Here is a 72089-nt window from a genome sequence, read left to right as displayed (position 1 = left end):
ATATGTGCATTCATAAACCCATAGTCATATTGGGATTCATTTTTCACCCCATTGTGGGGCTGTAATTTAAATTATAAGTACATCAGCAGCAGGAGAACTCGCAAAAGGAAAAGGACTAGTTCAGTGAGAATAGAGGACTCTACAGGAGTGAGCACTTAGCTATTGTAACATCCTGAGCGCTGACGAGGGCGGGGAGTGATCGCCAATGCGAAAGGGCATGGACAAGGAGTGACTCTTGTCAGGCTTCCAGCGGGGGTTACATGAATGAATCGAATCGACACCCGGAAGAGAGGGATTCCAAAGACTGTGCAGGTATGAGACTGCATAGTTTGGGATAACTTATAAGAATTAATTGGTACTACCTATACTAACAAGATGCATCCACTTTTCAGCAGCCCGGAATGGAAGAACTCCATAGTTAAGCGTGCTTAACTTGCAGTAATTATGGGATGGGAGACCTCCTGGGAAGTTTTCCCGGAAAGTGTGCGAGTGAGAAAAAAGCACATTGAAAAGTTTCGTGTTAGTATGTGGGGATAGTCATTGATTCTTGAAGCGGTGACCTTTCAGTCGTTTAGCATTTTCATTTTGCAGTTGAGCTTCCTTAATTCTGGTAAGCATTTCATTTTCGATTCTTGTAATTTTGATGTCACAAATTTTGCCTAGAAAGACTTCAGATAATTTCATATCTCTGAACCTCTCAATCACATCATAATCTCTCATCATCATGCTTGCTATGCTCACAGACTTCCGGTTCAATGCATCAACTACAACATTAGCCTTTCAGGGATGATATTTTAATTCAAAGTCGTAGTCTTTTAGTAACTCAGTCCACCATCGTTTTCTCATATTGACCAAACAAGTACTTCAAGCTCTTGTGGTCACTAAATACGGCAAACTTCATTCCATACAAGAAATGCCTCCACTGTTTCAACCTAAAAACGATCACAGCAAGCTCCAAGTCGTGAGTCGGATAGTTTTCTTCATGCGATTTCTCTGGAAAGACTTCAGATAATTTCATATCTCTGAACCTCTCAACCACATCATAATCTCTCATCATCATGCTTGCTATGCTCACAGACTTCCGGCTCAAGGCATCAACTACAACATTAGCCTTTCAGGGATGATATTTTAATTCAAAGTCGTAGTCTTTTAGTAACTCAGTCCACCATCGTTGTCTCATATTGACCAAACAAGTACTTCAAGCTCTTGTGGTCACTAAATACGGCAAACTTCATTCCATACAAGAAATTCCTCCACTGTTTCAACCTAAAACCGATCGCAGCAAGCTCCAAGTCGTGAGTCAGATAGTTTTCTTCATGCGATTTCAGCTGCCTCGATGCATATGCCACTACTCGCTTATCTTGCATCAGCACACATCCTAATCCCTTTTTAGAGGCATCACTGTACAATTCAAACTCACCTTCTGGATCAGGAAGTACTAACACCGGAGCAGTCGTCAATTTCTACTTAAGATTCTGGAAACATTCCTCGTATTCATGCGTCCAAATAAATGGAGCATCCTTCCGAGTCAAACGGGTCAATGGCAAAACCATTGTAGAAAACTCTTTGATAAATCTCTGGTAATAACCAGCCAATCCCAGAAAACTCCTAACTTTAGTTACAGTCTTGGGTCTCTCCCAATCAATAATTGCCTCTATCTTGCAAGGATCAACCGCCACTCCATCAGCAGAAATGACGTGACCCAAGAATTGCACTTGAGAAAGTCAAAATTCACATTTTGAAGGCTTTGCATTCAACTGTTTCTCTATAAGAATTTGCAATACAGTTCTCAAGTGATCCGTATGCTCTTCCTTACTCTTGGAATATATCAGGATATCATCAATAAACACGATCACAAATTGATCCAAAAACGGCTTAAAAATACTATTCATATAATTCATAAACACCGTCGGAGCATTAGTGAGTCCAAACGAAATTACCTGGTACTCATAATGTCCGTATCTAGATCGGAAAGCAGTCTTCGGAATATCTTCATGCTTAATTCGGATCTGATGATAACTTGACCTCAAATCAATTTTTTAAAAGACACAAGCACCCCTCAACTGATCAAGCAAATCATCTATGCGAGAGAAAGGATACTTGTTCTTAATAGTAACCTTATTCAACTGATGGTAATCAGTGCATAATCTCATGCTACTGTCCTTCTTCTTGACAAATATAACTGGTGCTCCCCACGGGGAGACACTTGGCCTGATAAACTGCTTAGCCGAAAGCTCCTCAATATGCTTCTTTAACTCGGCTAATTCCGGTGGTGACATCCGATATGGAGCCAAAAAATAGGCCCCATATCAGGCAACAAATCAATCGTGAACTCAATCTCTCTAGGAGGTGGAAGTTGCGAAATCTCATCCGGAAACACATCCACAAACTCCTTCACCATGGGAATAATGTTGATTTCCTCATGCCTTCCACCCACTAAACCCCCCACAAAGACATATCACATATCCCAATTCAACTTGTAGTAGAATCATCAGCAGAAAGCATAATTCTTTTTCCACCACAGCAGTCTATCATAGCACAATGTTTCGATAACAGTCCATTCCCAAGATAACTTGAAGACTGATCATAGGTAGACAAAGAAAATCCAATACATAGTCTCGGCCTTCATATTTAAATTCAACATCCTTGCATAAAACTGATGTATAATACTTCTCTCTAGTAGCAGTCACCACTTTCATTGGAGGAAAATTTCGTACATACGTAAATTTAGCTCAAAGGCCATAAAATCAGACATACAGGAGTGTGTAGCTCCTGAGTCAAACAAGACTTCAATATCCATACTATTAATATAAATTGTACCTTTCACGAGCTTTGGAGCCTTTTCTGATTGCTGACGGTCCATGGTTTACACTCTACCAACAGTCTGGGACTCTATCTTAGGTTGAACAACCGAAACAGGAACGACAGCAGCCTCAACTGCCATAGTCCTCACTTCATTTTGAGGGCATTGCCTAGAGTAATGGCCAAATCTTTCACACTTGTAGAAAATAATTTCACCTGTGGCACACGGTCCTTGATGCTCTTTTTCGCATCCTCTACACGGTCCTTGGAGGAGGTCCTCTATCAACAAAACTCTTTTGGTTTCCGGGCTTCTTGATTATATATCAAGCGAATTATTCACACTCAGCTTCTTACCCTTCATTTTCTTGTTTTTCCAAGAATTTGAGCCAGTTGCTCTACTTGCATTAGATGTTTGTGCCTGAAAAGTAGAAGAAGTTTATAGAGTGACTAAGACCAAGAAGCCTTCAGAGGCACAAACATCTAATGCAAGTAGACATTTTTTGAGACATTTTCTCATTTAGACCCAAATGAAACTTGGAGGTCATCTCGGCAGAAGTAGGTAGAGCTCTCCCGTAGTTAGCATACTTCACCATTTCATTGAACTTGGAAAAATATTGGTCAATGGTCATCGACCTTTGCTTCAAATCATTATATTCATTGTGCTTCCTTTCCCTAGCCTCTCTAGGAAAGTAGTTATTCAAGAACAAGGTCTCAAACAATTGTCAAGTGATTTCCTAACCTTCAGCCTCCAACGATTGCACAGTGTTCGTCCACCAATCCTCGGCTTCACCTTCAAGCATGTACACCGAGTATACCAACTTCAGTGCATCTTCAGTGCATCAGGGCATCTCATCACCATGAAAATCTTCTCCATAGCTTGGAGCCATTTCATCGCAACCAACGGATCATAGCCTCCAGTGAAGGATGGAGGTTTGTGTTTCTGAAAAGAAGTTAATTGCCTTTCATCTACGTCTGGCCCACCAATATGTTCCACATGTGGTTGATGAACCACAGTATGATGACTAGAGCCATCATCTTGGTGACTAGCCCTTCTTCATTGTTACCCGCGTCACCCTTTACCTGAAGAGTAACTGGAGTAGGCGTGGCAGTGTGAGGAGGAGGAGTGGGTAGTCTATTTTCATTTCCAGCACCCCTCAAGGTCCTCAACTCATTCATCATAGCGGTCATAGCATTCCGCGCATCTTCATTCGTCTTCATCAAGATGACATACAGTCAACTCCTTTTGCACGGCTGCCAAAGTGTCAGCCACAGGATCAGACTGTTCACCTGTTGCCCCACGACCACTTCGGGGCCTAACTAAAGCAGCCAAAACAGGATCTGGCTGAGCATTGGCATTCGATGCCTCGGGGTTGTTCTGATTCCTCGTCATGACACTACACATGTTACACAAAGAAATGAGTTGATCAGGCTCACACTCAGTGATCATAGATGCAATAATCATAAAGAGTACCACCAAAACAACTATAAAGCATTAAACACCAAGCAGACATAACAATATTCCACAAGTCCAAACAAACAAGTCCAATGAAATTTTATCCGTATTATAATTCAATATCTGTGATTGTAACTTCCGCCTAATGTCATACGTAAAATGTTAACAAATCGGTTCTAGAACGGAGTGTTACATTTTATGGTATCAGAGTAGTTTCTTAGGAAAACTGGTGGATTATTGTTATGCCTACTTGGTGTTTAATGCTTTATAGTTGTTTTGGTACTCTTTATGATTATTGCATCTGTGATCACTGAGTGTGAGCCTGATCAAGTCATTTCTTTGTGTAACACGTGTAGTGTGAGACGAGGAATCAGAACAACCCTAAGGCATCAAATGCCAATGCTCAGCCAGATCCTATTTTGGCTGCTTTAGTTAAATCCTGAAGTGGTCGTAGGGCAACAGGTGGACAGTCTGATCCCGTGGCAGACACTCTGGTAGTCGTGCAAAAGGGAGTTGACTGTTAGTTGTCAAGCTAATGAGAATTTGATGAAGACGAATGAAGATACGCGGAATGCTATGACCACGATGATGAATGAGTTGAGGACACTGAGGGGTGCTAGAAATTAGAATAGACCACCTACTCCTCCTCACACAGTCACGCCTACTCCACATACTCTCCATGTATAGGGTGGAGCGGGTAACCATGAAGAAAGGGCTAGTCACCATGATGATGGCTCTAGTCATCATACTGTGGTTCATCAATAACATGTGGAACATGTTGGTGGGCTAGTTGCAGATGAAATGATGAAAGGAGATTGACTGCTTTTCAAAAACATAAACCTCCATCCTTCACTGGAGGCTATGATCCATTGATTGCTGCTAAATGGCTTCAGGCCATGGAGAAGATTTTCAGGGTGATGAGATGCCCTAATGCACTGAAGTTGGTTTACTCGGTGTACATGATTGAAAGTGAGGCCGAGGATTGATGGACGAACACCGTGCAATTGGTGGACGAACACCGTGCAACCGTTAGAGGCTGAAGGCCAGGAAATCACCTGGCAGTTGTTTGAGACTTTGTTCTTGAATAACTACTTTCCTAGGGAGGCTAGGGAAAGGAAGCAAAATGAGTATAATGATTTGAAGCAAGGGTCGATGACCATTGAGCAATATTTTGCCAAGTTCAATGAATTGGTGAAGTATGCTAACTACGGGAGAGCTTTACCTACTTCTGCCGAGATGACCTCCAAGTTTCATTTGGGTCTAAATGAGAAAATGTCTCGGAAAATGTCTAATTGCGATATCGGTGAGTTTAGCAAGTTTGTGGACCAATGCCAGAAAGTAGAAGAAGTTTATAGTGTGACTAAGACCAAGAAGCCTTCAGAGGCACAAGCATCTAATGCAAGTAGAGCAACTGGCTCAAATTCTTGGAAAAACAAGAAAATGAAGGGTAAGAAGCTGAGTGTGAATAATCCACTTGATATATTCAAGAAGCCTGGAAACCAAAAGAGTTTTGTTGATAGAGGACCTCCTCCAAAGTGTAGAGGATGTGGAAAAGAGCATCGAGGTCCGTGTGCCACAGGTGAAATTATTTGCTACAAGTGTGGAAGATCCGGCCATTACTCTAGGCAATGCCCTCAAAATGAAGTGAGGAGGACTATGGCAGTTGAGGCTGCTGTCGTTCCTGTTTCAGTTGTTCAACCTAAGATAGAGTCCCAGACTGTTGGTAGAGTGTACACCATGGACCGTCAGCAATCAGAAAAGGCTTCAAAGCTCGTGAAAGGTATAATTTATATATCAATAGTATTGATATTGAAGTCTTGTTTGACTCAGGAGCTACACACTCATATATGTCTGATTTTATGGCCTTTGGGCTAAATTTGCATATGTACGAAATTTCTCCTCCAATGAAAGTGGTGACTGCTACTGGAGAGAAGTGTTATACATCAGTTTTATGCAAGGATGCTGAATTTACATATGAAGGCCGAGACTATGTATTTGATTTCATTTGTCAACCTATGATCAGTCTTTAAGTTATCTTGCGAATGGACTGGTTATAGAAAAATTGTGCTATGATAGACTGCTATGAAAAAAGAATAGTGTTTTCTGCTGATGATTCTGCTACTAGTTCTTCCCCATATCTATCTGTGTTGCAGGTTAGAAAGACTTTGAGGGTCGGGCCATTGGGATTTATCTTTGTGGGGGGTTTAGTGAGTTGAAGTCATGAGGAGATCGACACTATTCTCGTGGTGAAGGAGTTTGTGGATGTGTTTCTGGATGAGATTCCGCAATTTCCACCTCCTAGAGAGATTAATTTCATGATTGATTTGTTTCCTGGTGTGGGGCCTATTTCTTTGGCTATATATCGGATGTCACCACCGGAATTAGCCGACTTAAAGAAACATATTAAGGAGCTTTCGGCTAAGCAATTTATCAGGCTAAGTGTCCTCATGTAGAGCACAAGTTATATTTGTCAGGAAGAAAGACGGTAGCATGAGATTATGCATTGACTACCGTCAGTTGAATAAGGTCACTATTAAGAACTAGTATCCTCTCCCTCGCATAGATGATTTGCTTGATCAGTTGAGGGGTGCTTATGTCTTTTCAAAAATTTATTTGCGGCCGGGTTATCATCAGATTCGAATTAAGGAGGAAGATATTTCGAAGACTACTTTCCGATCTAGATACAGACATTATGAGTACCAGGTAATTTCGTTTGGACTCACTAGTGCTCCGGCGGTGTTTATAGATTATATGAATCATACTTTTAAGTCGTTTATGGATCAATTCATGATAGTGTTTATTGACAATATCCAGATATATTCCAAGAGTAAAGAGGAGCATGTGGATCACTTGAGAACTGTGTTGCAAATTCTTAGAGAGAAACAGTTGTATGCAAAGCCTTCAAAATGCGAATTTCGACTTTCTCAAGTGAAATTCTTGGGTCACGTCATTTTTGCTGATGGAGTGGCGGTTGATCCTAGCAAGATAGAGGCAATTATTGATTGGGAGAGACCTAAGATTGTAACTGGAGTAAGGAATTTTCTGGGTTTGGTCGGTTATTACCTGAGATTTATCAAAGGGAATTATTGATTGGGAGAGACCTAGATTGTAACTGAAGTAAGGAGTTTTCTGCAATGGTTCTGCCATTGATCTGTTTGACTCGAAAGGATACTCCATTTATTTGGATGCATGAATGCGGGGAATGTTTCCAGAATCTTAAGGAGAAATTGACGACTGCTCCGGTGTTAGTACTACCTGATCCGGAAGGTGAATTTGAATTATACAGCGATGCTTCTAAAAAGGAATTGGGATGTATGCTGATGCAAGATAAGCGAGTAGTAGTGTATGCATCGAGGCAAGCTGAAAGCGCATGAAGAAAACTATCCAACTTACGACTTAAAACTTTTAAGTATGAAAGTTTGATGAGTTAGCTTTCTAATGCCACTAGTTTCATAATAGAAGGACTTGTATAGCTCAGGTTATGCCCATCCTTCTGCATAAACTTTCTAAACTGAGTTACACTGCATTGTATATATGTGCGCAATCAGTTTGCACATGTACTGTGTGCGCAACTACCAGTAGTACTTGTGTAATATGTTTCAAGTCGACATTAATTCCATAATCAGTTATTTTAATTGCAATAATTAGGTTTTTTTGCCCCCAAGCAATGTATTTCGTACTATAAGAGATATTATGAATTTCGTATTATAAGAGATATTATGATATAATATAGATAAATTGAAATGTTGACCAGCACATAGACAACATGAGCATAAAGTGGGAGTAGCAGAGATGAGGATGTTAAGGTGGATGTGTGGTTATACAATGATGGATAAGATGAGAAATGAAGATATTCGACGAAAGGTAGGAGTACTACCGGAGGCTGAAAAGATGAGAGAACATAGATTGAGGTGGTTTGAGCACGTAATGAGAAGGCCCCTGGATGCTCCTGTAAGAACAAAAGTTTGTTACCAAAAGCTCAACACAAAGAAAGGTAGAGGTAGACCAAAACTTACTTGGGGGAAGGTAGTAAAGCAAGACTTACTGGATTGGGATATAGATTGGCGGACAGTGTGCCTTAGAACGTAATGGAGAAAATCTATATGCATGGTGGGAGGTTAGACACGTTGTTATTCCTATGTTCCAGATGGTCCATTTTTAGTCATTTTTCCTCTTCATCTCCTCCTTTCTTCTTTCCCCTTCTCCTTTCACTTTTATATTTATTGCTATTTTATTTATTTATTTATTTTTATTTTTTATTTTTTTCAACCCGTTCGTATCTTTTATTTGGATTTATCGATTGGCGGACAGTGTGCCTTAGAACGAAATGGAGAAAATCTATATGCATGGTGGAGGGTTAGACCCGTTGTTATTCCTATGTTCCAGATGGTCCCTTTTTAGTCATTTTTCGTCTTCATCTCCTCCTTTCTTCTTTCCCCTTCTCCTTTCACTTTTATATTTATATTTATACATATATATATATATATATATATATATATATATATATTATTACTATTTTATTTATTTATTTATTTTTATTTTTTATTTTTTTCAACCCGTTCGTATCTTTTATTTGGATTTATCGACCACCGATCTCAATTAATTTGGGATAAAGGTGTTGTTGATATTGATGTTGATAGATAAATTCAAATATTAATTACAATAATTTTTCAGGTCTCAAACAATGTACAGATGCTATAGTCCCCCAGAGGAGACAATGTGATCTAAATATAGATAAATCAAACAGCAATCACAAGTAATTTTGCTGGTCTCAAACAATATATAGATATTATATACTCCTACTGAAAATAGAGGATCCATTTTTTTTTAACTTCCAGTAATTTAGCTCTAATTTCCCAGAGGAGTTGATCCAACTCAGCTAAATTTAGTTCCACTTACTCTCTGCATAACCAAGAGAAAATGGATTGATGCTACTGCTGCGTAATGAATTCTCTTGATGCACAAAAAGATTTGGGTGAAGGTTTTCGTCATCTTCAAATATTGTCCATCCCATTGAGTGTTCATGTTTTTCTTCAGCATCGTTGGGCATATTCTCCATTTCTCCAACATGGTCGTCTTTGAATTCTTTCTTCTCCACATCCAACACAACATTATCATATCGGTCACACCATGATCTTCAACACAATAGACAAATAAGAAAGAACACTTAAGTATGCATAAGTGTTGTTCCAGTGCTATGTGGTCCAAAGTTTTAAAAAAACAAACAAACAAACAAATAGCTAGAGCTACTAACTGTTCCAATTTCCAAACAGCTTAAGCATAATACGGGTAAGTGAGTTTCAAATATAAGAGCGTTTATGTTAACTCACTTGGGAAAGTGATTTTTTAACCTGGCCTTGTCCTCTGGAAGTTTGGTAGAAATTGCTTCCATCTGATCATTCCTTTTTTATACAACAAAAAAGTAAGCAAGCAACAAACCAGAACATGTTTTAATTATGCCTAAGGATAGCAAATATGAAAAATGACAAAATATAGAAAACACATACGAAAAGTTGAGATTAGTGTCTGTGGTCCTCAATTCTGTCTGGATTCTTGACAGTTCCTTTGTATTGCCCCCCAAAACCTATAAACAAATTTTGCTCAATGTTAACTAGGCCTTTATTGTTTTCTTCAGAACAAATGAGATTCACTGTTTGAAACAAAGGAAGGATCTCAAACCTTATCATTGGAAAAATCAGATGGTGATGCATCGGAATGCAACTTGTTCATCATCAACTTCTTGTCTAACCCTTCACCAGATGCCCTTATAAAAGGCTGATAAGAAGCCAAGTAGGCCTCAGGATCAGACTTCTCGTTGAGAGACAAAGGAGCTTTCTCATCATCTGAGTCACTTGTCTTCCATTTCTTGAATCCATGAAACCCCCATTGCTTTTTAGCTGACTTCCCTACACTTCCCTCTGGTACAAGATGATTAACTCCACCACCATCACCATGTCCCTCTCTCTTATCCCTATGAAACAAAGTTCTGAACGGTTTCCTCCTTAACTTTTCTGGACCATCCCAGAAGGGGTTTTCCTTGGAATGCCCAAAGTCATTTTTGGTAGAGATAGAGGAAGGAGGGACTTTTGAATGGTTTGAGTACACGTGCAAAGAGGGTGAATCGAATATGCTTTTCTCCATTGATTTTTTCCCATGTTTGTAAGAAGAGCCAAAGCTAAAAACCGAGGTTTCTCCTTTAACCTGCTTTCTTGCCTGCTTTGATTTCTTCTTAGAATTTGAGTTCTCTTTGTTAATCAAGCATGGTTCATCCTTCAAGTCAATCACCGACCATTCTTCCTCTGAATTATGTTTCGGGTCTTTAAACCCTGCAATGATCATGTCCCTGCCTTCAACTTCAGTTCCTTGAGCCTCCAGTCTCTGGAGCAAAGGCCTTTTCGAAGCATGGTACTCTCCTTCAGAAATGCATTTAGCATAAAGAAGTTCCTAACAACAACCAAAAAGCAAAAGGGAGTTTCATTAAAAAAGAGTAATGACCAAAAAGGAAGCAAATGGCCGTTGAACTAGAAGGTTGGCAAAACTGAAAGATTCATCTAGTTCTTATTTGACACAGATACTGAGCTAATTTCTAGTTACTTACCTGTAAGAACATAAGCTTATCTTTGAGTATAAGGGGATGATCTTGTTGTGGAGATGGAGAAGCAAGAAGGGTGTCAAGCAAATGAGTTCTAAAAGCTGAAACTTCAGCTTCAGATAGAATGTCTTCTCGGTGAAGACCCATCAAGTTCAGCATCTGGTGGAACGAGTCTTGCTGCCATTTGAGGTTGTCTGATTGAAGCTTCCATAGCCTGTGCTCTGAGGAGACCAAACAACGTTTCTTGAAGCCCAAAGGTAGAATGGCCTTGCACATAGAGGTGATTGAATTGTGGAGAGTTGAGTAGTATGTGGTGGGTGCGTTCGAGTACACCATTTTTTCCAACAAAGAATGAAACTTTTGCCTGAAAGTAATAAATATTTTGCTGGGAAACTTGTAGATGGAACAAATAAAAAAAAGGGTGATGCGGATTATGGGCATTTCTCGAAATAACGCTGGTTTTGAAGTTGGGATGCTGCTTTGAACGGTCACATGATGATGATGCCGGATCTAGCCGTTGGGGCGTGTGGGTGGACCAATGCACCATGGAAAACAAACGCTGTCGTTTTCCGTGCTTCCCCCAGACACCAAGACTCCAACGGAATTGTTTAGAAATTTTCATACTCTTTTTATTGTGTATGTTTAATGTGAATCTAAATTTTAATGGGAAAATTTGGGTGTAAAACTTAATGAACGACTGCTACATGGACTATTTTTTGAATCCGGGAAATTAATATTGGAAATTTTATTTATCCAATATTTGATAGAAGATTTGTGAAAACTTTTTTGGGATTCTAATTTGTGAACAAATTATATAGTATATCAAAATGACATCCAATAATATCATCAGGAGGATGGTATTTTTAGAAACTCAGATGTTGGGAAAAATGACCAGTAGGATAACTATAGCCCAAAAGAAGAATATGCATAATGTCAAAAAATTTCTCTTGTCATATTTATGCTTGATTTATATAATATCACTTTTCCTCAAATTTAAAATGCATGTTGAACTTAATTTATATTTAATATTAGTGATAAATATTAAATATTTTAATTTATATAATTTTATTTCTCAAAATAAAAATGTATGTATTATGCTATAAACTTAGAAAAAGTTATATTTATAAATTTTTTATTTACAAAATCTATTATATATTTTTGGGAATAGATTTGGTTAAGAATGTATTTTCGGAAATATATAGTATAATTTGTAAACAAAAAATCTATAAATATAACTTATTCCTATAAACTTATATAATATTTTAAGATTTTTTTTTAATTAGGGTAACTTATTATTTTGTTTATTGAAGATATTTTTGACATTATTGGCATTATTGGTATTCAAGAGACTAAATAATATATATTGAAACCACGAGTAATCGTGATAAGTTTGAGATAATGAAATTAAATAATATACTATACTATATAATTATAAAGGATAAAAGTAAAAAATTTCATAATTAAAAAGAATTCAAACCTATTTACCAAAAAAAAAAAAAGAATTCAAACCTATACATAGAAAATATGATGAATAAATCTTAAATGTACTAATAATATGTCATAAAGAGTGGTATTAATCCTTAATAATATATAAAGGAAAAAATATTTGTCCTCTTAATTAATTAATAAGATTGACCCAATAAATTATAATTATTGATTGATTGAAATTAATAGTTAGGATCTCAAAAGATACAAAATTATATATCCTTTAAAATGACAAACATTTTTCTAATATATAAATGGATCATGAGAATGTACTTTTGGTTGCAATCTGGGATGAGAAATCTTTTGAAAACAATTAAATGATACAAATAACCTTTTTGCAGGAAGGTTGCATCCATCTTCATATTATTGTATGGAGAGGGGGAGAGGGGAACTGTTGTTGGAGCTTCGGTAGAGGTAAAGACTGTGAGCAGAGGAATTTGTGAATTAGATTGGACAGTTATGAAAAGAGAAATAATATTATCTAATTTTATCTATTTTATTTTTAATTATTCAATTAGTTTGGATTTAAATTTAAATGCTATCTAATTTAATTTATATGATTAGTGTTTATCTTTTTAAAAGGGATAGAATTGTGTCATTTTAATAAAAACTATTATGTTTTATGACGAAAGAAACAGAAATCATGGAAGGAAAAAGTTGAATTTTTTTTTAATTTAAATATTAAATAAAAAATACTAATTTTAATTAAAATAATTGTTTTTTAAAAGAACAAATATTTTTTTTTTTTTTTTTTTTAGTAAACAGGAGGGGCACAAGCTCAGCAAAACAACAACCCGCTAACTAACACAAACATCCCCTTCTAACAGGGGACCTAAACCAAAAGGGATGCTACCCAACACCAAAAACCGATCATGAACATTGAAAGCAAACTTAGCAATCCAATCCGCACAAAGGTTTCCCTCTCTACGAACATGAAGCAGGACTGTATGCCAATCCTTATCCAGCAAACGCTGGATGGTATTGCTCAGAGCGTAACAAGCGTTGTCCTCTCTCTTGTCGAGAATAGCTTGGATGGCCTGGAGGGAGTCACTCTCAACAATAAGGTTCTGAACTTTCATTTCCCACGCGAATTGAAGACCTTTTAGGATGCCCCAAAATTCTGCCGTCAATGGATCACAGCTACCTATATTATACACAAAACCAGAAACCCAATTCTCATACTCATCCCTAATGAGCCCACCACAAGAAGCTTGACACGGATTCCTCCTCAAAGCTGCGTCAACATTCAGTTTCCACCAACCTGAAGGGGGAGGCTTCCACTTCACCCTGCATCTGGGCTGGGGAAGGAAGCTGCTAGGTGCATTACTCACAGCAGCACTCTTAATACTCCATAATATAATTCGTGATGAACAGAGGAACATTGATGGGTCTGCAAAAGTCAACTTCATGAGTCTCTTTATTTCTCCAGTTCCATAAGAACCAGACTGTAGTATTGAAGAGATCTTGCCAAGGCAGAAGCTGAGAGTGAGTCCACCCTTTGTCTACGTTTTTTCGAATCCACTCCTCTTGGGGCAAGGACAGGAAGTCACAGGGGATATTCCCTGCAAACCAGAAATTCCAAACAGGGAGCGCTTTTTTGCAATCACGAAGCACATGCATGATGTTTTCTACCTATCCAGACACACATGGCAGAAAGGGGAACCTCCCCAGGCTGCTGTCACCTCTCTAGTAAGGATTCTACCATGAAAAATCAGCCAGGTAAATTGACGAAGACGCTGCGGCCCTTGCCATCTCCAGATAGATCCCCAAATTGGGTCCCTGTTGATATTTTTCTCTTTTAAAGTAGCTTACATCATGTAATTTTTTTATTTTTGTTTTATAGTAAACATTAATTCAATCCCATCTTAACCACCAGTCCTAAGTTACAAATAACTTGTTTGTCTTTACTGCGATTTGTTTGGTGACTTTGCTAAGGGACAGGGTATTTTATTCTCTTTTATCTCCTCTGTCTATTCTTTATTACAACTTATTTTTAATATAAAACACAAAAATTATATAAGAAAAGAGACCAATAACATTAAAATAATAAGACGTAATTTTGAGAAAAAAATATCATGAAAATGAAATTGTAAAAATTGATGTAAACAACAACATATTAAAAAATAATTAAGAACAAAAATATTTTGAAAAGAATAAAAGAATTTAAAAAAATTAACCACAAACTATAATTAGCATTATTACAAGACGACAAATGAAAATGATTAACAGTCATTTTTTATAATAATAATAATAATAATAATATAAAAATAAAAATAAAAATAAAAATACATACGTTTACATAATTTCACCAAAAACAAAAATTACATAAATGAGTGGAATGATAATTTTATAAATAAAATAGAGTGGGGATATTTTGACTACCAAAAATGTCTACACCACCTTACTACCTATCAAATCACCATTGGATCAAAGAGAGAGAATGTTAAAAAGTTTTTGAAGAGAGAGAAAATGTTAATCCAATGGTGATTAGATAGGTAGTAAGGTGGTAGTGAAAATTTTTGGTAGTTAAAATATCCTCCCCAATAAAATAACGTATACACGTAGAAGTTAGATTCGCTTGGAATCAAGTTAATTTTTAAAATCAAAAGTAAAACTTCAATTTATTAAAAACAAAAAAAAAATTATTTTTTTCAGTTTTTAGGGCCCGTTTAGATGGTTCTTAGGATATGTTTGATTGTATTTTTTATTTTTTTTTAAAGTTAAAATCCAAACACAAAATAGAAACAACCAATTATATAATATAAGGATTCGCTTTTTCTGCAGTTACTGCAAATAAATTATCTGCAGTAAGCCAATACGACGTTGTTTTGGGACGGAAATCATGTTGTTTTTATAATTTTAATTTATTTCAGGGTTATAGTAGTCTTTATATTTATAATTTTTTAAGATTTCAATACCAAAACGACGTCGTTTTGGGAATAAATGCAGAAAACTTATCTGCATTAACTGCAGAAATATTTTCCCCATAATATAATCGGGAAAAGTGTATGTCCTTTTAAATGACACAATTTATATCATTTCACTGTTATAAAGAAGTGGGACCCACACCTTTACTTTTTTTGGTCCACTCTCTCTATTTATCTATCTTTTTCTCTCACTTAAGATAACACAACTTTACATCTTTTAAAATGACACATTTTTTCCCAATATAATTTTTAGAACTAAATTTACAAGACATGCATGCATTATCAATTAGTGTTACTACCAATCAATTTCACCGTTAGATCGATTATATTGATCAAACAGTTATATTTATTTTCATCTTTGTATCACTACTAGAAAAATCCTGTATAGCGAGGGAATTGCTATGCAAATTCCGTCGCTAATTTCGTCCTCACGACTACTTTCCCTCGCAAATTCCCTCGCAAACGAGGGAAAGTAGTCGCGAGGACGAAATTAGCGACAGAATTTGCATAGCAATTCCCTCGCTATACAGGATTTTTCTAGTAGTGTGGTTATGATTCCCCATATTAAATACTTTATATTATTTCCACCTTTGTATGGTTATGATTTCTCATATTTAATGCTTTCACATTAAATATGGGGAATCATAATTATACAAAGGTGAAAATAAATGTAGCTATTGGATCAACATAATCAATCTAACGGTGAAATTGATTGGTAGTAACATTGATAATAACACTAATTGATTCTTACAATATCTTACCCCTAGTTTTTTTTATTCTGAAAACTAAAAAATTATTTTTGGAAACATAACTCAAACATACCCTATCCACCATTATTATAGAAACAAAGAGGGAATAATCCCGCCAATTTTTGTATTCCTTTATCCTAAATTTTTAATTATTTATTCTCAAGCTAATCTGGTTTTTCCGATGTTTTTATGATCTAAACAGGAAACAGTGTGACAGTTATTTTACTCTGATTCTAAAATATGAACTCATATCCTTTTCACAATTCGTCTATCCAAGAGTTTGTGTCGTCACTTGAGCTAATTATCGGAGTTGCCTATTATTTAGTATATGTGAAGTAAATGCAACTATATAAGGTTAGGCCGGTAATTAGCATTAATTATTTTTCTGCAAATGCAAATTTTTATGTTTGTAAAAGGTGGAAAATGTACCCAGCACTAAAGAAATTATTAATAAAAAAAATAGTTTCAACGAAATCTTTCAAGAAAGATTCAAAAAATGATTCAATAGTGTCCTGAGGATTTAGAGTTGTTAAGGGTGAGTATATGGAAGTTTAGTGTCCTTTTGGTTTCATTCACAGAGGATTCAAATGCTTACTTGATATCAAGTGAAAAATTGTGAGAAATGCATTTTTTCATTCTCTTTCACTTTGAAATGATTCCTAATATTATAACAACACATAGTTGTCTCTTGGAAAAATATTTATAAGGTTAAACCATGCTAAAAACATGCTCCATATATCTTCAAAAGATTTATCCAAAGATCTTCAAGTATTTATCCAATGTCACATATACCCTTACTTGTAATCTTCTTCACTTTAGCTTGATTTTTAATTTTAGCAATACTTGACACTTTGTTGGTCTGGATCATTTTTCGCCATGACTTATAACATTAAGCGTCTCTTGAAGGTTGTCCATAGTTTGTTCGCTTTGAACCAAATTTTATTCTTTTGATTCCTCTTTGTTGCTCTTGATTTCTTGCTATCATCAAATATCATCCATGTTGTTGCCACTTTAACATGTCATTGATTGTAACACCCCGTCTGCAGCTGGTTAATTAATATTCATATGATAGTAAGCACAGCATGCTCAACTTAATTAATGCATAAGCTAACTGAATAAATTTTCTCTTTTTCTTTATTTATTGCAAACTTTTTCACTTCCATGGCCAAAATAAAATGGACAGCATTTCGTCTGTATTTTGGAACCCTGGGGATAATTCCCACCATAATAATTTCAACCTGATTGACAGTTTAATATAATCCAGGCATACCACAACATAAATAAAACATATTGCCCAGCCATCTAGGGCCTAGGCTATCTCATAATCATACTGTCTCAAAATAATGTCCATGATGTTACTTATATAATTACATCAAATAAACAAAAGGATGCAATTAAATAAGTAACATGGAACTGAGCATGCATTACTAACAACATATACAGACTATTGACCTGGCATAGACATCTCATATGCTCTCAAATAATACTTGGCATATACAACTCAAAATAAAGTATGTCAGGTACAAATCTAAATATCCACAAGACCCTGAGCACCATCAGCTCTTGTACCTAAAATGGTGATCCCCATAACGCAATGTGAGATAATATAATTACCTCAGTAAGCTAGTGACCCTTGGAAGGCTCCTCCACCCTTAAGCTCACTTCTGGTATAAATACAGTATAAAAATCCATGCATGCATCAGATGATGTATAACAATGCAGTGTGCAATAGTGTAATCCTACTGGCCAAAGAATATAACAAGTATACATTACGCAAGGAAACACTATCTTGCAATATACCGTATGAGGAGACATCATCTCAAACTATGCATAAGGAAACACTGTCTCATACTATGCATAAGGAAACACTGTCTTGTGTGGCACACAAACATACATACATATACATGCAATATATAGCAAGTCATATCCACGTACCATATAAAATTACCATCCTCCCCCTGAGTCTGGTGGAACAAACAGGGGATTAATCCCAGGGACCGAAAGCTTACCTGAAATAGCTCTTTTTCTAGCCTCTTCCAAGTCAAAGGGTCCATAAGCCAACAAAATGCTCAACAAATAACCAACACACCTATCCATGGTGAATTTATCACAATTAAACATATATCCATTTCATATAATTTTCACATCAAACCATTATTAGATACTTACCTCAATCTTAAGTAATCAAGAGCCTTGCTCAATATCCTCGCTCTTGCTCCACAAGTCCACTTGGTCTCACACTATAACCAAGGAACACATTTCCATTATTATCCATTATCAATGCATACATATGGTACTGTTCATCTCTACAACACTATTCATGTATACGTCACTATTCATGTATACGACAATATTCAAAAATACGATATCTTGAATTTTTCCGAATATATTATCATTGTTAAAATTCTCATCTAAACACTTTTCTCAACATGAGTCAAGCCTCAATCAAGCTCTAACATGCTCAATCAAGCCAAAATTTTAAAATGAAAACCTAAGTTCAATATACATAAAAACATGAAAAGGAAAGAAATTTCTTACCACAATACACTCTAAAACAAAGGAGTGATGAGTTTCTAAGCTCTCATGGCCTCAAACTCCATAAAAACTCATCTTTTACATGAAATTCAAAATCTTAGGGGAGGAAAAACTCTCTCTACAGTGAACCCCACCCAAAATACTGGTACTAATGGATTCCTCTCGAAATTTTTCACAAGTTTGGCTTTCGAACGGAGTGATTTGGAGGTCTCTAACTCTCTTTTATGAATTTTGAAAAAAATTCAATCAAAATTTCTTTTTTTCATCTTTTTGCTATCTATCGATTTCAATCCATGGAAGACGAAGAATAGTACCATTTTGAAACTTTTTCATTTACATAGGTTAAGTGAAATTCAACTAGGTAAAGACTTATCTATCTAGTCACCTCTATTCATTACCAAATTTTACCAAGTGGACCAGAATATTTTTCTTGACATGTTTTTATTTTTACTTTCACCTTTTGAATAATTTTTCCTACCCACATTTTTATCCATTAACTGCCATTTTAACTCCTTTTTCACCAAAGGTGACTTTATTTCTTTTTCTTCTACTTTCCTTATAATTATTCTTCAATAATATGATTAAAATTATTAATTCATAATTAAGTCAACCACTACATGTGAAGGTTATTATACCCACCCCACCTTTTTAGGATTTTGTCCGTAAAATTAGGATCATACCTGGAAACAAACTCAGGATATAGCCGAAGGATCTCATCCTCACGCTCTAAGTAGCCTCCTCAGGCATCCTGCCTTCCCATTGAATCTTGATCATAGGAATTGACTTATTTCTCAGTTTTCTTTTATATCTATCAAGAACTCTCCACGACCTACATATCAGACTAACGCCTGCCCACACGTCAGGGCGTAACAAGCCTTTGACCGATAGCCTGAGGCTAACTCCCATACCCTTGGGTTTCAAGGGTCCCTCTAACATCACCACATATGTTGGTGATACAGATCCATTTGAGTGGATCCAAAAATTCGAAGCAGCAATGACACTCCACAGCGAAACGGATTTACTCATGTGCCGAACTTTCCCAACATTGTTGGGAGGGAGAGCCCTTACCTGGTACACCACCCTGCCAACAGGCAGCATTGCGTCATGGGACGATTTAGCAAGCAAGTTTCAATCCCATTTTGCAACCAGTCGCCCTGTACCCAAATCCGTGCACGCCCTTGAAAAAGTCTGACAACATTCTGGCGAGACCCTCAGGTCCTTCCTAGATCGTTTTGATAAAGAGGCCTTACAAGTGCAAGGCCTAGACCCCAAAGTACAGGTACATATACTCTTGTCAGGCTTGCGACAAGGAGAGTTCGCAAACGAGCTCGCACGTCATGAAATTACTGACTTAGAGGAAGTCAAGAAAAAGGCGCAAGAATTTATGAGAATTGAAGAATACAAAGGGAGTAGAGCTGATGACTCCCACTGTCAAGGAAAGACGATCAGCAAGGGAAGGAATCATGTTGACGAAAGCAGAAGAGGGTACCAAGCATTCAGCCGTTCCACTCGCCTTTCTGGGCGGGACACATCCGAACGACGGTCACACAGTGTCTTACAAACGGATTACAAAGAGGACCCCAAAAGCAGCCAACGGCCCCAGCAATCAAGCAAAGAGGTCGCGCCGTACTGCAAGTTTCATCGCAGCAGTGGCCACAGCACAGAAGAATGCAGGCGCCTTAAGGAGGAGATTGACGAACTCATCAAAGGCGGTACACAAAAATGCGGAGACAATAATCGCCCCACCAGATTAGGCGGGCGATACCGCGACCGAAACAAGTCGCCAGAAAGGAGGAAAAACAATCAGGCTAATGCCCGGCCCCGCCAAGAACGCCACCAAAGAGAAGACTCGCCTCGAAGAACCAGAACATTGACGAGCCCGAGCCGAGGAGGGAGGCACGTAGAAGAAGAGGACTCCGCAACCATCAAGCACAGAGTAATTAATATGATCTCTGGAGGTTTAAGCGGCGAGGGTGAAACGTCTAACTCCAGGAAAAAAACACCTAAAACAATGTCTGGCTATTGCAGGAAAGGTGATCAGCAAAGAGAAAGGGCACCCTGGCCCAGCCAGGCCAAACATAGTTTGGGACAGCAGCGAGTTGGGGGACGTTCTCCCCGGGCACGACGACTAGGGATGTAAATGGGCTGGGCTTTGACCTTCATGGCCCAAGCCTACATAAAAAAAAATCAGCATATCTGGCCTATTAAAGGCTTTATTTGTAGGTCAAGCCTGACCTATTTTTAAAAATTTGGCCTTGGCCTTGTACCACCACTGCAGATACTAAGCAAAGAAAATAATTGTATAGAACAAAGAAAATTCCATTCATGCATGCACTAGTCTTCTCAAAGAAAAAAAATAACAAACAAGAAAGTTCACATATTACCCCACGAATGTATATCATAGTCGCAAAGAAATAGGAAAAATAAGAAAAATACAATTATTGGGTGCTGAAATAAAGTCTACAAGAGAAATTACATAGGTACTAGTATTGGTACTTTGTCATGCTACATAAAATAAATATTATTTTATTTTTAATAAATTAAATAGGCTAGCCTACAAGGCTTTGGACCAGACTTGACAAAATTGGCCTACGGCCTATTTGTTACTTTCTTAAAAACCTAAGCCTACTCTACTTTTCTGAAAGGCTGGGCCAAGCTAGGCTTTATGTAGGCCGGGCTGGGCCAGCCTGGCCCATTTACACCCCTAACGACGACCCACTCGTCATCCAAGCGATAATCGCCAACTACGGCGTCAACCGTGTATTTGTTGACCACGGCAGCTCAGCCGATATTTTATTCTTGCCATGTCTCAAAGCATTAGGGTTCACAATTAACGATTTGACTCATGTCGCAGGTGAACTTTCAGGTTTCAATGCTACCACCACGAAGCCTTTGGGGGTGATAAATTTGCGTCTCTCGCTTGGAACGCCGCCAACTTCACGATCTGCAGACATCCAATTCCTAGTGCTGGATACACCATCCGCTTACAACGCCATCCTAGGCAGGAGGATGTTTTCAGCCTTTGAGGCGAGCATCTCCCACCCCCACCTGGAAATGAAGTTCATAGCCAGAGATAATAACATAGCTACTATAAGAAGAGATCAAATTGTTGCCCGAAGCGACACCCCAGCAGGAGACATCCCCAGTGGAAGGAAATCCCAACGGAAGGAGGAACGAGCACAATCAGTGCTTCTTGGTGGATTTCGACGCCAGGGACGACCCTAGAGTTGAGCACGCCAGACCCACGCCTGACGGAGCGTTAGAACACGTGGTGTTGGGCGAGGAGAATCACCAGACGACAACAATCGGGGCAACAATCGAACCCGAAGTAAAAAGAAAGCTGATACAGTTGTTAAAAGCAAACAAAGATTTGTTCGCTTGGAAACCGTCTGATATGCCAGGTATCGACCCAAACATATGCTGCCACCGTTTGTCGGCAGACCCTAAAGCAAAACCAGTTGCGCAAAAGAAGAGGAAGTTTGGCTTGGACTGCCAGAAGGTCATTGATGAAGAAATCAAAAGACTCCACGACGCCGGGTTCATCAGGGGAATCAAGTACACAACTTGGTTGTCCAATCCAGTGTTAGTAAAAAAATCAAACGGCGCGTGGAGAATGTGCGTTGACTACACAGATCTTAACAAGGTCTGCCCCAAGGATGCCTATCCTTTCCCAAGCATCGACCAGCTCGTTGACAACGCCTCAGGTTTCCAGATGTTGTCCTTCATGGACGCTTATTCAGGCTATAATCAGATTCCGTTGTTAGAAGAAGATCAAGAAAAAACGGCGTTCATTACTCAGAACGCCAATTATTGTTACACGATGATGCCTTTTGGGTTGAAAAATGTGGGCGCCACATATCAGAGGATGATGAACGAGGTATTCAGGGACTTGATCGGCAATTGTATAGAAGTTTACATTGATGACATGATAGCCAAATCAAAAACGGCAGACCAACATTTAGCAGATCTCCAAGGCATTTTCCAAAGACTGCGAAAATTTAACATGCGCCTCAACCCCAGCAAGTGCGCTTTTGGTGTTCCCGCAGGAAAATTCCTTGGCTTCATGCTCACGAAGCAAGGCATAGAGGTCAACACAGACAAGTGCAAGGCAGTCATTGAAATACGAAGCCCGCAGACAATCAAAGAAGTTCAGCAGCTAACTAGAAGGCTGGTGGCCCTCGCCCGTTTTTTGGCAAACTCAGCACATAAGTCCCTCCCCCTATTCGGGTTGTTAAAAAAAGGGACCGCCTTTCAGGAGTTCGAAAAGGCTCTCTCATGCCCACCAGTACTTTCCAAACCCGAGCACGGAGAAATGTTATACTTATACCTCGCCGTCGGATCAGAGGCAATCAGTGCGGCCCTAGTCAAGGAGTCAATAGAAGGACAAAAGCCTGTCTATTTTATCAACAAAGTCTTACAAGGAGCGGAGCTCCGGTACCAGCAAGTCGAGAAGGTAGCATTAACACTCATTTTTGCTGCAAGGCGTTTAAGGCCGTACTTCCAGTGCCACCCAATCACTGTCAGAACAAACCAGCCAATTCGACAAGTGTTGCATAAGCCAGACCTGGCCGGAAGAATGATGTCGTGGGCGATAGAACTATCAGAATACCAGATCGCCTACGAACCAAGAACGGCTATTAAGGCCCAAGCCTTGACAGATTTCATCGCTGAAATGACTCCAAACCCCCATCCGGAGAAGCATGCAACTGAAACGCCTACAGCTGGTAACTGGAAATTATACGTTGATGGCTCTTCGAACGCCAAAGGATCGGGCGCTGGGATGATAGTCGAGAACCCAGATGGCGTAGCACTCGAACATTCTCTGACCTTTGACTTCAACGCTACGAACAATCAGGCAGAATATGAGGCCATGATAGCAGGACTGCTCCAAGCAAAAGAAATGGGCGCCAGACGCCTTAAAGTCTTCACAGATTCCCAACTGGTAGCTTTCCAGATCTCAGGCGAATACCAAACCAAGGGACCATTAATGTGCAGGTACTTGGAGAAGGTAAAGGAGTTGATTGAAAGTTTTGAAGCTGTTGAAATAGAGCATATAAGGCGATCTGAAAATACACGGGCGGATATCCTCGCCAAGTTGGCAAGCACCAAAAGCCCAGGGAACAACAGATCGGTAATCCAGCACAACATGCCAAGCTCGTGCATCGTAATGAGCATTTCTAACCCCCCAGGGGACGCCACTGAGGAAACCTGGGCAACGCCTATCATCAACTATTTGGCCGAAGGGGTGTTACCCTCGGATAGGAGTGAAAGTCAAAAGCTAATACGGCGGTGCGCACATTTCTGCCTAGTAAAGGGATGTTTATACAAGCGAGGGACCTCGACCCCACTCCTGAAGTGTTTGAACCCTAATGACGTCCAGTACGTAATTGAAGAAATTCATGAAGGTATCAACGGCCATCACATAGGCGGTCACTCACTGGTAAAGAAGGCGTTAAGAGCAGGGTTTTACTGGCCAACCATGGAACGTGATGCTCATGAGCATGTAAAGAAATGCGAAAAGTGCCAAAGATTCGCTGACATACACAGAGCACCACCCGAAGAATTGGCATCGATCACATCTCCATGGCCGTTCTACAAGTGGGGAATTGACATCCTCGGGCCTTTCCCCAAGGCGGCTGGGCAAATCCAGTGGTTAATCGTCGCCATTGACTACTTCACCAAATGGGTAGAGGCAGAACCCTTAGCTACTATCACGTCCCAAAAAGCAAGAAGGTTCTTCTGGAGAAGCATTGTCTACCGATTTGGTATCCCGGGGGAGGTTATCACTGATAACGGCACTCAATTTACTGACGCCAAGTTCCGAACATTGATGAACAGTCTACAGATTAGACATCACTTTACCGCTGTAGAACACCCTCAATCCAACAGCTTGGTAGAATCTACAAACAAAATGTTGGGGAAAGGAATCAAGGAGAGGTTGGAAACCCACAAAGGAGCATGTTGGAAAATCTAGACAACGTCCTATGGGGGTACAGAACTACCGCCCAGTCCTCCACCAGAGAAACGCCTTTCAGGCTGACATACGGTTCCGAAGCCATGATACCAGTGGAGATAGGCGAGCCTTCATGGCGACGTGAGCACGTGACAGAGGTCATCAACAACCAGCACTTGAAAGAAGCGTTGGACCTGCTGGACGAAGTAAGAATACACGCCACCCACAACGATCGCCACACAAAAGAAAGATCAGCCACTTGGTACAACAAGAAAGTGATTCCACGAATTTTCGAAGAGAAGGATTTGGTTCTCAAAAGAGCAGACGTCGGAAACAAGAACGCCCGGGAAGGGAAGCTCGCCCCTAATTGGGAAGGTCCCTACCGTATAACAAACAAGCTGGGAAGAGGAGCATACTCACTTGAGACGTTGGATGGAAAGGCGATCCCAAGGGCGTGGAACGCGGACAAGCTCAAAAAGTACTATAGTTAAAATACCATGTAATTTCACCTGCACTCTTTTCCTTCCCTACGTTTTTGTCCCAATGGGTTTTACTAGGGAAGGTTTTTAATGAGGCAGGGTCCCACATTTCAATAAAAAGCAAACATTGACCGCTTATACTGTTAAATTAATCAACAAGCGAGATGGTTCTCACCCTCGCCGCTGTTGGACTGGGATGGTCCTCACCCCCAGCCAACGCCCAACAAGCGAGATGGTTCTCACCCTCGCCGCTGTTGGACTGGGATGGTCCTCACCCCCAGCCAACGCCCAACAAGCGAGATGGTTCTCACCCTCGCCGTTGTTGGACTGGGATGGTCCTCACCCCCAGCCAACGCCCAACAAGCGAGATGGTTCTCACCCTCGCCGCTGTTGGACTAGGATGGTCCTCACCCCCAGCCAACGCCCTTAAATCAGGCTTAATTCGCAGGAAAAGACAAGAAAAACAAAGTGGTCTTTTAGATAAAGAGAGAAAAATGACAAATGCAAAGAAAATCCACTCGTTGATATTGATAGTTTTTACAACATAAAGGCCGCAGTTGACATACCAACCGCGCCAAAAAAAAAAAAAAAAACTGGCGCCTGAACGGTCGCCAGAACATCTTAAACATCCTGAGCCTGAACGGTCGAGTCATCTTCAACTGTTGAGGCAACCGCCACTGGCGCCTGAACAATCTCAATCTGCCCAGCGGTCACGTTATCAGTACCACCGCCACGAACAGAAGGATCGCCTGACATAACACGCCCATCACCATCTCGCGTATGATCACTGTCCGTGTCAGTCATAGGAAGCACGCCGCGAGCCCCTTCATCGCCGTCAGTCTCTGGCGACGTTTCAATCACCTTCACACCATCACCTTCAAGGCGCTCTACAATCTGGCCATCCTCTACATCATAAGACGGATCCAGGCCAGTCAAATCAGCACCAGGATACCTGACGGCAACCTGTTTGAGGGCGTTGTTGAAAGAATCGTACATCAGATCGGCCAGAGCCTCTTCCAGCTTCCCCACTTGCTCAACAGCCTTCTTATAGTCGTCATCCCTGGCATGAAAGCTCCCGTGCGCGGAAAATAAATCTGAAGATAATTGATCTCTCTCTGCTGAAAGAGTCTCTTTTTCCTTCTTCAAACTCTCCACTGACAGACTCAGTTTGCTTTTATCGGCGGTCAATAGTTTCACCGCGTCCTCTGCCGTTTTTAATTGCGCCATCAGAGATTTTGAAGAAGCTTTCCCGTCAGCAACTTCTTTGCCAAGGCGCCCTACGTCAGCGGTCAAGCTATTCACCTGCCGCCCCAAATCAACAATACGATCCTCCTGTTGGGAGCATCGTTCCTCAAAATCCAGAGTAATCTCCTGTTGGCCCAGGAGACGGCCAATTATCACTTGGGTGCAGTCCATGTATTGCTGACGGTCGAAACGCGCAGGCATTACCATCCTGGGACGCCTGATGTTGGGGAAGCCGTGGACAAGGTCCCTCTCCGACAAGCTGAGCGCCCTGCTCACAAGAATTTCAGGAAGAGGAGGTGAACCTACAGCCTCAAACAGCTCAGCAGGGTGGTCATCTCCTCCATCGCCCGAAGCGTTGTTAATTGCCGGATCGCCTTCAGAAGCGTCGTCCCGGGTCAGACTTCCCCCAGAAGGCTCAGTGCGCCTCGCCTGGGAAGATCTTGGAGGTGTTAAGCTCGCCGTCGCACCTCGTAATCCAGAACCAAGTGTTGATTTACTTGCAGAAGAAGTGCCAGTCACGCCAGTGGGATCTCTAATAATAGGGCGGTTAGCCCGTTTCTCAAGTTCACCAGCAGGGATGTCAGCAGCAGACCGAACTTTCTTCTTTTTAGGGCGGACCTCTATGGCTTTACCCTTGTCCAAGCTTTTCCTTTTTGAAGGAAGGATGGTCTGAGTCTGAGGCGCTACGCCCTGCTTGGCCCTCACTTTAGCTGCTGCATCACGCGCAAGCTTCAACGCATCGGTCGCCATGTTTCCAACTACAAACAATAAAGACACGAGTCAGTATAAACACAAGAAAGGATAAACACAAGAAGCGACAGAATAAACCGCCACAAATAAAACAATATTGAACGCCACCACACCTCCATGGCACAACACTTGCTTCGTGGGCCACCTGTCAAGACCCCCCTTTACTTCCAAAAACCAATTGATCGCCTTTACCTCCCCAGGAGACAGGACCCCTAGAGCAAACGAGTACTGACCGGCCGGCGTTTCGTAGTGAGCCTTAGTCCAGTATAGGGGAAACCGACACTCCCCACTCGACAGATCAACAAAGAAAGGAAGCTCGCCCTCGCTTAGCACTGGTTCAATCCAAAAGAAGGTACGCGTCCAATTCTTATAAGAGTTGGCGTACTGGGCAAATATTGATCCAATCGCATTGCCCGCCTTCAAAGAAACCCAACCAAGCTTCGTCTTCTTAGATGGCGACACTTGAAAACAGTAGAAGAATGATCGTACAAAGTAGGTCATATCGAAATACTTGCATATACTCTCAAAAACTCTGACAAACGCCCAAGCGTTGGGATGCAGTTGCGGAGGCGCGACCTGTAAGTGAGATAGCACCCCCATCTCGAACTCGGACAACGGAAACCTCACCTTCTCATCAGTAAAGTGCGTTTTGTACACCATAAATCGCCACCGTGATCGCTACGCCATAAGAGGCGCGTCACAAACCCGACGATCAGCGCCGACCGCGACCAGTTGCCACTTCGCCTCCATTGCGCCATTTTCAGTTATGCTGAAGCTAGGCTCACCTTTATAGTGGCTGCGTAAGATGCTCTTGTCAGAGTAGCTTGAAGAGGTTGAGGCCACCACTGAATCAACCCACTCCCGCGCCCCGAGACCGTGTCCGACTGAACAGTCGCCATAAGTCTGGAAAATCTTTATAAGTCCTACCTAGGAGCGACAAACACACAGTCAATCCTCTAAACTTCACTGACGCCAGGAAGACCATTGCAAAAGGAAACGAGATAGTCCAACCCACCCTATCAACACTCTTGTCACCTCCAACACCCCCCACACCAAGCACAACGAAAAGGAAAAATTAAACAGTTAACTCACCATCAGAATCCGAGGTATCTGATGAACTTGAATAAAAATCTGAATAGCTCAGGTTAGAAGGCCACCAAGCAGGCGGTATCTTATAAAGCCCTATGTCCTCAAAAATGGCGTCCCACACGCCATTCCTTGTAAGGCGACCATCCTCCGGGTGGTATCTACCCAAACGGTTCTCTGTGGACTCATCATACATACGACGATGGAAAGATTGGGGAATGAAGGGAATTCGACCATGAGATGAACGAAGGGCAACTGAAGAAGGGCGAGGGTGGAAATAATACTCTAAGGGACGGTTTTGTCGCAGGCGATTGATGATGGATACAGGTCGAATTAATCGCCCAGTTCCAAGATCAGAACGCCGAGAAACACGACGACGTGAAGCGACATTCTGCCTCCTAGAGCCGGCAGGCGAACGCTCACCAGATCTAGAATTCTTCTCACCAACTAAATCGTGGCGCCCTCTGCGGCGCCCACTACGGGGAATGGAACATGACGCCTTACCAGCATACGGGAGGACAGAACCTAAAGCTCTTTCGGGAAGGAGATTTTGAATCTCCTTTTCGCTGAAACCCAGAAGTTCGGGTACTTTCCCGTGGGGAAACTTCTCAACCCCAGGAACTAAGGGACGACTTGAGACGCAACTAGCAAGATACTCTCGCATTGCTGGCCCCACCGCTCTATTCCCCAGTGCCTCAAAGGCCTCGTCAAACTCCTCTTCCTTGATTTCTACTTCCGATTCAGGAAGTATGAGGCCTGGGATAGGTTCTGTAAACCTAACCATCGGTACAGCAGAAAAAGGAGTAGAAGACAACCAGAAATGAGAATAGAAACGACAAGAGAAGAAGGACTATACCTGAGAATCGCAGAAAAGGAGAGAAAGAAGACCGACACTATCACACCGAACTGAGGATAGGGAACAAAGGCTTTGAGCAAAGCGTAACAGTGTAGGTTTCGCGTAAGAAAGAGCCCCAACAAAGGGGCTCCCCCCTTTTATAAAAAGGGGGGGGAAAGAGAGGTCTCACACAGGTCTCACACGGACACGTGTAAGTCCTCCTCACTTAACCGTACGATGACACGCTCATCGTGCGATGGGCGGTTAAGGAGAGGGGGCAAAGTGGTCACTTCAAAGGGACAAGTCACCAGTCGCGTCGCATTAATGCGCCGAACCCTATGACGCTTGGATGCCTGCAATAAATAGTAATGATGGGATAACTCATCATTACGGATCCTCGGAAACCGAAAAGCCTCTTAAAGTGTCTTTAAGAGGCAGCCTTTTCGCTTCCGTCACCTACCAATCCTCGTCATTAATGACCGTGTTACAGCTATCACCAAAAGCAATCGCCCGTGCTCAAGCATTTCACATCGCCAAACAATGCGTCGCCAAATCCTATCTACCGAGGCGCCAACTTATGCTTATAACCAGGTTGGGGCTCATGGCGCCACGGCGATACGAGGCTTTGTAGTCATTTCCCTCTTGAAGGACGCCCCAATAGAGCGCCAGTAATTCCCTCTCGAAGGAAGCTTTAGTAGAGCGCCGGTTTCACACCGCCCTGACGAGAACGACCAAAGTCTTTAACTTGGCACCATCCCACGGTTGCTGCCAAGCTGGGGGGCTCCTGTTCTGGATGGCCCAAGTACTGGAGTGGCCCAACTACTCAGGCCCAACCCTCAGCCTTGTTCCGCGTCAGCCCTTAGGGTTGATGTAGACCCTCACGATCTCCAAGACTGCAGCACGTCCAAGAGATACACCAAAATGTCCCACTTCGGGACATTAACCGCTAAAGACAGTCGCCATAAGCACTGCAAAGGAATCTGCCCCTTTGTTCAGTGCTGACATCGCCGGGTGCAGTGGTTGCAGCACTGCCATTGTGGCAGCGCCAACCACGCCTAACACTGCCATCATGGGCGTGCATCCCAAGAAGGGTTGACCCCCACCTCACCAACCCGCATCATCTTCCTTATAAATAGCCCTCATGGGGCACACCAGATGATATCTTTTATGTACTGTTGTTATGCTCATTTACTTCCAAGTCATACTCTTGTTATTTATCTGCCATTGATATCAGCTTGCTACCTCTTGGAATAATACCTTCTAGTCTGGTCTTTACCTCAGCTAGGGGTATAATCCATATAATAACATTACCCTCGAGGGTACATAGTGGGCTTACAGAACTGAACGGTACAAGCATATAAGAGTTGAGTAGGTAAGGGTAAAAATATGTGTTCGATTTTCTCTAATACTATCTTTGCGAGGAATTTAAAATTTTAATCTTAAATCTGTTTCAAATGAAATTATCTTCGGTGAAAAAATATATTTAATTTTTAAAAAGAAATGAAGAAAGAAAGACAACTAATGCTAATCACAAACCTAACCTTGCAAATAATTGGCAGGGAGTACGCCCATCAGCTTAGAGAAAGATAGAAAATTGTCCCGTCTTTATAAAATGCAGGACGGAAGACTAGTTGTCGTTTTTTAATTGACAAGGTTTTCCTTATCGCAAAGTAAGAGATTCTTAAACAGTCACCACCCATCCTTTCAATTCAGCTTTTGCCCGTTTCTTGGTTGACAAGGTTTTCCCTGTCGTAAAGTAAGTGATTCTTAAACAGTCACCTCCGCCCTTCCCCTTGCAATAACTTCAGTCCCATAAATCCCACAGTTAGCGGTTCAAAAATAAATAATTTAAAAAATGAAAAATAAAAAACAGAAAAAATTTAAAAAATTTAAAAAAATTGTTTTTTATTAATAGATCGACTTTTAGTTTTAGTTTTAAAAATTAATTCAATAATTGTTATGAAACCCATATTTATATGAGCTTTAATTTAAGTCTCTCATATAACAAGAGAGATTTTCTTTCTCGTACAGAGAAAAAATTATGGTGAGACCCATTATATATATATATATATATATATATATATATATATATATATATTGGGAAAAAAATTTCCGATGTTACTTTAGATAACTTTATCTAATGTTCATCGAAACGACGTCATTTTGGAATTGAAAAATTAAAAAATTAGAGTGATAAAGACTATTATAACCCTGAAATAAATTAAAATTATAAAAATACCAAGATTTCTTTCCCAAAACGACGTCGTTTTGATGAACATTAGATAAAGTTATCTAAAGTAACATCAGAAAAAACAAATCATATATTTTAACTTAAACTGTAAAGAACCTTGGGATACACCACTCCAAAAGCTAGCTCAAAGGGTGGGAGTGCCCAAGGCCTTATAAACTCCACATTAGTTGCACATACAACCCATGTGGGGCTATATATCTCAACATTTTATCCCAAGGTTCTTTACATGGTATCAGAGCCTCGCCGTTCCCCACTTTCTCTTGTGGCGTTTCTTAGCACAGGTAGGCTGGGCCTGTTGCATTGTCCACTCTTCAAGCCCAATGGGCTCTTGTGTGAGGGGGCGTGTTGAGATATATAGTCCCACATTGGTTGTATGTGCAACTAATGTGGAGTTTATAAGGCCTTGGACACTCCCACCCTTTAAGCTAGCTTTTGGGGTGGTGTATCCCAAGATTCTTTACATGGTATCAGAGCCTCGCCGTCCCCCACTTTCTCTTGTGGCGTTTCTTAGCACAGGTAGGCTGGACCTGTTTCATTGTCCACTCTTCAAGCCCAATGGGCTCTTGTGTGAAGGGGCGTGTTGAGATATATAGTCCCACATTGATTGTATGTGCAACTAATATGGAGTTTATAAGGCCTTGGGCACTCCCACTCTTTGAGCTAGCTTTTGGGGTGGTGTATCCCAAGACCTTATAAACTCCACATTAGTTGCACATACAACTAATGTGGGACTATATATCTCAACATAAACAAAAAAAATTTAGTCACCCGCACACTTCTCCACCAATAGGAGAAGTATTTTTTCTTATTTATATATTTGTTTTATACTCTTCTCGAGAGAGAAGAACTTAAAATTTTACAATGGCAATAGAAAATAAACACATGTAACTTTTGTATATTATTATTAGAGATATGTTATTCTATCTATATTTTTTTATGTCCACCTCACCTACCACTATTTAATATTATTAGTTCAGAATCTCAACTAACTTTTATCATTTCTCTCTTCCCTTGAGATTATGATATAATGGTGTTGAAAAATGATAGATAAGATAAGCATAAAAAAAATAAGTAAAATAATCTATCTCTTATTGTTATTATTACTATTATTATCAATGAAGATTAATTAATAACAATCTTAAAAATCTGGTCCAATCACTTAATCAGTCAAGGTACTGTGTTATTGGTTCAACTAATAAGTCATTGATTAAATCGTTTTAATTATATATATATATATATATATATATATATATAGGTAGAATCCTTTGACACCGGTGTCAAATTTTAATTTTGACACCGGTGTCAAAAGATCCTACCTCATATATACATATATAGGAAAAAATAACATTTCTACAGTCACTTTAGATAAGGTTATCTACGGTTATCCCAAAAATTACGTCATTTTGATTAATGAAGGGTGTTTCTGTAATTTTAGGTGAATTGATTAAGGGTGTTTTAGTAAAATGCATATGATAAAAAATAAACAAAATTACGGAAACATCCTTCATTAATTCTCCTAAAATTACAGAAACACCCTTCATTAATCAAAACGACATAGTTTTTGGGATAGTTGTAGATAACCTTATCTAAATTGGCTGTAGAAATATTTACTCCTATATATATATATATATATATCCTTTTCACTTTTGTCTCTTTTCCATTCTTGCATATTTTTTATACTTTATTTTCTTTTCCATCCTTGCATATTTTTTTATGAGCTTTATTAATTTTATGCTGCAGGAGAGTAGTTCTCTCATACTATAGAAATAATTATGGGTGAGGCCCACTCACTTATAAAAAATAAAAAAATAAAAATAAAACTACTCGGAAATTAATGGATGGGTAGGAAAGAGATATTTTCTTATGTTGCTTAAGAATAATATTTTTTCATTTTTTATTTTGATTTATCTATCACCGCTCAATTAATTTGAGATTAAGGTATAGTTAGGTATAGTTAATGTTGATGTTGTTATTTTCTAGCATACAAGTATACCGTAATTAATGCACTAGAAAAGTTATGTCTCTATATATATTTATATCTGAATATTTGTAGCAAAATTGACTTCTTTATAACAAATATATTAACTGTATACATTAAATTATTAATTTTACTACTTACCTCTTGAGTAGCACTTTTCCATGAATAGAAGATAAATATAAAAAATGTTGAGTTAAAAATTTATATTAGGTTTCTCAGTTTCACAGACACAAAACCTATTTTGATCATAAAGATGAAGGAATAGAAAAAGAAGTTGATAAAAATAAATATTTTCTATATTTAAAAGTTTTAAAAATGTAAAATATATAAGTAATGATATTTTTTATGCATATTTGTATTACTACTGTACAAAATATATCAGCAATGAGAGAGAGAAATAGAAGGTTAGATTCTAAGAAAATGATCCTCCTATGAAGAAGTGATATTTGAAGTTATAATCATTTGGAATGCACGGATGGCAATAAATATACAATATAACTATCCCCATTAACAAAAGTGTTTGTGTTATACAGGTAGAGAGGCTATAATAGGTAAAATAGATAATTAAATGAAATTGGGATAGGTAAATCCGACAGTGCGCCTGTCACGATAGTCCCTAAACTGTAATTTTTTTTAGAATGAATCCTCTCATGTGAAAAAATAATCATGTTATTTGATCACAACTATTTATTGATGATGAGATAAAAGAGAGAAAAATATATAATTTTTAAATGAATGACTGTGATGAAATAACATGACCACATGACCACTTTTTCACATAAAATGATCTATTCCCAACTTTTTTAACTCTCTCTTCCAAAAATAAGAATTCACAAAAAGGCTTAAAGTAGAGATATGTGAACCAACAAATTTTAGCTAAAATCATCTGTGTTAATTGTCATTCTCCGGGAAAACTCGCTTTACAACTTACATCCAAAATAATCTATTTAACGAAAAAAGTACAATATATACATATGGTATGCACTATATATGATTGAAACTAATGAGCTGATTACTGAATTAGGGTACCCTGTCCATAGAATTAGTAGATTTTATTTTTTTAAGTTTTTAAAGATAAATAACATACGAGTTATGTTTTTTTTTTCTCTCTTAAAAAGCATGTCGAAAATTATAAATACCTAAACGTTTTTATTTCACTTATCACATAGAAATTCAATTGCAGCAGTGGATGTGTTACAAAATTCCAATTAAGTGTGTCTTAAATAATTTTTTTTTAAAATAGGAGATTCTCTCGCATATAAGATGGTTACAGAATTTCAAACATTACTGGCCTTCTTGTTTCTCTGAAACGACAAATGAAATTAAATTCGCTTACTTGGTTTTTTATAGTAGCATGTTTTCAGATTTTAAACGTCACGTCATCTAACAATAATGGACATGTATTTACTTCATGTTACTGCCCATTGCATAAATTTTTTCATTCAAATTATATTTTTTCATTCAATTTTTATCAAAATGTTTAAATACCATGTATATTTTTTTTATAGCCACCATGTATATTTATTTTTTTTTGGTAATCTCACCATGTATATTTTAATTTCTAGGGTAATTACAATTTTTTTTAAAAAAAAAATCATAACAAAATCCGTTGCATTTATTAAAGTATAACTAAAAAGGGTTATGTTTATCTCATTTTATATGAGATAAATAATTTTTCTACACACACAAAAAAGGATTGGGTCCCACCACTTTTTTTTCTCTTTCCTCTTATGTGTAGGTTCCACTTGTAATTTTATTTCTACAATATGAAGTAACTATTTTCTTACAACATAAGAAAAGTATTTCTCAACTAAAAAATAATGAAATGAAATTACTATAGCAACATATTTTGAAATTTTAAACCAACATGCCATCTAAAATCTCTTAACAGCATTCATTGCATTTAATAAAGTATACCTAAAAATAACAGAATGAGATGAAAGGGTTTTCTGGAGAAGAGGAAAAGTCACTAATTTCTTTTAGATAATTAATTGGATGATAAGTTATCTGCAGTAAGCACAATACGACGTCATTTTGGGACGAAAATCATGGTATTTTTGTAATTTTAATTTATTTTCAGAATTATTATAGTCTTTATAATTATAATTTTTTAATATTTTAATCCCAAAACGACGTCGTTTTGAAAATAAATACAGATAACTTATATGCAGTGACTGCAGTAATATTTTTCTGTAATTAATTATAAACAAAAGTATTATTAAACAACATTAATTCTGCCGAAAGGAAGTTGGAGATTCATCATTCATGTATAACTTGATCCAAGCATGGCAAAATAATAATTAGTGAATGACCTTCAAATGTGCAAGATCCAAGTTGATTTCAAACTTATGTTCTCACAAAATAAGTCACGGTCAAAATTCTTAACTTAATCCAACCAAGTCTACAACTACACATAATGAAAAGTAAAATCTAATATGTACTAAAAAAAAAAAAGAGTAAAATCTAAGGGGAATGAATGGCGGTTCTGCAGCATGGACAATGAGAATTATTTTCTAACCATGGTTTCAAGCATCTGGAATGGAACCTATGGGCACAAGGGAGATGCAATAGTGTCTCTCCAACCCTGAATGATTCCAAGCACACCGCACAATCCTCTTGTTCTGAGGCCTTCCAGCTCAATTTGGTCCAACTGAACCAACTTGAACCACTTTTCTTTGACTCATATACCTCCGTAAGCAATTCAACTAACCTTGGTTTTCTGCCCTCCACACACTTTATGCTGTTTTGCCTGTTAATTGATTATAAGTTCCAAAAACAAAATAGTGAAAAGATTAATTCCTGATCTGGGATTCTTCTTCTAGACTCATTCAGATAATCAGATCTGAATTATGGGTATCAATCAGACATGAATACAAAGGGCCAATTGCAAACCCTGTATAATTGTACACAATCTTATCAGAATTTTGTAAAGAGGTTGTTTTCAAATCTCAAACTCAGTTCCTTTGTCCTCTCAATCAACAATAAACAACTGCTCCAAGTTCACCCTCTCAATCAACCATCAATAGAATATAAAAAATAAAAACTTTTTTACTTGTTTTTGTTATACCTTTTGTTTTCTGATTTCCTTTGTCCTCTGAACTTGTCATCCAATCTCTGTCTGGCTTCTCTGGCTGCTCCTACCATATTCTCATCTGGGTTTGCTTGGTATAACATGTTTCTTTGCTGTTCACATTAAAATCCAAAAAGAAAATTAATGCATCCCCGTTAACACTTACAAACAAGCATAGAAACAGAAAGGGAATTCAGTGGTGAAAGATGAATAGAGAGATAGATAGATGGATAAGGTATACAGACCAATGAAGAGGATGAGGAAAGACGAGATTCATGGTTACTTGCATACAAACAGAAAGAAGAGTGTCTTGTTGAATTATGGGTAACCATGGATTGTGAATCCAAGTACCCTCCACTCATATGGAACCGTCTCCTTCGAGCACATTCAACTCCCGGAAGCATTCCAGCCATGTGTCTTTGCCTATGTTCCAAAAACGCACAAGTGTTCTTTGTTCTACATATTTTAGTTTGTCTTGTCTCTCTCTCTGTTTATGCTTTGTGCTGACAGATGAAGGGAAACAGAAACGCTCGAATTCACAGAGCAAAGAATCTGAGCTACTCTAACAGATATGAAATGATTGTAAGTGAAGATTGGAGACGTGGATTCTGTTGTTTCTGTCAAAACATAAAAAGATGAATTCGTACATTAGAATTATTACCATTACTTTATAGGAGTGGGGGACAAAATTGGACCATAGATTTGACTGATTTTTCCTGCATCATTTTTTTTTTTTTATGGGCAATGCTTTTCTAATGTTACATGAGATAATATTATTTTATGTAAAGACATAATTAAGTGGGTTCCACAATTAAAGAAAAGAAAAAAGAAAAAGAAATGTTGACTCGAATTTCGATGTATGTATAATATGAGATAAAGTTTTTCATGTAACATGATAAAAACATTTCCATTTTTTTATTCATGGATATTTTCATTCACTTGAATGAGATTAATTATTGGAAAATATGTTTCTCTCATCTCATGTAATATGTAAAAGAGAAGGTGTGACCCATGAAAGAGAAAAAAAGGAGAAAAAAACAAGTGAATCTCAACTATTTTTTTTTTACTTAGTCTTAATTATCTTTAAAATTTGACATTAAATCTTAATTGTTGATTTTCGTCAATCAACGATTATCGTTTATTTAAAATTAATAATTAATTAATAAGCTTGATTCTCAATAAATAATACTGTTGATGGACGAAAATTAACGGTTAGAATTTGATATCAAAAGATCTTATCTATATATATATATATATATATATATATATATATATATATATATATATATATATATATATTCGATCCCAGGGGATTAGGATGTCCAACTAGTGGTTGGTAATTGTATGTAGGATTTGTGCTCTTACTGCATTTATGGAAGAGACGCTGCAAAGGATAGCAGATCATTGTGTACAATAATAATAATGGCATATAGCCAAAGGCATGAGGTGTGTGCACAGAGACAATTAAAAGAGTATGAAGTTCAAAGTATGTACGTAGTAGGCTTAATCTCTTACTTATAATTGTTTATATGATAAATGTGAAATTCTAGAACTCTTAAGAATATTGAGTCCTAGTATTTGATCTGTCAAAGACGCAACAAGATTGATATCTTACGATTCTTTCTTTGTTTTTCTCTTAGTTAATTATCCTTTATGGCTCGATAGAGTATAGACCCATAATTTCAGTCCATATATATATATATAGGTCAGGATCATTTTACACCAGTGTAAGTTACACTTTCAATCTTGTCTGTTGATTTCACTTATATCTAAGGGCTCTAATTTTTTACTAATGTAAGCCATTAGATACAAGTGGATCAATGATCAAGATTGAGTGTAAGACTTCTAACTCTTACACTGGTTTAAGGTTTAGGGTTTATATATATATATATATATATATATATATATATATATCCTACCCATATATATATCACAAGATCCTTTGACACTAATGTCATGCAAAAAGTTTAATATCTCATAAGAGAGTCATTGATCTTGTCTTGATCTAACGACTCTGATTGGTAAGCATGTGACACCGTTGATCAGCCTTGATCCAACGACTCTGATTTGTAAGCATATGACACCGTTGATCAGCCTTGAAGATAAGGTGTCAAACTTTTTATTTGACACCGGTGTCAAAGGATCCTTGCTCATGTATATAAGTATCGTAAACTTAGAAGAAAAAAAACTCTGTTATAATAAAAATTTCCAGCAATCTAAACCTTCGTTAGGTGCAAACAAATCAATGATCAATATATATATATATATATATATATATATATATATATATATATATATATATATATATATATTTTAATATTTCTACATTGAATGTAGATAAGTTATTTATATTAATTCTCAAAATAATGTCATTTTGGGTTGAAAGGTTAAAAAATTATAATGAAAAATACTATTATAGTCCTAAAATAAATTATAATTAAAAAAATATTTTGATTTCTGCTATATATATATATATATATAATATGTATATAATATAAGTGAAATTTTTTCTTAAATTACTGGACGTCCAGCTAGTAATATTGATCGTTAATTTTCATTTATTCTCCTATTTAATACTTTTATCCTCCCATACATGGTTATGATTTTTAGTTGGATGTCCAACAACTTGAGAAATGATAACTACACACACACAGATATATATATATATATATATATATATATATATATATATATATATATATATAGGTTTGATGTTTGTCCTTTTAAAGGATATAAGTAGGGGTGTTAACGGGTCGAGCCGAGCTTTGGTCTTAAAAGGCTAAGCCTGTGTTTAAATGTGTCATCTTGACTAAACTTGTTACATGTTATAAATATATTATTGGTCTGTGGCCTGACTTATTTACAAAAAATAAAAGCTTGATTTAACCTGTTAGCCTGTTTAAAAAAAACAAAACAATAAAAATTTATCGAAACAAAATATACAATCAACAATACTGGTAATTCCATAAATATTCATAAATTTAATGTATATCCAAACAACATAATATAGAATAAAATCATTTAAAACCTTTGTTTAACCAATAAAATGGGATGAAATGGATTGAGGAGAAAGAGAAGGCTATTGCAAGTAGTATAAGAAAATGGATAAAGTATTTCTTCATTCAATGGAGATAAGTTATCTCCGGCAAGTCCAAAACGACGTCGTTTTGGGGCGAAAGTAAGGTATTTTTATAAGTATAAAATATTGCAGGGTTATATTAGTCTTTATCATTATAATTTTTTAATCGTATAAACTCAAAACGACGTCGTTTTGAGCTCACTGGAGATAACTTTATCTCCGGTGACTAGAGAAATACTTTTTCCTATATATATATATATATATACTAGGTCAGCCTGAGAGGCTCTAAGGCCGAGCTTTTGAATTAGAGTCTAAGGCCTTTTTATTAAACGAGTTTTTATACAAGTTCAAGCCTAGTGTCAACAACCAATTTTAGACATGTAAGCTCAGGCCTTCACGAGCCGAGCCAAAGGCCCCTGATTCGTTTAGCACCCCTGGATATAAGTTATGTCATTTTAGGAGAGAGATAGACACAAGGAATGAAAATCATGGGAAAGAAAGTATGTGTTTTTTGTTTATTTTAAATTTTAAATAAAAAATATTATTTTGTGTCTATCTCTCTCTTAAAATGACATAACTTTATATTGTTTAAAATGACAAACATTTTTTTCATATATATATATATATATATATATATATATATATATATATATATATATATATTCATAAGGATTTATTATTTTTATGTTACATAAGAATAAACTTATCTCCTACACACATAAATTTAAAATGGGTCCCACTTTACTTTTTCTCTCTCTTCCCTTAAAAGTGGACACCACTTATACAAATAAGTCTGTAGGAGATAATTATTAGCTCCTACTACATGAGAAAACTATTACCCATATTTATGGGTTTGATGTTTGTCCTTTTAAAGGATGTAAGTTGTGTCATTTTAAGAGAGAGATAGACACAAGGAATGAAAATCATGGGGAAGAAAGTAGGTGTTTTTTTTAATTTAAATTTTAAATAAAAAATATTATTTTGTGTCCATCTCTCTCTTAAAATGACAAATTTATATCATTTAAAATGACAAATACTTTTTCCATATATATATATATATATATATATATATATATATATATATATATATATATATATATATATATATATATGTTATTCTACCTATCATTTTGTTTGCCTACCACTTTAAACTCCATTAGATCATAATCTTAACTAACATTTATCTTTCTCTCTTTTCTTAAGATTCTGATCTAACGGTGTTAGAGAGTGATAGGCAAAGGTAGGTAGTATATATATATATATATATATATATATATATATATATATATATATATATATATATATATGAGAATAATCTTTTGATTCCGGTGTAAGACTTAGAAATCGTATTCCTATTTCAGTCATTGATTTCCATTCAGCTAATGGTTATAGATTATTCAATTATACCAATTAATTAATTATTAATTTTAAATAAATAATAACTGTTAGATGAATGGAAATTAATGACTGAGATGTGAAGTAAGACTTATAAATCTTACACTCAAGTCAGAAGTTATCTTCTCATATATATATATAGGGGGAGGTTATAGTTACTACCTCTTACTACTAAATCTTAACCGTTGATTTCCGTCAATCTAACGATTGTAATTTATTGGGTTATATATTTATTAATTAATTATTAATTTCTAATAAATTATAATCGTTAGATTGGCGAAAATCAATGGTTAAGATTTTAGTAAGAGGTAGTAAGAATAAAAGGTAGTAAGTATAACTTTTCTTATATATATATAGGGTTTTTCTTTTCTCATGTTGTATGAGAGAAGTTATCTCATGTTGTGAGATAAATTAAGTGGGGTCCACCAATTTTTAAAAAAAGATAAAAGAAAGAAAAGAGAGGCACGTCTTTTTATGTGAGTGTAAAATGAGAGAGGAGTATTATGTGACATAAGAGTATAATTTCTCATATATATATATGGAAAAAAACATCTATCCTTTTAAAGGATATAAGTTTATATCCTTTTAGATCTTAACCGTTGATTTCCGTCCATCAACGGTTATAATCTATTGGCCAAACTTAATTGGCCAAATTTATTATTAATTAATTAATAATTTTAATCCAATAAATTATAACCGTTGATGGACGGAAATCAACGGTTAGGATCTAAAAGGATATAAGTTTATATCCTTTAAAAGGATAGATGTTATTCCCTCTATATATATATCTATATGATTTCTCTATTATAAAAAGAGTCTGTCAACGGAAAGAAATGCGAGAATTTTTTTTGTTTTTTATTTTTATTATTTATTATTATTATAATTATTATTAATTTATTAGAAAGGATTTTCGTTTTATCCTTTAACATAATACAACAAACTTTCCTACACTCACAACATTTTGCGGGACCCACACTTTTTAAAACAAAAAAATAAATAAAAAATTAAAGCACGCAAAACGAATCTCTATAACATTACACAATCACTTTTCCTACAACATAACTCTTATAAAACCCTATTAGAAAACGTGAGAATTGTGTTGATCGAAAACTCGAAAAGACGGCGTTTGATCGTAACCGGTGGTGCATACTTCTGCTGTGATTGAACCAACTCTTGCTGTGTTAACCTTTTAAATATTATTATAATTGTTCTATGAAGTTTGCGTGAATGCATAAATGACACATATAGAAGAGGATAAAAACGACAGGTTAAAAGGAACAAAGGTTCAAGGCATGCCAAAATGACTCTTAAAATAAATTTACTATTCGAATAGGGGGTGACTGATAGAGAAGAGGACAAAAACGACACGTTAGAAGGAGGAAGGTTCAAAGCAATTCCCAACTAACCACCTAGAACTTTCAATTTCAATTACAATGGGACCATGACGTTTACCAATCCATTGTGACTGCAGAACGTTCAAAAGAAAAACAATCGTGCAATCATGAGGTAGGAAATAGTTGCATCGCGTGACTTACCCGCCATGGCATCCATCAATTTCTGCTTAATACTCGCAATGCTTTCGTTGTGTTCTTGTTCGTAAATATTAAAACTATAGAAGTGTGTTTCTTGTGTTATGCCTATTTGAAAAATTGTTTAATATACTTTTTCAGAATTATGTTTTACTATGTCAATAATAATAAAACAAATATATATTCTTTAAAATATATCTTTATAATTAATCTTGATGGCTAGCAAAGGGAAACATCTATGGTTATTAGTTTAATTAAATCATAATATTTAAACTTCGCTACTTTAGTTGTTTGATTAGAAAATTCATTATTCTGTCTAATAAATTAGTTCGACATCTATTGAAAACTTTTAGTTTCTTTTAACTGTAATCTTTCCCCTATTTTTCAATTTGTAAGCAAATAACAACAAATATAATCAATTAATCAACTGAATTTTTCTAGCGAATCAATTTAATTAGGATAATGTTAATTATCTTTTTACCTAATCGTTCATGTTTATATGATTGATATTAACTAATAGTTTATATACTTCTTTTGATTGCTGATCTGGAATAAAGATAAGCCCACTTGTGAAAGCCTTTACCATGAAGAAAAATATATCAAGTTGATATATCCAAGTCAACAAAGGTTGCCTTGCCTCTTAGCCATGTTATTTCTGCATCTCAGCAAGCAACTTCAGCAATATCTCTGCAAAGCTTATCTCAGGCCACCTATTCATTAACCAATTGAAAAATTTGTTGTCTCACCACTTGCAAGCAACTTGCATGGACATTTCTCAAAGCGGGTCATTTATCCATAAATATAAATGTGTTAAACACAAGATATACATCTTTTTCTACGTAAAAAACTTGCTTACATAAAATTTGACTCAAGCGTTGGAATATCTTGCAAGTACATCTTACCTTATTTCAATGAAGACCCATAAGTTAAAACTACATCAGATCACTTGTGTAAAGGAAGAACATCATGGTCAGCCAAACAAGTATAATTGGTTGCGATCAATTACTCTAACTAATTTTCTATCAAGTTAAACAATATTGACAATATTAAAATTATCAAGCACACCCATAAACTTACCATTGCATAAAGGTATCACAAATTAGAGGGAGTCATTCCTTTTTTATTCTCATTAAGAGATCAAAATTCAAAAGGTGTGTCTGTCATTTTCAAAATTTATACTAGAGTAATTATTTATGAGGAGAGTTATTTTAATAAATTTTTTTTGCAAACTTAGAGACTATACTATATCTTACCGTAAGACTTTACTTAAGAGTGTCTTACCTTTTGTAAACAAAAAATTTTTAAATATAACATTCCCCATTATTTATATCTACATAAAATTAAAAGAATATCATCTCATTCTAAATACAATCAATAATATGGACTACCTATTTTGATTTTGAATTCCATGAGTGGGGCGAAAGGGGTATGCACGAGCATGATACTAATTCCAAGTTGAGCAATGTGTCAATTGTCCAACTTTCTTTGGGAGTTACTTTTAGGAAGAAAATGAAAGAAAGGGGGATTTTATTAATTCATTTCCTTGTTTGTGAGATTAGAAAAATAGGGGAAGGAAATTGGGGATTAGTGCAAAATCCTCCAAAACTCTTCTCACCCTTAAAATTAAATTTGCCCCAATTTGGGAGATTTGAAGAGGGAAAAATTGAAAATTATTTATCTAGCCTTACCATTAAAATGTGAAAACTACATAAGTGTAAATCATTTTTAAATATAACGCTATTAAAAAAGTCTCAAATATCAACAAAATTTATCGTCGAAAAATATTTCGTCAATAATAGTGATGAAATTTTGGATAAAAATCATATTACGTCAAAAATAGAGACAAAAATATTTTTAGTTGAAACTAAAGACAAAATAAGACTTGGTCATAATTACTGACATAAAATTTTGACGGAGAAAAAATTCAGTACAAATTCTTGAGAGAATCTAAATTTCATCAAGAGTTTTGACGAAAATATTTCCGTCAACGAAAAATATTTCCAGCAAAAATTTTGACTAAACACAATTCCATCAAAAAATTTCAATTTCGATGAAATTTAAATTTCATAGAAAGTTTCGGAAATTTTCAACAAGAAATATTTTCAACAGAACACATTTCCAGCAAAAATTTTCGAAGAAAGATATTTTTGTAAATTTTTTTTATGAAAAGCATATCTGTAAAAAATTCGGAAAGAAAAATTTTTTGTCCAAATTCTTTACAGAATCTAAATTCCGCCAAAAGTTTTGACGCAAACATTTCCCTACAAATTTTTGACAAAAAAAATCCGTCGAAATTATTTTTTCAAATTTTTTTACAAAATCTAAATTCCGTTGAAAGTTTTGAAGAAAAATATTTCCATTAAAATTTTCAACGGAACAATTTTCAATAGAAAATTTTCGGTACAAAATTTTAACGAAAAACATATTTGTAAAAAATTTCGACGGGAAATTTTTTTGTCAAAATTATTTACGGAAACTAAATTTCGTTGAAAGTTTCAACAGAAACATTTCCCTCAAAAACTTTGACAAAAAATATTTCCATCAAAATCTTCAACGGAACACATTTCCTTTGAAAATTTTCGACAAAAAATATTCTGCCAAAATTTTTGTGTGAAATCATTTCCTTCAAAAATTTGAAGGAATCTTTTTTCCGCCGGAAATATTTAAGAGTTCATTTTTTTCAAAACTTTTGATGGAAACTAAATTTCGTCGAAAATTTAGATAGAAAAATTTCTTTCTGTAAAAAATTTTGACATATAAAAAATTATGTCGCCTTTCGACCAAAATTATTCAGACAAAAAAATATTTTTTCCATGGAGTTTTCGTCATTTGCAACGTAGAAATTTGGTCAAAAATATGATCTTTTTTAGTAGTGTGAAAAGTACATAAACAGTTTTTTTAGAAAATTTAAATATAATTTAATTTGTAAAACATAATAATTATATTAATTTTAAAAAAGGATTAAATGGTAAAAATATCTCATTAACCATTCATTTTTCTTCCTTACCATTTTTTTATCTCCCAAACAAAGAAAATGAATACCCTTCAATTTCCATCCCTTCCTCCTCCTTGGATCCCTTTCTTTTCCTTCCCCTCCAAACTCCCAAACAAAGCCTTTGTTTGGGAGTTTGGAGGGGAAGAGAATGAAAGAAATTCAAAGGAGAGGGAGGGGGAGGAATGGAAAGGAAATGAAAAGTATTCCTAGTGTTGTTAAACCTGTCCCGGGCATTGACCCGGTCGGAGTACTAGGTTATTGGTCGGATCGGTGGGTCACTGGTCGGACCAATTGACCCGGATATATATAAATATATATATAAATATGAACAAATAAATTTAAAATATTATAAATATGAACAAATAAATTTAAAATATTCTCCATATATAAAATAAGATAAACAAGGTTCACTAAATAAGCCCGAAAATTACTCAATCACACTATTACAAGTTCATAACTATAGTCATTTCACCTATCTTTGATTATCAGTTATTCAGTTAGTAATCTCCACATGCAGATCCTATTATGCATAAACAGGGTAGAGGTTGGTAGATGGTGAGCAAAGGAAATCTCTTGATTGTGCTTATTGACAAATATCATGTGTAAGACGAGTAAAAATTACATTGGAAAGATAACTCTCATTTTCCTCAAATGGTGCACTTAACTAAATTTTGCTCTAGAAAAAATTATAAAATTACCATCCTATCATGTTGAAATTGAACAATCGTCTATCAATCCCATCATATTTTGAACAAAATTCAACAAACGAAGAACTAGTAAGAAACAATGATGGTTTGATGACCATTTTTATTCAAGAAGTTGAAGAAGTCGAGAAACCATAATGGAGACATGGTTCAATGAAAAGAGGAAAAGAACACACACACACACAAAGTTACAATTAGGAAATGGAAAACATCATATAAACACAAGAATCTTTCCAGTTTAGAAAGAAATCAAAACTATTGTAATTTACAACCATTGTACACAATTAGGGAGTAGCCAAGGACTCAATAGAAACCCATTTTCAGCAAATGATAAATAATCATACACGTTGTGAATTAAAAATATATCCTAAAAATGTACACACAAAAAATTCTAAAAACATCAATTGAGTTATCATTTTTATCTTCGCAGGACAAGTTTAAAAATAGATATCAGGAAAGCAAGAAAGGATACCTCATTTCCCATAATGGGAGAAACTCTACCAGTAAGTGATGAAGCAGACTGAACTTTCAACACGGACCAACAAAAAAATTGAAACATAAATGCAGAATGGGATTTGTAACACCCCGTATATATCCGGTAGTGTTATCATTACATCGTATTAAGCTACGCTTAATTAAAAATGCGGAATATTCTTTTTCTTTTTATTTATGACGTCATTATTAGTTACCAACTTGATTACTTAATCAATTTCATAAAATATCGTTTGAATGTAAATTGCAATAAGACATCTACTGAAATACCTCAATATATAAATAAAGTGAGTATCTAAGTCACGGCATTACATCATGTAATCCAGACAATATCCTGATACATTAATACAACTCTAATTAAAACAAGACATAACAAGTCTACGTGGCATGGACAATCCCCATGCTCACCAAATCAACAGCGTCTCAACAAGATAATCCAAAATCACAAAATGAAGCTAAAAGCATATAAGCAGCAAGCATATCTAGCATCCAACAAGTCAGCATATAATATCATCAATATCTAACTCAGCTCCGACCTCCTGTCGCCTGAGGTCTCAACATTACCTGACCCTGAAATAAGCATTCCCCAAACGTGGGGTGAGATCTCTAAACCAGAAATCTCAGTAAGACTAAGGGTCCTCAAGGATCTTCCACCCCAAGCTCACTTACATGTGCAATATAAGTTCTAAAAGCATTTTTATCAATATCAGTTCCAAAACTATGCAGTGCAACAGATATTCATTCCATGTGTGTTTATCACTATTCTACTGGCCAGAGAAATGTAGGAATACGTCTATCACCTACATGTAGTACAAGGAACACCACTTGCACCTCACCCACAGCCTCACCATATTGTATGTACCACATACTCAGGCTTACTGTATAGGTAGAACACCACATGCATATCATAAAGGCACTAGCATATAACAGCTCAATAACATTTCCAAAACATCAAAAGCATGTAACACAGCATGCATATAACCATACCCCCATGGGACATGGTGGAACCATAACATGGCTAACCCGAGGACACGAAAACTTACCTTGCAAGCTCACTATCCAATACCAAGAGTCCTCACAGCTCAAGTCCAACACAGAGTAGATCACAATCTGATTTAGGACCAGCAAGTGTATCAACATACATAGCTCAAAAGCATTAACATAAAGACTATGTTCTCCTTTAACGATTTACGTCTTAAGGCTTCCAACAAAGCCACAAGCCCTTAATCACATGATTCTAACTTAGTTCATTAATTACAGAAGTTCAACTTCATCAATCTAGGGCCCACAAACCCCCAATAGCCTACTGTCCTCACAGCACAGCTACTGTTCTACGAAATCCCAGAATATCAGGATATTCCTCGGGGCATATCCGGATATCTCTCTGGCAATTTCCGGATATCCAATATCCGGATATCTCTCTGGCAATATCCGGATATTGATATCCGGATATCCAGATCCCCATATCCGGATATCAATATCCGGATATTTCACGAGCAAATATTTGGATATTTCGCGACAGAATGCAGTTTCTGCATTTTTGCAAAGATATCCTTCCAAGGTTGGGTCTTTACTGAATTCAGACACTAAGACATGCATTTCTAGGTGTGTTTGACATTACCCAACGTTAAGTTATCATCTTTTAACCTTTACATGCATCAAGGTTCCATTTTTAAGCATCAAAACTCAAGTTCAAAGGTAATCAAGCTTACCCAAGCTTAAACTCAGCAAAAGGATGCTCTTGGAGCTCCCAAATCAGGTGCTAAGGTACTATCCCTCTAGGTGCACGAAAATAGCAACACAAAGGTTGGTTCTTTAACACCAAAGGTCACCACTTGGACCTCCAAAAACCAAGACAAGGCTTTTCTCAACCCAGAACCAACAAGTCAGCAACCAAACCTCCCTCACACTGACTCCAAAACTCAGAAACAAGACCACCAACACACTCCCAAGGATGATCCCCACTCACACCAAGTGTTTAGGAGAAGAATTTGTGAAGGAAATGGCCACAAGCTCAAGAAATGATGAAGGGAAGGCAATGGAACAATAGCCAACACTCAGCCACCAAATGAGTCACGTAGAGAATTCTGGTCCCAGGGTTTTGTGCCCATAATGGGAGTATTTATAGCCAAAACTCACTTAAGCACACAGTATTTACTTTAATTGCTACGCTTAGCATTTTAATCTCAAATTTTGGATTCTTAACCTACTCAATTTTACAAGAATTGACATATTTTTATTATATTTTTCGGAGCACCTTTCCGGAACGCGCTTTTCATAGCCAGTATCAGTTTCTGGCACCAGTTCTCATTATTTGGACTTGAAACTCGTTTTACAAGTCCTATATATTATTCTAGTAATTATCATCCACTTATTATAATTTTTCGGGATACTTTTTCGGTACGCATTTATAACGACTAGCAGAACCGGTATCTGCACTTTTCTTCCGAAAAGCGACTTTCAGCATTCTTAATCATTTATCATAATTATTAAAGTCTCTTAGTAATTATTATGGTCAATTATGGAATCATTTCCAAATTTAACATAATTAATCAGTTAAATTCCTTATTTAACGGTGCGGGTTCTTACATTCACCCCACCTTTTTAGGATTTTGTCCTCAAAATCAGAAAACATACCTGATGGAAACTCGGGGTACTGCCGGAGAAGCTCTTCCTCTCGCTCCCAAGTACACTCCTCAGGAGTTCTTCCGATCCATTGCACTTTGACCATCGAAATGATCTTGCTCCTCAGCTGCTTCTCGCCACGATCGAGAATCTTTAGTGGTCCGACGAGAGTCTTCAGGTTCTCCCGAACCTCCACGTTATCAGGCTTCACCACGTGCGACAGATCTGCTATGTACTTCCGAAGCTGAGACACGTGAAACACGTCGTGGATGTTAGCCAAGTTCGGAGGCAAGGCAAGCCGGTAGGCAACAGGTCCTACTCTACCAAGGATCTGATATGGCCCAATATATCGCTGGCTCAGCTTCCTCACTCCGAGTACCCGACCAACACCGGTGATAGGTGAAAGTCTCACAAACACGTGCTCACCCTCACTAAACTCCAGTGGACGATGCTTGACATCATAGTAGCTCTTCTGGCGATTCGGCGCCTGCTTCAACTTTTCACGGATCAACTGGATCTGCTGGGTGGTATCTTAGACAAAGTCCAAGCCAAAAAGCTCCTTGTCTCCAACCTCCGACCAACAAGTAGGAGTCCGACACCTCCTACCATACAGTGCTTCGTAGGGCGTCATGCCCAGGCTAGCATGAAAGCTGTTGTTGTAAGAAAACTCAACCAACGGAAGGTACCTATCCTATGCCGAGCCTTGCTCCAACGTGCAAGCTCGCAACCTTTCCTCCAAGGTCTGGATGGTCCTCTCAGTCTGCCCATCAGTCTGAGGGTGATAGGCGGTACTCAATCTCAACTGCGAACCAAAAGCCTCCTGCAGCGCCTTCCAGAACCGAGATGTGAACTTCGGGTCCCTATCACTAATGATACTCTCGGGCACCCCGTGAAGCCTCACAATCTCACGAACATAAAGCTTGGCCAAATGCTCTGTAGTGAAGCTCACCTTCACAAGAAGAAAATGGGCAGACTTCGTCAATCTGTCCACAATGACCCAAATAGAGTCACAACTCGCCTGAGTCTTCGGCAATCCCACCACGAAGTCCATGGAAATACCTTCCCACTTCCACTGTGGTACTTCAAGAGGTTGAAGTTCGCCAGACGGTCTTTGATGTTCAATCTTCACCTTCTGGCAAACCAAACACTTGGACACGAAGACAACAACATCTTTCTTCATGCTCGGCCACCAGAAGTTCTTCTTCAGGTCCTCATACATCTTAGTAGCACCAGGGTGGATAGAAAATTGACCTTTATGGCCCTCTTCCATAACCTCTTCGGTCAACGGACTTCGAGGAACCACGATCCTCTGCTGAAACAAAAGAAGTCCATCACCATTCCAAGACACACCGTCTTGGTTCTTCACATAATCCAGACACTCTCTCTGAACTTGTGCCTCTTTGATCTTTTCTAACAGCTCATTCACAACGTCTGTTGCTTCCATCTCGAGAAGTACACCCTCACGCGGAGCGGTCACTGCCAAGTTTCAAAATTTCTCAACCACATCAAAGTTACCAAGTAACAAACTAGATGAGCTACTGGATTTCTGACTCAAAGCATCAGCTACCACATTGGCCTTGCCAGGATGATACCTCAGCTCGAAGTCGTAGTCTTTTATGAATTCCATCCATCTCCTCTGCCTCATGTTCAACTTCTTCTGGTCGAAGAGATACTTCAAACTCTTGTGGTCACTGAACACCACAAACCTCAAACCAAAAAGATAATACCTCTAAATCTTGAAAGCAAACACAATAGCAGCCAACTCCAAGTCATGAGTAGGGTAGTTCTCCTCATGAGGTTTCAACTGTCTCGAAGCATAGGCAATCACTTTGCCCATCTGCATCAGCACACAACCTAGCCCCTTCCCGAAGGCGTCGGTGTAAAGCTCAATCTCAAGCGCAGGATCAGGAAGGACTAACACAGGTGGAGTAGTTAGTCTCTCCTTCAACTCATGAAAACAGACCTCACACTCGTGAGTTCACACAAATGGAGTCTCCTTCCGAGTAAGGCGAGTCAATGGCAAAACCAAGGTGGAGAATCCCTTGATGAACCTCCGATAGTAACCTGCCAAACTCAGAAAGCTCCTCACTTCCGTAACTGTCTTGGGTCTCTCCCAATCTAGTACGACCTCGATCTTATTCGGATCCACTGCAACTCCTTCAGCAGAAATAACATGCCCAAGGAACTTCACAGACTTGAGCCAAAACTCACATTTGGAAGGCTTCGCATACAGCTTCTTCTCCTTCAGCACTTGCAGAACAATCCTCAGATGCTCCACATGCTCTTCCTCTGTCTTGGAGTAAATCAAAATATCGTCAATGAAGACGATCACAAACTGATCCAGGTACGGCTGGAAAATCCTGTTCATGTAATCCATGAACACAGCAGATAAATTGGTGAGTCCAAACGGAATCACCAAATACTCAAAGTGACCGTATCTCGAACGAAATGCGATCTTCGGGACATCCTCCGGCTTCACCCGAATCTGATGGTATCCGGACCGGAGATCAATCTTGGAATACACGCAAGCACCCCTGAGCTGATCCAACAGATCATCAATCCAAGGAAGGGGATACTTGTTCTTGATTGTCACCTTGTTCAGCTGCCTGTAGTCGGTGCACAATCGCATTGTCCCGTCCTTCTTCTTCACAAAAATGACCGGTGCTCCCCAAGGAGACACACTAGATCTAATGAAATCTTTCGCTGAAAGATCCTCAATATGCTTCTTCAGCTCTGCCAGCTCCGATGGCGACATCCGGTATGTAGCTGATGAAATAGGCCCCACACCAGGCAACAGATCAATAGAGAACTCTATCTCCCTCTGTGGCGGAAACTCAGGAATCTCCTCAGGAAACACCTCGAGGAATTCCCTTACCACAGGAATGCCAGTGATATCCTCATGTGTCCCACTCACCAAACCTCCCAACATGACATAACCATATGCCCCTGCTCTCAAGGCTCTCCTAACCTGCAGCAACGAAATGTACGGCGAGGAACTAGCTGTGGAATCACATGGAGACATCACCACACGCTTTGTACAACAGTCAATCAATGCACAATTTCTGGACAGCCAATCCATGCCCAGAATAACCTCCAAGTTGGCCATCGGCAATCCTATCAGATCTACCGAGAACTCACGTCCCTCCCACTGAAACGCTACATCGCGATGAACAGTGGTCACATCACACTTTTCTCCGGTGGCGGTGGTCACCCGCAACGGTGGAGAAAGCACAGACATGGGCAACTCAAGCCCCACAACAATCGGGGTAGCAACAAATGAATGTGTAGCCCTAAAGTCAAACAAGACATCAACAGATGATGCACCAATAGTAATTGTACCTCTAACAAGTTTCAGAGCTCTATCCGACTGCTGACGATCCAGAGTATAAACTTTCCCAGAAGATGGTGGCACTACCGGTGCCGAAGTAGGTGGAAGGGGAACCATCTGAAGTGGCACTGCCTGCACTGCAGTAGCCCTCGCCGTAGACGATGGACAATCTCTGGGGAAGTGGCCCTCCTTGCCACACTGAAAGCAAATCAACTGGCCGGTAGAACACGGCCCAAAATGAGTCTTCCCGCATCCCGAACACCTGGGAGCAGGAGGTCTCGCTGCGCTCCCCTGAGCAGAAGTCCTCTTAAACTGATTCGGCGCCTGCCGAGCTGCCATCTGTTTTTCTTTACCCTTGTTCCCAAACTTTCTGTGTCTCCAAGAAGTGGAACTACCAGCTACAACCTTCGTCGCCTCAGTAACCTTGGCCTTTTTTGCCTTACTCGTGCTGTAGAAATCCTCAATATCACGACACTGCTGAACCAGTGTCCCAAAGTCTCTAGAAGCAGAACCAGCTAGATAACCAGCAATATCCTCACTAAGTCCCCTGCGGAACTTAGCAGCCAAGAATGTAGGAGTAGGCCTCGTCATCCTGAAGTGTGCAAACTTCACCAACTGGTTGAACTTGGCCAGATACTCGTCCACAGACAACGAGCCCTGAACCAAACGGTCAAACTCTCCCTGCTTCCTCTCCTGAGCGTCATACGGAAAGTACTGACCCAAGAAGAAATCCTCGAACAAAGGCCACGTCATCCGATGGCCCTGCATCTCGTAAATGTGAGAAGTGTTCGTCCACCACTAGTGGGCATCGCCCTCCAGCATGTAAGTAGCGAACATCAGCTTCTGCGGATCTATGCATTGCATGACCTAAAATATCTTGTCCAAAGCCTGTAACCAACGCGCTGCAGCAATAGGATCAAAGGATCCATCAAAGGTAGGTGGCTTATGCTTACGGAAAGCATTCAACCGGAGATCGATCTCATTTGGATCCTCAACTAAAACAGGGACGGTCTGCATGGCCCCCGTAAGGTGACTACCATCACCCATCTGACTCTGAGAGTCATCATGCAGACTGGGTGGAGGTGGCGGTGGAGGTGGTGGCAAATGAACATGGTCAACAGCAGGACCATTCCTCATCTCCTCCAACATGACTCTAAACATCATCATGTTCGCCAGACGGTTGGCCTCCAACACGTCCTCAGTGGCCTTCCTATTCGCCTCTCTGACGGCGTCCAACATGGCCTGGTTTACCACTCTCATGGCCTCCTGGTAGGCTTGTCGGGCCGCCTGCATCTCAGCCAATGCAGCCAGGACAGGATCGGGCTGATCCTCCGAAGTCTCGCGATTTCTCCCGAGTCTTACCATGACTCTGCACAAGTTACACAAATTATGAGTTGATCAGGCCCACGCAATGTGATCACATATGCATTATCATAATAATACTCGACGGAGCAATAACAGAAAACAGACACAACCAACATCCTAATAATTGCAATACATACAGGCTTTTCCCTTAAACCGTTGCTCTGATACCATAAAATGTAACACCCCGTATATATCCAGTAGTGTTATCATTACATCGTATTAAGCTACGCTTAATTAAAATTGTGGAATATTCTTTTTCTTTTCAATTATGACGTCATTATCAGTTACTAACTTGATTACTTAATCAATTTCATAAAATATCGCCTGAACGTAAATTGCAATAAGACATCTACTGAAATACCTCAATATATAAATAAAGTGAGTATCTAAGTCACGACATTACATCACGTAATCCGGACAATATCCTGATATATTAATACAACTCTAATTAAAACAAGACATAACAAGTCTACGTGGCATGGACAACCCCCATGCTCACCAAATCAACAGCGTCTCAACAAGATAATCCAAAATCACAAAATGAAGCTAAAAGCATATAAGCAGCAAGCATATCCAGCATCCAACAAGTCAGCATATAATATCATCAATATCTAACTCAGCTCCAGCTTCCTGCCGCCTGAGGTCTCAACATTACCTGACCCTGAAATAAGCATTCCCCAAACGTGGGGTGAGATTTCTAAACCAGAAATCTCAGTAAGACTAGGAGTCCTCAAGGATCTTCCACCCCAAGCTCACTTACATGTGCAATATAATTTCTAAAAGCATTTTTATCAATATCAGTTCCAAAACTATGCAGTCCAACAGATATTCATGCCATGTGTGTTTATCACTATTCTACTGGCCAGAGAAATGCAGGAATACGTCTATCACCTACATGTAGTACAAGGAACACCGCTTGCACCTCACCCACAGCCTCACCATATTGTATGTACCACATACTCAGGCTTACCGTATAGGTGGAACACCACATGCATATCATAAAGGCACTAGCATATAACAGCTCAATAGCATTTCCAAAACATCAAAGCATGTAACACAGCATGCATATAACCATATCCTCATGCGACATGGTGGAACCACAACATGGCTAAACCGAGGATACAAAAGCTTACCTTGCAAGCTCACTATCCAATGCCAAGAGTCCTCACAGCTCAAGTCCAACACACAGCAGATCACAATATGATTTAGGACCAGCAAGTGTATCAACATACATAGCTCAAAAGCATTAACATAAGGACTACGTTCTCCTTTAACGATTTACGTCTTAAGGCTTCCAACAAAGCCACAAGCCCTTAATCACATGATTCTGACTTAGTTCATTAATTACAGAAGTTCAACTTCATCAATCTAGGGCCCACAAACCCCCAATAGCCTACTGTCCTCACAGCATAGCTACTGTTCTACGAAATCCCAGAATATCCGGATATTCCTCAGGGCATATCTGCATATGCAATATCCGGATATCTCTCTGGCAATATCCAGATATCCAATATCCGGATATCTCTCTGGCAATATTCGGATATCAATATCCGGATATCCCGATCCCCATATCCAGATATTTCACGAGCAAATATCCGGATATTTCGCGACAGAATGCAGTTTCTGCATTTTCGCAAAGATATCCTTCCAAGGTTCGGTTTTTACTGAATTCAGACACTAAGACATGCATTTCTAGGTGTGTTTGACATTACCCAACGTTAAGTTATCATCTTTTAACCTTTACATGCATCAAGGTTCCATTTTTAAGCATCAAAACTCAAGTTCAAAGGTGATGAAGCTTACCCAAGCTTAAACTCAGCAAAAGGATGCTCTTGGAGCTCCCAAATCAGGTGCTAAAGTATTGTCCCTCAAGGTGCACAAAAATAGCAACACAAAGGTTGGTTCTTTAACACCAAAGGTCACCACTTGGACCTCAAAAAACCAAGACAAGGCTTCTCTCAACCCAAAACCAACAAGTCAGCAATCAAACCTCCCTCACACTGACTCCAAAACTCAGAAACAAGACCACCAACACACTCCCAAGGATGATCCTCACTCACACCAAGTGTTTAAGAGAAGAATTTGTGAAGGAAATGGACACAAGCTCAAGAAATGATGAAGGGAAGGCAATGGAACAGTAGCCAACACTCAGCCACCAAATGAGTCACGTAGAGAATTATGGTCCTAGGGTTTTTTGCCCATAATGGGAGTATTTATAGCCAAAACTCACTTAAGCACATAGTATTTACTTTAATTGCTACGCTTAGCATTTTAATCCCAAACTTTGGATTCTTAACCTACTCAATTTTATAAGAATTGACATATTTTTATTATAATTTTTGGAGCACCTTTCCGGTACGCGCTTTTCATAGCCAGTATCAGTTTCTGGCACCAGTTCTCATTATTTGGACTTGAAACTCGTTTTACAAGTCCTATATATTATTCTAGTAATTATCATGCACTTATTATAATTTTCTGGGATACTTTTTCGGTACGCATTTATATAGACTAGCAGAACCGGTATCTGCACTTTTCTTCCGAAAAGCGACTTTCAGCATTCTTAATCACTTATCATAATTATTAAGGCCTCTTAATAATTATTAGGGTCAATTATGGAATTATTTCCAAATTTAACATAATTAATCAGTTAAATTCCTTATTTAACGGTGCGGGTTCTTACAGGATTCAGACTTCACTTTTAACTTCAACTCGTAGATTCACACAAACACACTCAAATTACGAACACATCGAACAAAGTGGGGGAGGAAATCTCAGCCTCTGCCTCGTCCATTTCCATATGTTTACTACAAGAACAAGCAAAACACAACAGAGAAAGAAAGAGATAGAGAGAGTGTGTGTGGTTGGTGGAAGCGAAAGAAAATAATAATAAAAAATTAGCAATATTACCTCTATGGAAGAAGAAGAAGAGCTTATAATAAGAAGTTACCTGGCTCACTGAGCAAATGCTGCATTTCCTGTTGAAATGCAGAGGGGATCTCAACAATACCCGTGTTTTGTAAGAGGGAGACAACAAGCAAATGCCTCTTCGACCAAAAAAATCGATTCGAGAAACTGAAATGGGAATCTCAACAACAAAATGGAATCGAACGATTCTGTGGAAAGGGAAAGAGGAAGACTGTGGCGACTTCGGCAAGTGCATCGGTCGTAAAAGTAATAAAAGTGTATTGAGTACGAGATCGTTCCCACGAGGATTGATTTTCAAGCACTAGTTCGCTAACAACGATGTAGTTGGACAATCAAATTTGAGATGAAAAGAATGAAATTCAATACAAGCAATAGCATTCAATTTCAGAATTAAAAGAAAGAAAGTAAAAAGATGAATGTTTTGAAAATCAAGAAAGAGTGTAGTTAAGGTTTCGACTTTCCCCAATTTCCTCTTTATGCAATGAATTAAATAGTCAAGAATCTTCTCTTAATATAATGCCAATCAATTCTTTCTAAGTTAATTAAGGCTCAATTCCTTGTTACCCTAATTCTATGTGATCTTGAAAGGATCCTAGTTTCCCGGTTGTTCATCAAGAAAACATGTATTAAAATCAAGAATTCAAAGATTGCACAACTGCTCTATGTCTATCCCTAGATCACAAGGATTATTATGAATTTATCAAATCAGGGTTCACGCACCAATATCCCTATTGTCATACAATTCTCCTAAATCAATCTATAAGGAGCAAACACATAGAAAGCATTAAAAATAGATAAATTCATTCAAATATAAAAAGAGAAGAATTCAGAGACAATTTAATTCATAACACACAAGATTCAATTGATTCCATCTACCCCTAACTACATAAAAACTTAACCTAGCATATTGAATTCAAAGACAATTGGAAAGAAAATAATTCCCCAAGACTCCATTGATGTGATGTTATCTTGACTCTTCAGTGCTCCAATGCTCCGCAACAGGATTCCATGCTTCAATTCTTCCAAGAGCTCTCCCTTTCGATCCCCTTTCAATTGACCCCAAGCTCCTTATTTATAGCCATGAAACTATATCTTTTAATTTTCTACAAAATCTTATGAAATCTCAAATCATATCTTCAATTGGATGATTTTATAAATTGAATCTAAATTGCATCACAACTGGACGCTCAAATATTTAAATCAACATTTGAGCGCGCTAAATCTTGCATTTTTTCTGACACAGAACATTCAAATGTTGATTTTAACATTCAAACGTGCTCTTAATCAGCCATGTCCTTCTCTCAACGCATTTGAATGTTGGCAGTGACATTAGAACGCTGAGCAGTGCGTTTCTCTTCTGTTACATGGCGTTTTAATGTTGGAATTAACATTTGAACGTGCTCATTGGCTGTGATTTCTTTCATGCTAGCGCGTTCAAATGTTGACTAGAGCATTTAAATGTTGGAGGACGTTTAAATGTTGTCTATAGCATTTGAATGTTGATATATAACATTTGAATGTTCTCCTCCGGTTCTTCATATTTGCTCGGTAGTTAGCACATTTTAACGTGCTAAACAACATTTGAACGTGCTTCATCACTGTAGATTCAACTTCTTGGATGAACAATTATCTTCCAATTCCAACTTTAATCTTTAAATCCATTCTTGCTCAAATTTGTATTAATTTGCCTTCAAAACCAATAAGAACAAGATATGTTAGATAAAAATCCAATTTCCATGATTTTCAATATAAAACCTAAGTATTCATGCTCTTGACTATATAATCCATGCAATATTAGCCCTATAAACATGATAAATTAAAGGTTTATCAGAGACTCACCAGGAGCGACAGATGGCGACAACGAAGACCACCACCTACGGCGACGACGATCTGTGGAATCCACCACCACCCATCGTGTTTTTTTGTGTTTATTGTTGTTGAAAAGGAAATAGGGATTTTGCTGGCTTTTGTGTTTTTTTAGGGATATGATATATTTTTTTAATTACCCGAACCGATTCACAAGACCCGGCGGGTCAACGGGACCCGGCCAAAACTGAGCGGGTCGTATTGGGTTGATTGCATCACCGGTCCAAAGTGTGACCCAAACGGTTACCCCACCAGGTCACCGGGACCCGGGTCGAGCCAAGTTTAACAACATTGGGTATTCCTTTCTCTTGTTAGAGAGTTAAAACCCCCCAAAATATAGGAACTTTAATTTTAAAAACAAGAAGAATTTTGAAAAGTTTTGTGAAATTCCCCAATTCCTTCCCCTCACTTTTTTAAACTTACAAATAAGGGAAGGTATTAATAAAATCCTTTCCTTTTTTTCCTTTCCCTCCTAAAACTAACTCCCAAACAAGTTTTAACATTTCTTCCTGAAACTTATATTGCCATTTGAACCAACCCTCAGGGTTACCAATTTTGTTTTACTCATTTGATTATCATCCTATTCTGCGAAATATGATTACGTGTAATAAATGTTATCAAAACTAAAAAAAAGTTCTTAATTAGATCAAAAAAATCATAGGAGAAAGGAAAATTTGTTTCAAAATGATTTTATGGATATTTGAAAACAACACTAAGTCTAATTATCTGAATCTTTGTGAAGATATAACAAAACCTCTTCATACATTAACAAAGTTGAAATTGGAAGACCCTATCCCGAAAATCTAGACTTCAAAATTGATCAAAATTGATCACATTAATTACTCCATAATTTATAGATAAATTTAAAATGAGGAAGGTTATACTTACAACTTTTTTTTTACAACATCTGACAACCATATCTTAATACCGTTGATTTCCGTCAATCAACGGTTATCATTTATTGTGAATTAATAATTAATTAATGAGTTTAATTTGCGAAAATAATAACCGTTGATTGGCGGAAAACAACGGTGTTAAGATATGATTGTAAGAGGTTGTAAAAAAAAAAATTGTAAGTATAACCTTCCTCATTTAAAATACCCAAAAATAATATAAAATGTATAGAGGTTTTAAGAATGTACCTTATAAGGTTTAATGGAATAACCCTTCAACTTCTCAATAATTGAAAACCCTTAAAACCACCATCTCTATGAAGTTGAATGTATAGTGTGTGAATCAATAACCCTTTTACACTAAACTATTATATACAATTCTATTTACAACAGCGTGTATCGTAAGGAACAAGAGAGACAGCTATTCCTATAACCTTATATAAGTAAGTCCTAAGGTTTAATGACTGACTTTCACCCAAAAATAAATAAATCCTAATGACTGTATTCATCATGATAATCCCAATAGTTTAATTCAAAATTTACACTAGCCCCTTCATATTAGATTATTAGAGTTCGAAGGTCATATGTATAAACTCAATGATCTTGTTATATAAATAGAATTAATTAGGGTGTGCGTGACAATTTGTTCCTATTTATGGAGAGAAATATTTTTTTTATTTCTATGCTTAGGAAGTTTTGGGGTAAAAATATGTTTCATAATACAATTATTTTCTATTCTCATTGAGAGAATATATATTGTATTTATTTAATAAATAGTCACATGTATAAACTCAATTATTTTCTATGATGTATGCATTTAATAAATAGTGTGTCATTGTATATAAAAGAAAAAAATTATTTTTATTTTTGCCAATACGAGTTCATAGGCTATTGGTTTATTCTCTATAACTGAAAAATAAACCGATTTTATCAAATACTATTTCTGATCATTTATTTTTCTCAAATTAAGAAAAAAAAATATTTTTGAAAATCTTATCATGCACATCATTAATATCCTACATTAATATAATATCATAAATGAAAAATATTTGTCTTTTTAAAGAATATAGTATTATGTCATTTTAAGTGAGACAAAGACACAAATTAATATTTTTTTATTTAAAATTTAAATTAAAAATAACTCACTTTCTTTCCCATGATTTTCATTATTTATGTCTTTCTCTCACTTAAATGACACAACTCTATATCATTTAGAATGATAAACATCAAATCCAAAAATAATATTACGTGTGATGCTATGCATGTGAATGATTTTCAACAAAGTTTAACCACTCTTGCTTCTCTCTCAGATACCTATATTACGGGTAAAACAATCATATATGTAAAGGAGGAGTTTAATTAAGTGGGGAAATACTTGGAGTTTCAATAAAATAAGCTTTGAATCTAATCAAGAGTTCAATCTCGTCAGATAACACTTTTTGGGAAGATAAAGTGTAAATCCCAATATCTGAAAAATAATTGATTTCACATCTTTAAAATAAAAAGATATTTTATAAGAATAAACAAATTGCAAAACAAGATTGTGCTCCCATGAACATGTTCTCCACTTCAATAATTGTGTCGAGTGCACAGTTAAAGTCAATTGAGAAAGAAACAAATTATTTTTGAATGGATTGATTCCTTTGGTGTATTGCACAGAATCAGCATTCAATACCACTTTTATTCTATTAAATATTGTTTAGACAAGGACAAAGATCCCAATCACGTTACATAGTCCACTGAGGTTGGAAAATGATGGAAGTACTAGCAAAATAAAATAAAAATAGTGAATGAATGATAAAGCATCCATATAGTGTGTTGTAAAGCAAATCATTTTAATTAATATTAATATAGGAATTGGAAGATCTTTACTAAATCTGTACTGATCTCACAAATATTAAGGGATTCTCTTTTTTTCCACTCTAGTCTCAGGCAAATGTATGCATCTCAATTCTCACCTTATCAATCTCATTTCACGTTCTCGTGTGAGGTAAGCCAAGAAAATCCCCGCTAAAGTGGCTTTTCTAGGAAATACTTTTCTCATGTTGTAGAAAAAAAATTACCTCATGTTATAGAAATAAAATTATAGATGCGACTCACAAATAAGAGAAGAGAAAAAAAAAATATTATGTATGTAAAATAGTTATTTATCTCATATAAAATGAGATAAACATAGCGCTTTCTCAAAATGCAAAAGGAAATTTGGTGGCAAATAAAATACGAGTTTGGTATGTATCTCTTTAATCTTTACACGAAGGTAACCAAATTTTATTAGTTTTCACTTCTCAATCTTTCGTCATTACTTTTATTTTATTTTAATTAAAACTCTATTTTTGTCCTCATTTTTTTATTTGGAATTTTTTAGATTATTATTTTTATTTTAGTCACATATATATATATATGTGTGTGAAAGAAAAAATTTCTCTACTATATTCACATAAAAGTGAATAAGTCTCACTAATATTTTCTCTCTCTTTTTTATATGATATGATAGAGAAATTTTTTCTGCAATAAAAGTAAAAATATTAAACTCATATATGTATTCAATTTTATTTTAGTCACAATATTTTTCCTCCACTTTTCACGAGTAACAAAATCAGTGGCTTGGATCACTAGCATATTGCAGAGATGTCGTCGTTTCATTTGCTAGTAACTTGGATTTCACTAACATATTGATACGTAGAAAATAATCTTATTAAAATCGGTCCGATCATTCATCCGGCTAAGAAATTGGGTCATTGAGTCATTTAGGAGTGTTCATCAATCGATCCAAACTGATTCAAACAACGGTAACCGAATCAAAAAACCGATAACCGAATAAATCGAAAATCGAAAATCGAAAAAATCAATAACAAAAAAAAATCGCAAAATTTAATTGGATTAGATCGGTTTTCGGATTGATTGATGAAAACCGATCCAATATATTAATTTTCCTCTAACTACTTGGGCATTTCCCCAATCATAACTCAAAAATTTCTAAACCCAAGATTCATTAACCCAAAAAATCGCAAAATTTAATTGGATTGGATCGGATCGGATTTGAAAAATAATTCAAACCGAATGGATGATTACATCATCAAACTGAAGGGATTGGATATGATGATTTTTTATTATAAAACCGATCCAATCCAGACCGTGAACACCCCTAGGGTCATTAGTTGAACCATATGACCCGGTTATTATATGAAATTCTATAATTTATATTAAAAAATTATAAAGATACTCAATTATTTATAAAAAAATAAAAAAATTCAAATATTTTAATATAAAAATAATAAATCACACATTAATATTCAATAAAGGAACAAACAAAAATATAATGATCGTGATACGAGGCTTCAGGTTCAGTAAACGACATTTCTAACTATAAATCAAATCAAAATTTCCTGCATAATGCATAACTGAGATAATATTAATGTTGTAGATACATAATCTATGTAAGTCAATAAGCAAAAAATACTCAAATATATCTATTATGGTTTATATTATTTTTTGAAAAAAAAAATTTTGGAATTTTTTTTTATTTTTGCGACGGGTCGGGTCCTCGATTAACCGACCTGGTCGTCAATTTTCATGAAAATTGCTCGGGTCGCACTGATTCTGATGCATGGCCGATCTGTTACTTCACCCAAACCGATTTATCGATTCCCGGGTCTACCAAACTGGGTAGGTCCAGTTTTATGGTAGAAAACATTAGATTTTTTTTCTACAAAATCCAGCAGGTTTCTAATCCCTTTCTCATATATATGTTGTAGACTCTCACTACGCAAGTAAAAATATAATAAAACAATGAAGGGATTAAAATGAAAATAAATTTATCTTTATTTTTTCGCCATAAATGAGTTGGCGTTGACCCTTGTATATTTGTGCGGGAGCCATGGCCCCTCCTTTAAAAATTTAAAACCTTTTATACATTATACCATTTTCTTTTAATAGCCTCCTCAAATATGCGTGTACTAATAATAATAACAATTACTACTAATAAAATTAAAGGAACTATTACTCATTAAGAATCTATTGAGGACAACATATTAAATTTTTTTAAAAATCTTTCTTTCTCTTTTTGTCTGGCCACTCCGGAAAAAATTAGCTATTTCAGTCTAACACCGTCCTTATAAATCAAGGTAACGTAAGGAGAAAAAGTAATGAGGATAATTTTTTTATTTTTTTTTGAACACTAATGAGGATAATTTTGAATGATCAAAATGAATATGATAACATTAAAATAAAAGAAAATAACTTTAATTTGAAAACGATAATAAGAAATAACTTTGATCGAAATATGTGTCATGAATATCACCTTTGATTGTGATCTTGGTGGCTTTAATCAAGATGAAAAGATAATAAAGTGATGAAAAAATATCATTTCTACGAGGATTAGAGACACCAAACACTATTTTAACTATTCACCTTAATTTAGACAAATCAAGTTGGTTTTGTAAAAATAATTTCAATTATGAAAATAAAATAAAAGACAATTGTACTTAAGAACAACTGTTGGACAAGAATTCAGAGAATTAAAAATGAATTTAAAAACATATAATAAAAATTGCAGTTAGGGTTTATTTCACCTCAGCTCCTCCTTACAAGAATCAATTCAATTCATTAATATTCTATCTCAATTAATTCAAACAATTCATCATCCAAGAACTAATTGGTTAAATCCTAATATCTTAGTTCTTTAACCCTTCAATCCAATTGGAATACTAATGTCTTAGAAATCTCTTTCGAATTAAGCCTTAAGCGCGATGAATTATAAAGTTTGCAATTCCCACAAACTTATTTCTAGATCATGTAAGAATTGATATTTTTTCCTTGTCAAGACTAAGATCCCAATATGTTTATTGTGAACCTAACCCTCTTTATTCTTATATGAATGATCAATTCATAAAAGAATTTTAGCATGAAATTCAAGGTAAACACAACAATGAGAGACAAATTATTAATAAAAGAATTAAACCAAAATAAGGATTCACGTCGGATCCATATCCCTAACTACAAAAGAAAACTAGCCAGACATAGTTGGCTTAAATAAAATAAAGTAATAAAAGAAACTAGATGAATTCATGAAGATGAAGGAAGAAGATGACCCAATGTTGCTTCAATCTCCTTCAAACTTCTCTCTCTGAAAAACTTTGAAATCTCTAGCACTCTTTCTCTTTGCATTCTTGGCTTCTCAACCTTCCAAAAACCGCCTTCAAAATCATTTAGCTATCTTTTTATAAGTTTAGCATCAAATATTTTTGAGATATCCTTAGATTTGGTTGAGATTTAGAAAATAAATATCGTTTGTACTCTGGCGCTATTAGTGCGGAAGATTTGAAGTTCTGGTAGTCTCGCGCTAACGGCGCAGGAAAATAGAGGCTTTTTGAAGTTATTGGTGCTAGTAGTGCCACCCTGCGCTACTAGCACGGTGAAACAAAAGGTACTTGCATCTGTGGCGCTTCTAGCGCCAGCTTGGCGCTAATAGCGCGATTGTATTGGAACCTTTGTGCCTGGTGATGGGGGCTGATGCAGGGTTGCCTTCCAGGCTGCATGTCTCCTGGTCTCAGGAATTAGATATGTAATGGAACACTGGTCCAGGGTATGCTCCACCTCTACATCAAAGGGATCCTCAATAGTGATTTCCACCCCTGCACGAGTGCAAAGCTATGTAATTAGAGAGCTATGAGCAAGCCTGATGTCTCTTCTACCGCTAGTGATGATGTGTACGATGCGGTCTAATAGGATGGAAGCAATATCAAGGTTGTGGTCATTCATCAACTCACAAATTAACATTGCTCTCTTAATATTGACGTCACTCATGATAGTAAAGGGGATGATGGTTGTTGGGCTCGAACTTGTTGGTTGCTTATTACATTATTTAAAAGGACGTTCCCTTAATTCAGTTCATCAAGAGAAAATACATTCATTCTCTTGATTTCAACCCAAGTGCGCAAGTGCACGCATCAAGTAATAAATGGGACTATTAATGTCTAGATTATCGTTCTCACGAGGATAGAACTCTAAATTATACCTTAAACTATTTTATAAAGAATTAAAAATGAAAAGAAAAGACGGTATTTGAACTGTTTGGTCGAACGTTCCCTACTATCTTGACAACGTTCCTCAAGGATAGCAGGTTCAGTCTGACTTCAAACAACTCTTCGCGTCATTATATATGTAATCCTTCTTGATGAGAGAAGGAACAACAATATTCATTGGAGATTTGGTGTTGTTGTCACGAGATTTAATAAAGAAAATAAAAATAGCATAAAAATATTTAAGAGACAACAATATAGGTGGATAAAAATAGTTTTTAACACAAGGAACGTATCCACTGTTCCATTCTTAAATAGTTATATTCTCAACTCAAGACTTAACCCTTCTGAATTTTTTCAGGTCTTTTCTCTGTCAACTCCGATTCCTCAGCTCATGGACTTTAATAGCTCATAAGTTTTCATATTCCTATGGTTCCCTTGACGCCAACAGTTACTAAGTTCATAACCTTCATTGAACGAGGTGGTTCCTTATTCCTAAGGCAACCAGTAGTGTTGTTTTCACAACACTACCTTCCTCCTCTGATTAAGCTATCTGAAATTCCTTCCTTATTGAAGTTTCTTTCTCAGTATGAGTTCAATTTCCATTGATACGTAATGAATATAGAACACTTAATCACGGAAATACAAAAGTTTCAGTGCAAATTTTTTGAAAATAGTTCTTTAAGAACTTCGCAGCTTTTCCATTCCACAAATAACTTAGCCCATGGCTATAATAATAAACATAATTATTCCAAATTGAAGTCCCATAGACCCGAGATTCAGTTCAGAGATAACGAATGGAAGAGAAGAGAAATAACAATTTATATTAATAAGAAACAAGTTAGGTTACAACAAAATAAAATGGAGAAGTATGGTTGCTGCTCGTGAGGAGTCTCAAATGGTGATATAGAATAAAGGAAGAGTGTTGTCACTTAACTACTGCTAAAACTGTACAAATGAAAAGTAAAAACTACAAATGAAACTAAGTGATCTCTTCTTAAGGAATTTGATGGTTTCTTCGTATTGGAACGTCCTATTTATAGGAAGAAGAGTGGGTGGCAAAACTTGTAATTTCCATTGAGTTGTTTTCTTGACTGCATGAAAGGGGCGGTGTGAACAGTGCTCAGAGGGACGCAAGTTGCTGGATGGGACACTTATTGTTGAGATTTGTCTTTTCTTCTGTACTCCCCATGCCTTGCTTTCTCTTAGCCAATGGAAACTCTTTATTCTCTACTGTACACGTTTTTTCCTGCTTGATTGTTGTACCTCTTATGCTTTATGGAAGCTTCTTTTCAACGTTACCTGCAAGTGTACAGAGAGATTGAGTTAGTGGAGCAGGTGTATTTAATGTTCCCATTTCGTTCCCCTTTTTCTATATTTCTCAAATTATAACTTCATCATCCTTTTTCCACTATGTTTTTGTCACAAAGATATAAACATGTGTTTTTAATGCAAAAGTTGCGCATCAGCTGAGGGAACAGATGATATTTTACCACAAAAATGAGCTTAGATGGGAACGAATCTTTGTCCATCAATGGTGTAGTTGATAAACCCATGCCAAAAGCAAGCCTCAACTATCAAGTCGTGTCTCCTCAATTTTTCTAGAATGTCTGGTTGTTCTTGCTTTTCTTCCCACCAAGAATAGCGGTGAATGATTTGAGTCCTAAGTGCCTCAGCTATGTACAGTAGATCTTTTCAATATACTATCTTGCTCTTGGTAGGTTGAAACCTATTACAATGTACCTTAAATTCACAAACCTCTTCAGCATTAAAATTTGTATAAAGGAAGCTCTCTATAGTGGCTAGACTAAAAGAAACCTCCACCCCTCTCACCCAAGACTTCTTGGTCTGTCCAATAGTCTCCTTGTCAACACTGGCACAAAATTCCCTCAAAATGTTACTGGGACTCGCAGCTAGAAAAGAGACCAATGTCTCCCATTGCCTCCTCCTAATTACATAGGTGAGCCTTCAGGCAAACCAAGGTTGATTTTCCTTTCAGGTATGATGGGCTTGGATAGAAACTAAGTCTTATACCTGTTTTGGTATTCAGCTGAGAGAAATTTTGTATCATCAAAATTAGCTCCTCTAATGTTGCCTGAAGAAGCCCTAAAGCCTCTTTGTGCCAGAGCTGGTCCCTTTCTTTTTCTGAACCTTTTTGCCCTAAAAAACCAAAAAAGTTACAGCACAAGTATATATTTAGTATAGAATTCACACACTATAAATAGCAGAAAATTAGCTTACTAAAAATCAATATTAGAACCAATAACATATTATCATATTATTGCCACAGGTATAATGAAAATTCCCAGATTTATTCTTGCTTATCCTCCAAATTTCAAATCAATAGGCTATAGCTAGTTGACGGATCTTCATCTTATTATATGACAATAATTCCTAATCGTGGTATCTTGATCATAGCACCAGAATCAGCAAGTTTCCTTTACATGGATAAACTCCACAATCAGTTAACATTTTGCATATAAGTCTAAATTAATGGCTACAGATTCATGCTCACCATCAAAGTCACTATACTGGTCCTAACAGGGATATACATTGTTAAACCAACTCAACTATGCACAACCAAACGGGATATCAAGTATATGTTTGTCTGTGCATTAAACCAGTTAGATATATTCAATAATGTTCTTCAAAAGTAATAGAGATAGCATAAATATCAAAGCCAGGTGAACAACCAGTGACAGATTGATATATACTAAAAGTGCAGCCTATGTTTAAGGCAAAGCAGACAATGGCAACAAACTATGCACCTTACATACTAATAATATAACCAGTGTTGTTGTGTATAAGATTATGCCTTAGGTAAGTTCAACACGGTCCATAAATTGCATCCATGTAGATGCATTCATCATATCTTAACAAATAGCAGTGACTAGATCCAAATGCAATAGAAAACTATGAAGCAATTGAATGAAATAGGTGACTGTTGTTGTCTTCCTTCCTATGGTTCCACCGACTGCACCATTGACAATCATCCTGGTATCTGGTGTCATCCCGTTGTAAAAGACTCTGACCTTCTTCTCATCTGGAAAGTCATATTGAGGACACTTTCTGATCAGTTCTTGGAATCTGTCCCAAGATGTACAAAGAGTCTATCCCGGCTGCTGAATGAAGTTGGTGATCTCGTTCACCAACTTGTTGTACTTTTCCCGAGAAAAATGCTCAGCAAAGAACTTAGCTGCTAGATCATCCCATGTTCGGATACTGTTAGGGGCTTGTCGGTCTGGCCATCTGAGGGTTTTTCCGGTTAAGGCAAAAGGAAACAGCCTGAGTCTGATTGCATCGTCAGACACTCCATGATGCTTGGTGGTGTCACAGATTCTCAAAAATCTGTCCATGAAGTCGTGAGGATCTTCGTAATCCACTCCGCCGAAAGGGTTATACTCCACCAGGTTAATCAGAGACGGGTTGATGTCAAAATTGTAGGCCTCTATCTGTGGCCGGACAACACTAGAGTTCGACCTTGTGAACATAGGATCCAGAATTGACTCCATCAACTCTGCTGCAAGAGGTGGAGGAGGAGGTTGATTATTAGCAGCCATCACTGATTCTTTGCGTGGCTTAAAACTTGTAGATCCTTCTTGATTTCTTTGCTCTGCTCGTTTTCGATTTTCCTTTACAGTTTTCTCGATTTCTGGATCAAACTGTAAAGAATCTCGATCTACTTTACCTCGCATAAACTACAGCAAAAAGATTAGTAACAAAACAGAATCCAATCAAGAAATTCAAAATTTAAAAATAAATTAGGCATAGTCAATCCCCGGCAACGGCGCCAAAAACTTGTTGCGTAAAATCGCAAGTGCACCGATCGTACCAAGTAATAAAAGATGAGTAAGAATATCGTCCCACGAGGATTGAAGCACCAAATTTAATTTAACTATCCCTTTCTTATTGGATGAACAAAAGTTGGTTTTTGAGAGTAATTGTGTTTGTAACAATTGTGAACTATTCAATATTTTGCGAACAATTCAGAGAGAAAATTGAAAACTTAGAATAAAAGGTTGAGATTTGAGAAAAATATTTAAAAAGCTATTGCAGTAAAGGACGCCAACACCTTTCTGATCCCCACCTTGTAATATTAATTAGTGTTACATTCAATTATCCAATTGATCAAACAATTCACTATCTATTAATTAATTAGTTCAGCCCTAATCCCTTAGTGATCTTAACTTTATTAACCCTATTAGAATCCTAATCCCTTAGAAATCCTTTTTCAAGTTAATCCTTTAACCCAGTGAATTTTTCACGTTTGCAGTTCATGTAGCCTATCCCTACTGCATACATGAACTGTTATTTTACCCTTTGTCAGGAACTAGAATCCCAATATTCCTATTGAAAACTCTAACCCTCGCAATCCTAATAGAGTGATCAATTCTAAAAGATTTATAGATGAAGAACAGGATAAAATAAATGCAATTCAAATAATTAAATATAAATTTAACCAAACTACAAGGGGTTCACATCAAGGGTTGTGACCCTTACCACAATAATAAAAGACTAGCCAGACATATTCATGTCTGACAATTCAAAATATTCAAAAGAATTCATAAAACAAAAGAATAACCGGAAGAATTGAGAAGAAGAAATCTTGATCTTCAGTCACCGAAAGCTTGCTCCGATTCCTGTTGCTCGCAATTTCTCCCGTGCAAAAGTTGTCTTCTTTAGTTTCTAACTCCCTTTTTATAATCTGCAATCCAATCACGTCATAATCTTCAGATATTTGATTTTTTTTCTTTCCGTTTCTATTTAAATTTTCAATCACGGAATTTTAAGATTCAAAAACCGACGCCCGACGCGCTTAACGCCAATTTCACGCGATTCGCGCGGGCGATTAATGAGGATTCCTGAACTTGGCGCGACTAGCGTGGAATTCACGCTATTAGCGTGAAGAAACAGTGAGTAATGCAATGTCGACGCGATTTTCTTGATTTTCCACGCTAGTAGCGTGATATTCAAGCCATTAGCATGAGGTTCTTTCAAATCTCACGCCATTAGTGTGAGATTCAAGCCTTTAGCGTGAGAATGCAGTGGCCGGCACTTTTCCTCAGTTTGGAAGCCATTAGCGTGGAATTCATGCCACTTGCTTGAAGAGTAATTGGTCATGACGCGATACGCGCCAATCTCTCGCTTTCCTCCTATAAAAACATAAAATCAGAATGAAAGTGTGGCTAAGATGGATCGTCAATAATTCATTAAAAATAATACTTTTATCATTGAATTACTGTTAAATCCTTATTCTTTTTAAGCCAAAATATCTATATGCAGAAGGCACATCAAACAATTCCCAGATTCAGATATTGCTGTCCCCAGCAATAAATAAGATCAAACATCAGGCAGCAAGGATTAACTCTGTGAGAAGAATTTATGTCACTAATGCAATTTTCTACATTGAAGAGATTCAGAGTTATAATGCTATGCATGAGTGAATTCAAAGTTGAGAATCTCAGGAATCACCTTTGGTATAAGGAATTAGAATCCAATTTTATCACTTCTTACCAGGATAATCATTGCACTTGTCACTCTTGTGTATTGGGTTCAACTCTCAATCCATCAGTGCAATAAGACTACCATAAGCTTGATCTTATTCTCAAGTTCCTAAAGATGAGGAACATGTAAAACATGCACAATTAGATCCAAAGGTCTTTGCAGGGTTGTAACTTGGCTTAGGCTAGGGTCAGAATATCTGGGAAAGTGGCTCATTTTCACTGTATATGAGATTGAAACACAACGCTTTATTTTCAGTTGTTCACACTCAGACACAATTTCACTTAGTCTTTTCCTTTCTATTCATACTTTTCTTTTTCTTCTTGACCTTTTCATGCTTTGCTGTTGCTTAGCTACTTTTCATTTTGTTTTTTTTCTCTTTGGTCCCAACTTTTGCTTTCACTATCACTTTATTTCAGTGAAATTGTTCCTTAAATACCTATAATTAGTGCTTCAATCTCATCCAAGGTGTGTTGATAGGAATTAAGCTAAGAGTCTTATGGTTAAATTCAACAAGAAACAACAGGCTAAGGCTCAAAGGGTTAGCAATGAATTTTTTTTTTTTTTCGGGTCAGCTATTTGGCCAATGAGTTAACAAGAAAGAATTGCCTTTATCATTTCAGATCATGCATGTATTACAGAGAAACAGATCAAGTTCTAGAGTATTATCACAGTGGGGCCTCTCTAAAAAAAATTACTGTATAGGCTCAAACCTCACGGCTGTGAAATCAAACTAGAATCGAAATTCCATTATCATCACATATCAACTGTAACTCTCAACAAATAATTCAATCAAACGAGCAATAACAACTCTTATACTTCAATGTATTACTCAAAACATTTATCCATTATGACTTCTCACATAGTATCTTATATGCTCTCTAAGATTTAATCATCTTATTGCATGAGTAGCTAACACATATCCAGGTATGTTGCTCAGAGAATTTCTTCTATCAAAACCAAATATCAAAACAAAAACAAAAATATCAATAGAAAATGAGACAAAAGGTTCGGATATCTCTCCTGATTCAGAAAATTTTTCTGTTGGAGGTCATTTCTGTCTAGTTCCGCTGTACTGCATGTGGTGCGCCCAATTCCCAGATTTAAAACATTGCTGTCCCCAGCAATAAAAACTAAACTAGGCAAAGAATAAGAAATTATGCGCAGGTAACACACTCATA

The 72089-nt window shown here is 37.0% G+C and overlaps 3 protein-coding genes across 3 annotated transcripts; 2 read left to right on the top strand and 1 right to left on the bottom strand.

Moving 5' to 3' along the window:
* Window positions 1–5151: 5151 nt before the first annotated feature.
* LOC133303539 (uncharacterized) lies at window positions 5152–6413 on the top strand. The gene is made up of 3 exons (XM_061503461.1): window positions 5152–5195; window positions 5356–6035; window positions 6409–6413. Exons 1-3 carry the CDS (start codon window positions 5152–5154, stop codon window positions 6411–6413), a joined length of 729 nt encoding a protein of 242 aa, XP_061359445.1.
* Window positions 6414–21937: 15524 nt separating this feature from the next.
* LOC133303524 (uncharacterized) lies at window positions 21938–24517 on the top strand. Its single transcript, XM_061503443.1, has one exon. The coding sequence runs from the start codon at window positions 21938–21940 to the stop codon at window positions 24515–24517; it is 2580 nt and encodes an 859-aa protein (XP_061359427.1).
* A 10868-nt stretch (window positions 24518–35385) lies between these two features.
* LOC133303491 (probable E3 ubiquitin-protein ligase RHY1A) lies at window positions 35386–36811 on the bottom strand. Its single transcript, XM_061503411.1, has 3 exons — window positions 36436–36811; window positions 36188–36303; window positions 35386–35869 (listed from the first exon to the last, which is right to left on the bottom strand). Exons 1-3 carry the CDS (start codon window positions 36601–36603, stop codon window positions 35584–35586), a joined length of 570 nt encoding a protein of 189 aa, XP_061359395.1. The 5' UTR covers window positions 36604–36811; the 3' UTR covers window positions 35386–35583.
* Window positions 36812–72089: the final 35278 nt, after the last annotated feature.

Source organism: Gastrolobium bilobum, unplaced genomic scaffold (genome assembly GCF_033153095.1).
Source record: "Gastrolobium bilobum isolate Gb01-03AN ecotype WA unplaced genomic scaffold, APGP_CSIRO_Gbil_v1 utg32687, whole genome shotgun sequence".
In the NCBI taxonomy this organism is placed as follows: Eukaryota; Viridiplantae; Streptophyta; class Magnoliopsida; order Fabales; family Fabaceae; genus Gastrolobium; species Gastrolobium bilobum.
The sequence above is the reverse complement of the archived record's forward strand: the minus strand, read 5'-3'. Positions and strand labels throughout refer to the sequence as shown.

Coding starts and splice junctions, on each gene's coding strand:
- LOC133303524 (XM_061503443.1), top strand. CDS start 21,938: ATGCCAGGTATCGACCCAAACATATGCTGCCACCGTTTGTCGGCAGAC.
- LOC133303539 (XM_061503461.1), top strand. CDS start 5,152: ATGGAGAAGATTTTCAGGGTGATGAGATGCCCTAATGCACTGAA. Junction 5,196..5,355: donor AGATGCCCTAATGCACTGAA/GTTGGTTTACTC, acceptor CTACTTTCCTAG/GGAGGCTAGGGAAAGGAAGC.
- LOC133303491 (XM_061503411.1), bottom strand. CDS start 36,603: ATGGCTGGAATGCTTCCGGGAGTTGAATGTGCTCGAAGGAGACGGTTC. Junction 36,304..36,435: donor TTTCCTCATCCTCTTCATTG/GTCTGTATACCT, acceptor TAATGTGAACAG/CAAAGAAACATGTTATACCA. Junction 35,870..36,187: donor AGGAAATCAGAAAACAAAAG/GTATAACAAAAA, acceptor ATCAATTAACAG/GCAAAACAGCATAAAGTGTG.